Source organism: Triticum urartu, chromosome 4, assembly GCF_003073215.2.
Source record: "Triticum urartu cultivar G1812 chromosome 4, Tu2.1, whole genome shotgun sequence".
Lineage (NCBI taxonomy): Eukaryota > Viridiplantae > Streptophyta > Magnoliopsida > Poales > Poaceae > Triticum > Triticum urartu.
In genome coordinates, this window is record NC_053025.1 from 16,785,468 (window position 1) to 16,857,556 (window position 72,089).

At 46.3% G+C, this 72,089-nt stretch overlaps 1 protein-coding gene, 1 long non-coding RNA gene and 1 pseudogene across 2 annotated transcripts; all 3 read right to left on the reverse strand.

Moving 5' to 3' along the window:
- Nucleotides 1-8,118: 8,118 nt before the first annotated feature.
- On the reverse strand, nucleotides 8,119-12,935 carry LOC125554540. Its single transcript, XM_048718066.1, has 5 exons — nucleotides 12,736-12,935; nucleotides 11,946-12,578; nucleotides 11,702-11,868; nucleotides 8,347-8,424; nucleotides 8,119-8,268 (listed from the first exon to the last, which is right to left on the reverse strand). The coding sequence occupies exons 1-5, from the start codon at nucleotides 12,896-12,898 to the stop codon at nucleotides 8,119-8,121; spliced, it is 1,191 nt and encodes a 396-aa protein (XP_048574023.1). The 5' UTR covers nucleotides 12,899-12,935.
- Nucleotides 12,936-38,019: 25,084 nt separating this feature from the next.
- Nucleotides 38,020-48,164, reverse strand: LOC125554541 (annotated as a pseudogene).
- Nucleotides 48,165-53,306: 5,142 nt separating this feature from the next.
- On the reverse strand, nucleotides 53,307-55,165 carry LOC125553428. The gene is made up of 4 exons (XR_007304057.1): nucleotides 55,133-55,165; nucleotides 54,927-55,045; nucleotides 54,796-54,848; nucleotides 53,307-53,580 (listed from the first exon to the last, which is right to left on the reverse strand). It is a non-coding gene; the product is annotated as an uncharacterized LOC125553428 (long non-coding RNA).
- Nucleotides 55,166-72,089: the final 16,924 nt, after the last annotated feature.

Sequence of the window (72,089 nt, forward strand, 5' to 3'; positions counted from 1 at the left end):
TTCCTTTTGCGCTTTCCAAAAACCTTGTGGGCTTTCCCCTTTGGCCCAGATAAAGTGTTCTCGTGCCCAAACATTTCGGGAAACATCCGGAACACCTTCCGGTGAATTCCGGAACCCTTCCGGAGATCAAACACTACTATCCACATATCAATCTTTACTTCCGGACCATTCCGGAGTTCCTTGTCATATCTGTGATCTCATCCAAAACTCCGAACAACATTCGGTCACCAACATACATAACTCATAGTACTATATCGTCAACGAACGTTAAGCGTGCGGACCCTACGGGTTCGAGAACTATGTAGACATGACCGAGGCACCTCTCTTGTCAATAACCAATAGCGGGACCTGGATGCCCATATTGGCTCCTACATATTCTACGAAGATCTTTATCGGTCAGACCGCATAACAACATACGTTGTTCCCTTTGTCATCGGTATGTTACTTGCCCGAGATTCGATCGTCGGTATCTCAATACCTAGTTCAATCTCGTTACCGACAAGTCTCTTTTCTCGTTCCGTAATACATCATCCCGCAACTAACTCATTAGTTGCAATGCTTGCAAGGCTTAGGTGATGTGCATTACCGAGAGGGCCCAGAGATACCTCTCCGACAATCGGAGTGACAAATCGTAATCTCGAAATACGCCAACCCAACAAGTACCTTCGGAGACACCTGTAGAGCACCTTTATAATCACCCAGTTACATTGTGACGTTTGGTAGCACACAAAGTGTTCCTCCGGTAAACGGGAGTTGCATAATCTCATAGTCATAGGAACATGTATAAGTCATGAAAAAAGCAATAGCAACATACTAAACGATCGGGTGCTAAGCTAACGGAATGGGTCATGTCAATCACATCATTCTCCTAGTGATGTGATCCCATTAATCAAATGACAACTCATGTCTATGGCTAGGAAACTTAACCATCTTTGATCAATGAGCTAGTCAAGTAGAGGCATACTAGTGACACTATGTTTGTCTATGTATTCACACATGTATTATGTTTCCGGTTAATACAATTCTAGCATGAATAATAAACATTTATCATGATATAAGGAAATAAATAATAACTTTATTATTGCCTCTAGGGAATATTTCCTTCAGGAGGTACTCTGCGTCTTTGGCTTATAACGTGCACTACTTGACCATCACCCGTTCTGCCATGTACAAGGTTGTCTGGAGATTCTGCGCCCCCTCCCCCCTCCCCCCGCCCCCGAAAGTCAATTTGCTTGCATGGCTTGCCATCCAAGACAGGTTATGGACATCCGTTTGCTTGGCCAAGCGAGGGTGGCCAAACAGTGGTCCGTGCACCCTCTGTAGGCGTGAACAAGGACGGTCGAGCACATTTTCTTCCAATGTAGATACACTTTGAGAGTTTGGGAGATGGTTAGAGTTTGCCTTCAACTCATTGATTTGGATACTTCTGGTTGGGCGACTTACACGAGCATCCATGATTGATGGTGTGAATCGGCTTCCGCCCATAGTGCACACAAGAAAGTGATGCCTTCTATCTTTATGCTCGTTTCGAAAGCAATTTGGGATGAGAGGAACGCACGGGTTTTTAGAGGCCGCTCCGCTCCATCGTTTAGCACTCTCGAACCAATCAAGCACGAGGCGAAGCTATGGATCCTACCAGGGGCGAAACATTTGGGTCTTCTGATGCCGGGAGAGTAACGGCTTGTATTTTTGTTTTCGGCCTTTGGCCGATGCCCGGATACCTTGTTAAACCTCCTTCTTATTTAATGAATGGGGTGCATCTGGCAGTAATGACGACCATGCTTAGCTATTTGAATTTTTCTTGCAAACAACAATTTGCAGTTTGCTTAGGTCACGGACATCTCCTGGACCATCTCATATATTGTCTGTGTACGAAACCTGCTTCTCCTCTTTTTTTACTAAGAACGTTTCCCTTTTCTGATCAAGAAATTGTTTGGCTTTCAACTCCATGGTACTGTAATAAACTGATGCTGAGGATGCTTCATTTTACATGTAGACATATTTCAGCTGTATTGGGCTTGTATGCTTGCATGCACCAGTTTGATGCGCACTGCATGGATTTGAATAATCCCCATCGGGAAGGGATTAAGTGAATTAACCAAAATGATAGGAATTAGAAGGGATCACGATTGACTAGAGGATTGCCCGGTGGCATATGACTTGTATAAATTGGGCCGATGGCTTAGGCCAACTCCAACGCACGACCCCAAATGGCTCGTCCGTGTCCGTTTGGGGGTAAATGGACAAAGCAGGACCTCCAACACGCGACCGTAAACGGACCGTCGTTCGTTTTCTGTCCGCTTCCGACCCACTCCTGGCCCAAGATTGAGACGAGTTTGCGGCAGAACGGACAGCACGCGCATGGGCGTGACGCGTGCCCTTGTCCTCTTGGCCCGCTCGTCGGTGGCACAGGCAGCCACTTTCCCTCCCTTTCCTCCAAAACGCTCCGGGCCTCGCCCTCCACTCTCCCGCGTCCTCGGCCTTCCCCCTCCCTCCATCCACCATGGCCGATGAGGCGAATCCCGGCAACCCACCACCGGCCGCCCACCCCGTGGCGAAGAAAATGAAGCCTGTGAAGAAGCTTCGGTCAGAGCTCACGTCGGCGGAGGCCGCCAAGCTCGACGCCGAATCGGCCAAGAGGAGGAATCGGCGAACTGTCACGATGGAGAAGAAGGCCGTCGTCGAGTACGCCGCCAAGTGTTCCCTGCGGCGTGCGTTGCAGCACCAGGCCGACCTTGACGACAAGGAGTCCACCGTCTCCAAGGCGCACACCCTCCTCATGTTGGGCATTGTTGGGTGCTCATCAAAGATTTCCCCAAGTTCAAGGACCAATACAATGCTCTTAAGAAGAATATAGGAGAGAAGGCGGCCATGGCTGATGAGGGAGACGTGCTCAAGAGGCCGAGGGGCAAGACAAGCTCAAAGGCTGACGAGAAGCGTGATGTGTCTTCTATAGCCTTGCAAGGAAATTCGGAGAACATGATGAGCCAAAAGGAAGTGCGGGAGGAGAGCAGGTGCAAAGGGAAGGAGGAGCAAATGAAGATATACCTAGATCTTCAAACGAAGAATCTTGACATGGAGGAGGCCGTGAAGAAGAGGAAGCTTGACATAGAGGAGGCCGCTCAACTCAAGAAGCTAGAGATCGAGGCCACCAATGCCGGCACAAAAGCCAAGGAGATGGCACTAGTGTTGATGAGCGTCAACAAGAACAACATGTCACTAGAGAGGAAGGCTTGGTTCATGAACCGGCAGAAGGAGATGTTAGCCCGTGATGGCCTGAACTAGGTGAGACCTCGGCCACGCTGGCCGCGATGGCGGTCCTTTCTTAAGGCTGGCTGGTGTGTCGGCCGCTGGCTTTGTTGCCGGCGTGAAACATGTACTTTTTAAAGGCTGGCTGTGTTGCGGCATGAGACTATAGGCCGCTGGCTGTGTTGCCGGCCGACGTGAACTAGTGCGAACCGTGGCCACGACTTAAATCCTTGGTTTCTCATGTTTGCATGCACGGGGACAAGATGCGTCGAAGATGCGACCGCTCGTTGGGCGTCCTGCCAACGCAAACTCAAATCCGGGTGGATACGACCCAATTGTCGCCCTCAAACGGACGAAATCCAGACAAAACGGACGTCTGTTTGGGTCATGCGTTGGACTAGGCCTTAGTATGGAGCAGACCATGTGCCACAAGCTCCGGTCCAGAAAAAGTAGAAAGTAGCGTCGTTAGAACACCATTGTGGGCCACAACATTAATGGACAACCGGCAAGAAGCACTGGCGCATTGAATATTGATGCAATGAAAAAGAAATGCATCATGCAATACGCCTGTGTTCACTGATCCCTATGTGGACCAACGGCTCGGATAATGATACCATATGGTAATATGACCCATGTTGAATTTCCGCTATTCCTATGCATACAACAAGGAGCGATTGCTCTAACAAGATTCGAGACACGAACCAACCTGTAGTTGGATGGTTATGTGGACAGTGGTATCCCCAGCCCACCAGGGTTCAAGTCCTGGTGCTCGCACTTATCCTATGGTGACTTATTCATAAAATCTCAAGATGATATGCCGACTCGATCTCTCAGAGATGCTCATAGGGATAGGATGTATGTGTGTGTGTTATAATAGTATGAGCACTTGCGTCTGTACTGTGTTTAAAAAAAAGCAAGATTCGAGATGAGGAGGCGTTTCCGCTTTGGAGCTTTTTTAATTTTTTTGAGCCGGAATACTCTTTATTCCATTAACCAGAACGGCCAGTCAAATTGCTGGCAATTAACGCATGAACAAAGTCTGGAGCCCCATCCGGCCACAAGGCTGAGGATGCATGGCTCATACATGCACCGTGAGCAGCTAGGGCGTGTTTGGTAGCCTGCATGAGGCCCGGCCTGGCTCGCGCGGGACGAAAACGGGTCGATTGGTTGCCTACTTTCACTGTTCGGCCCGCATGACATGAACCTTAAAGCACTCCTGGGCCTGGCTCCCTGGGAACGCATGAATCGGCAGTTTCTCCAAGGCCATGCCCGAGCGGTGCACGTGGGCGGCGACGGCTGCACGTGCGCGGCCACGCTCGAGAAGCCACGTTGCTTCCCGAAGCGCCGGCAGTTATTATCCTCACCGCCCCTCACCGCTCCCTCTCCCCACTCTTCCCCACTCTCCCAACTCTCACCGGCGGCGGCGGATCGGAGCAGAGCAAGAAGACCACCGGACTCCATCACCGGCGAGCGGATCAGCAGTTGGCCCGCGGCAATGGCGGTAAGCACTTCTCTTTGTTTGACATGCAAAACTTTTACCCGTTCGATCCGGCGATAGATTTGATCCACGGCGGAGGGGAATGGGGAATAGAGGTAGATAAGCATAGGGGTAGTTCATACTAGTTCATACCAGTTCATACGAGTTCATATATGCAAGATCGGAATAGAGGTAGATGCGGATGCAGAAGGGGGATTGGGGGATAGGGGGTACACAACGGACACCGGCTCACCGCGGCGGCCGTCACCGGCGTGCGGAGTGGTGGGTCGAGCTGCTGGCCTTCATCTTCTTCTTCATCGCCGTGCGGGCCGGCGGGTCATCGTCGTCGTCCTCGGCGGAGTCGAGGTCGATCTGCCAGGTACGACGGCCTGGCTCCGGCGCCCTTGCTGGCATCTGCCACGCTTCTTCTTCCTCCTTAGGCTCCCCACCGATGACCGCCGGCGGCGCGATAGCCGTCTCCCAGTACACTGCGGCACGGCGGTCATTAGGAGCCCAGTAGTTCTTGTACTTGCACCACTTCTTCCTCTGTTTACCGTCGTCGGAGACGGCCTGATTCATGGCCCAGCGAATGATGTCAACTGCCATCGCGCCCTTCGCTGGGTCAGGAATCAACGTCTTCAGCTCTTCTGCAACGGCCTTCATGAACACTGCATTAGATTCCTTCTGCATGTCAGGCATGGAGCCGAAGTTCGAGCACACCTCCATGGTGTTCTCGAACTTGGTGCGGTCACCAGCCGACCACCCGAGGAAGAAGGCCCTCCAGCCAATACCCCAAGGGAAGGGGTTGGCTTTGGAGCTGGAGCTAGAGCTCATGGCGATGGGGAGGAGGAAGGTTGACAGTTAGAGAAGAGAGGGGGTGGGTAAGTAGTGGTGGGCAGGGTGAGTAAATATAGGGGCGATGGAGAGGAGGAGAAGAGTGACAGTCATGCCGTTTTAACTACATGCTCTTCAATAAGCCATGAAATCTGTGCTGTGCCTGACTCCATGAATTGTGTGCAGATCGAGGAGAGCGATGAGATGGGCACGGAGGTGCTCCCGACCGTTGACAACAAGGGCAAGCAACCCCTTCACCTAATGCCCGACGAGGTTGTGCTGCCGCCCACCGCCGAGGAAGACCCGAAGACGCCTGAGGGTGGCGACGATGAGGGCATGGAGGAGCCCCCCCAGCAACAAGCGCCGCAACTACGGCCACTACCATCAGGAGGATGGCCCAACTCACTTCTGCAAGGTCATCCTTGCACCGAAGCTTGAGTGCATCCCCATGCCCCTGGACTTCACCAAGCACTTCATCGCGGTGCCGACGGAGTTCAAGCTCAGGAACAACACCGGCTGCTCCTGGAAGGTGACGGTGAAGCTGATGAACGGCAGGGTGACCCTGGATCAGGGTTGGGCCACCTACGCAGCCATTCATCAAATCAAGATCGGCTACATGGTGAGGTTCAAGCTCCTCACTCCAAACACCCTCAAGGTCACCATCTTCGACGACGATTGCATTGAGGTCGTCAACAAGTGCGGGAAGCACGACGAAGCCTTCGCCGCCAAGGAGTAGGGTCGGGGCCTCCCTAAGTACTATCGAGTCTGCTTTGAACTGTTTATGTTTATGGTTTATGCATAGAACTGTTATGAAGTGTGGTACTGCTTATCAGAAATATGCTCTTAAGTAGTTGATCCTCTTTTTATACTCTGCTCTGTTTATGATGTGTGCTACATGGTTGTGCCGAAGTGTGCTGGTAACATCACCAACTAGCCAAAGAGGTTACCACACACCAAACGTTGCATACAACCAAACACCATGCCTTGGGTTTGTCCACTAATATGCAGGCAACCGAACACCAGCAGTGTGGTTCTGCCCATGCAGGCAACCAAACAACATGCAGATGACGCATTTGAGACTGCATTTATATAGCCAGACTGAGTTGAGAAGGCTATGCAATGCACCTACTATTGGCTACATCAACCAAACACGCTCCTAGAGAATCAGCTACAGTATTACAGCCCCTTGGGCAAAATACAATCTTAAAAAAGAAAAAGTTTAAACTAACAAAGATTTTAATCTCTCTAAGACAATACCGATGGAAGAGCGGTACTGGTCTGTCCCTTTGATTGCATGCATAAGGAAAAGCCAACGGCAGCCGACCCAATTTTCGGCCAGCCACCATGCAACCATTGGATAGGGCGTTCCCCCGTTGGCGTCTCTTTCCCGGCCACCATGTGTGCCCATTCGGCGAGGGACGACAAGCGTCCCGCCAGCAAGCTCTCCAGCATCGATCGGAGTAGCTGGAGAACTTGCAAGAAACCGGAAATGGTCAGTTGCCTGACAAAGTCCTCCCAGAATCTTCCCAACGGTAAACAAACCATGCAAGTAGACCTCACGTAAAAACATTTTTTTGTGTTCAGTTGTGCTCCTGCGCATGCAAGACCTAGCCGCAACTATGCATAATTGGCTACGGTGACACTTATCAGGATTATTAAAGACAAAGCCAAAATCTCGATCAGCATTCACCGAAACAAACAGTATTTTTTTTCTTTTTTTGAAGAGCTACGATACAGGCCAGAACAAACAAAGGTAACACAAACACAAACACTGGAAAATGAACAGGAATGACGTAGAAAGACATCTAACAAAAATAATAAACCAACCGGAAATATATGACAACTCACACAGCCAGAAAAAGAAGCAACACATGTATGACCTGAAGCTACTTTCAACGAGATTCCACATTTACCAACCAACCATTATGCACTCATTGGAGCAACAAAAAAACTCGCAGATGGGGAGGGACTGGATTGCGACATACCCACAGGCTAGGTTATTACATACTCCGTAGTTCTATAATAACAAAATGGCTCCCAAACTTCCACATTGCCCCTTCCCTCTCCTGACCTCCCAGACTTCCACATATGCCATTGCCTCAATCCTCTCGGTGTCCGCGTGGCCACCTCCCTGTGCCCCTGCCCCTGTTGTTCAAGTTCCTCGGCTGGTAGTACCCATCGTCGTTGTTGTAGTACCCGCCGCCACCACCACCACCCCGGCTATTCTGGTACCCGCCGCCACCACCACCACCCCGGCTATTCTGGCACCCGCCACCGCCACCACCACCCCGGCTGTTCTGGTACCCGCCACCACCACCCCGGCTGTTCTGATACCCGCTGCTGCCACCACCATCCCGGTCATTCTGGTATCCGCCACCACAACCCCGGTCATTCTGGTATCCACCACCACCTCCACACCCATTTTCGTATCCGCTGCCCATGCCACAGCCACCACCACCACCTCCACGCCCATTCTCGTATCTGCTGCCCATGCCACGGCCGCCTCCATGCCCGCTGCGGCCATTAGGGTAGGCCCCCCTCCAGCCACGATCACCACCTCACTGGTTCTGACAAGATTGCCGAGGGTGCTGAAACTGTCGCTTTTTTGGCTCGGCATACATCTGATCTTGTTCTTTCACATCAAATTTCTCCTGCTCTGCCTCAGCCACGCGATATTCCACACGAGGGTTCACCAGGGTTTTACCATCCTGAAGTTGGCATGTTAGTATCAGCCAGATATATATTATATACACAGAAAAACACTCCACAGGTCATCCAGTCATTACCACATTTTGCACATCGGCTGCATTAGACTGATGATCATTGTCGATTTCTGTGGCATGCGAGGAATCTTCCTCGTCCTCCTGTCAACAAGTAAACATACCAACAAGATCAATATAAGCTTTAATCATTTCTACTTTCAGAGGTCAACAAACAAAATACTTGACCCCTCAAAATGTCCCCAATTAAAACCATGTAAATTTTAAATATAAACACTCATCTAATAATTACAAAATGTGTACCATTTTTCAGTCTATCATAGCTCAGCTTCTGGGTGTTAGAACAAACACAAAATGAATAACCAAGCCAACACGACTAAGCAACAGTAGAGACACTTCACAGTAACCAAAATAATAAATCTAGCAAGATATCTTGTTTTAATCTCATCTGCAGAAAACACTTCGTACATGGTAGTGCTTTAGGTGAACATTCATAGTCATGACTGATCACATATGCTAGTATCAGAAAATTAGTAGTGCTTTTGCTTTCTGGATATAGTGGTTGATTATTTGCATCCAGCGCAATTAAAAAAGGCATCCCTGAAAAGAAAATACTATAGCTGGCAGCTTAGCCTCCTAGCAAAGTGCAACTGCTGTCCTGCTTGAGATATATTTACTTATTATACGACTGACCCTACAGAGGCAAGGAGTCCAGTCGTAAGTTAAGGATAGTTTGGAATCAGAGTACGGCTAACCAGGAGGAACCATATAGTCCTCTAGGAAATGTGACCCTCTCATCAAGAATAACAATTACATGTACCTACATTTTCTTCTCTATATCAATCTCCACCAACTACCAAGACACTAGCATGGGCATGGCTCACAGGGCAGCCACCAGCAAATAACGCCAAAAATCTTCAGTGAAGACCGAGGCAAAAGTTTCAGGAGTTCAGGTTATTCTAAAACTTGCATTAACACAATTCTCTCCGGGAAATCAAATCCTTTATGCATAAAAAACTGAAATGCCACCAGCGAAATATGTATGCACCATTACACACTAAGTGTCCAGACGACCGCTGTGAGTTGGATAAGGTCTCTCATCATATGGCACAAAATAAAAACAGTACTTGAATTCCCAGCAACCCAAAACAATAGGAAAACACCACAAAAGTTAAACGATAACCCAAGTTCATGATTGGTTGTTTGGAAAATGCAAGACAGCACAATTTATCCAGGAGAACTATTTAATTATTAATGCATCATTTCAAATGTGTACCCCACCTCAGTGATTTATCATAGGTATGTACTCCCTCCGTCCGAAATACTTGTCATCAAAATGGATAAAAAGGGATGTATCTAGAACTAAAATACATCTAGATACATCCCTTTTATTCATTTTGATGACAAGTATTTCAGGTGCATTTTAATAGTACTCTACACCAAAGAACTGTGATATTACCAAAGGTGTAGTAAGGTGATGACAGTGCTGTCTAGCTTTTGTTCCAATAATCATAATACTAAAAGGTGGAGATGGACATTGTACAGTTTCTAAATATAATGTCTGAGGCAACATGCAGTAGGTGATGCTTGGACGATTTACAGTGAATATACCATGATTTTTAGTTTTAAAAGCATAAAGAACTGTACACGTACACACACAGGTTTAAATCTAGGGAAATCAATGCAAAAGCGATGCCAGCATAAAATTGTTACTAAAAATATCACAATGTTGTTATAAAGAATGGAGAACTGTGAACGTGAACTCTTAGGTTAGAAATCCCATTTTGCAATTTAGGAAAATGACACTACCTTTAGTGTTAGTCCACACACAAAAGAGCAACACCATAACTTCTATACATATTTAAATTGCAAGTGATTTTATGATGAGCCCTAGAGGCTGGAGCTTTACCCATGTCATACTAATGCTGAGTAAATAATTACATACTATCTCAACAATCAAGCTTGCGCAACAAACTGCAAAACTGGCAAGAACAATAGGGCTATAGATTATGCAACTAGCAAGGTTGCAATGCGCCTAGGAGCTTGCTGCTAAAAATAATAAGAATTCCTCAAATGGCAGTCAAAGAAGATCCCTCGGGACTTAACAAAGATTACGAATGATCTATAGTTATGAAAGAGAATCTGCCACTCAGAAAAGTAATCTAGCAATAATATCAAAGTACACAGCTAGGATGCCAAAGAACATATATTACCAGACCCAAATAATATACAACTATTAAGTTGTGTTATCAAAGTAATGTTGGTCACAAGTCCTAGACTTGTAATCATAAAGTAGATAAGCAACAAGAAGAATGACAGATAGGAGTAAAATGGTACCCAGGTCCCAGGAGCATGTGCTCCTTCAGTGGACGGTAAATAAATAATTCTGAGTGTCTAAAATTCAGGTAGAATTACACATGCAAATGTTTGAACCATTCAGATTCCAATAGGTTTTCTTGGAAAAACAAACACTTTTTTGCGCCTGAGCAAAAGAAACAAATCTGGGCTCTAAAATGTAATCTTTAGAAGCACAAAACTTGTACAGAAAAAAGGAGACCCAGTGCTAGAAGCTCCTACGCCAGGTGGGGTCTGGGGAAGGATTATACGAGGCAAGCCTTACCCCTGCACACTGCAATGCAGAGAGGCCGCCTCAAAACTTGTTTTACACAATGGGTACAAATATTGTCAGAGCGCTAAACTTGGTTTCTACACTCATGCTGCAGAAATGCCAGCTTTTTCCATCAAATTTACAAACGTAATAAAATACAAGAGAATTTACATGTGTATCCTTTTCAGAATGTTTTGATATCAGGGATTGGGGTTGCTGTTCTTTTCAACCAGCATGTTAAGTAATGGCCAACAAAGTAAAAAAGGAACAAATGTACAATAAACAATCATGTTATTGCATGACTGCAATATGATGAATTCTAGCGCGTGATATTTATAATCTTTAATACAACAAAAACTCAATTACTATGTTTGCAAACTGCAAAGACCCATCAGAATAGAGACCATCCTGTACCTAGATAGTGGTAGCACTACACATAATATTATACAAAGATCATAGTTGTTTAAGTTATTATTTTCAGCATTTTTTCCAGAACACCAATGCACAGGCACTGTCTGTTATATCTAAGCAACGGCGCACAACATCCATATGAAACAGCATAATATACACCCCAAATGGATCGACCTTACAGTTTTCCAATTAAAGCTATAATCCACATTGATCATTACTACTGAATCAGCACAAAAAGCACCAGCAGCAGCAACAATGATGATAATAATAATACTAGGAGCACTGTGCACTACAGCAGATCAATCGTTGACAAAGATCAGAACAAAGTTTCAGGGCAATGATCACTTCACCATGCTAAGCATATACTATTAAATTACTAAGGAGTGCAATTTGCTATTTCACCTTGTGATTTTCAGCAGCTAGGGTCTCCTTGAGTGATGGTGCCTCTGGTGAGTCGGTCATGCTCATCTGTGCCTGCAGACCTTCAGCTCCATGGTTCCCAGCAACTGCAGGTGCTGTGTAGTAGTCTGATGCCATGATCCTGTCTAACTTGGACCTCACCGCAGCATCTACAGCAAAAGGCCACAAATTTCAATCAGCAATCACCTCAAATCAAACCAAATTACAAACCTATATCAACCCTCACATGTAACAGAGGAGCCAGGGTGGATCGGCGCATCAGCACGGGTTAGCCATAGGCGGGCATGATGGGCACAGGCCTGGAGTGCGTCATGGTGGGAGACACCATCTGCGGAAGAAGGGCGAGCCGCGGCAAGGGCCGCCACAGCAGACACTGCATCAAGGTCGTTCTCCACGAGCAGGTCCACGGTATCATCCCATACGTAGCCGTGGGTGATGCAGCTGCTCCGTTCGTTCTTGCGCGCAACCATGGTGGCGATGAACTCGTTCGGTGACTTGACATAAAAAAGGGAGCCGAAGTAGATGAGCGCGAGGAGGTCCTGGATGGACAAATCGGAGCCAAAGGATGAGGAACCGGCAGCAGGTGCAGGGACGGTGGAGAGCTCCTTGGTGAGAGCAGTGGAGAGTGGTACGCGGAGGCGCTCAAGCTTGTCAATGAGCGCGGCGATGACGGGCTTGGAGTGCATGAGCTCCTTCTGCTCCTGGTTAAGCATCTTGCCGGCAGCGACGGACTCCTCCATCTGCGCGATGCGATTCTGCTTCTTCCGCAGCACACAGAGACGCTTCGACACCACCGAGAGCACCGGCCCTTCCTTGATTTCAAATATTGTCCCTTTGGTTTCAAATTCTTTAACCAACTCTGCAAAAAAATGCAAAGCATAATGTAAGGCAACAGTAATGTTTTCATCAACAAAAAAGCAACTAATTACATGTGTTATTAGACTACCATATTAACTAGTGCTTTTCCGGTTATTACAATTTTTTGTTAACTCCGTAAATTTATTAGGGACGAGTACCTGAAGTCGTGCCAAAAGAGCTAAAAAGAACACACGGTTCATATGTTGGTTCGAACCACGCCGTCTTTTGAGGAGCACACTGCGCACCAGACTCGAGCTTCAAACTTTTGGTGTCCACAGTAAGTACATATGCTGTCGGATGGCACATGCTCTCATTCGCCATAATGTAAATAACATTGTCATCAAGCAAGCTTAATGTAGGACCAGCACTAGTCAATTTCTTCCAAGTCAAATTGTTTTCCTCATCAAACATCCCAGGCAACAAATTCGGCAAACTTGAGTCGGTGAAAGATATCTCAGATGTATCAATCGTCAAGCCATCACACCAAACATCTGAATAAATTGATCTGGTCCATGTTTTAGCCATCCAGCCATAATCCTTTGCTCGCTTCATGTTGAAGAAAGCATCTTGCACATGAAAATCTAACTCAACACACTTGATCAAATCATTGAATATCGTCACATGACGGTGTGGTCTTGGAGTGAGATTCTCAAACATCAAATGGAACTCAGACGTATCACACGGTTCCGGAACTGGCAACGGAACAAAACGGATGGTAGGCTTTTTATCCAAAACATTGCATAAGAGAATTCCCCACCAGAGATCAATCCAACCTATGATACCCTTTTCTGCATATGCCACGCTCATGGTATTATGAAGCAATAGCTTATCCCTGGCATTCCTTGTCTCATTATCCTCAGCGATACAAGCGACCTGAGAGTGCCAATCATTCGTGTCAGATCACTATATGTGGAGTGTGTAATGTTTGCGAGACTCAAGTCTGAAATATTCAACATGTGGGAAAATGACAGCAAAGTCTTCACTGTTATCACTAACAGGCAAGATGGCAGCCATGTTTGGCGAAAAAGAAGACGGGTATGGCCTTGCAAGAAGATGAAGAGAGGCGAAATCGGGCCCTGCTTTGTAAACAAAATAGTCGATGAACAAGTAACGGTTGACACTGTCCGAGAAGGTGATAGCCAGCAGTACAAAGCCTCCAGTTACACCAAGTATACGAGGCGGTGCTGTCAAGCGATCCCCGGTCTGATCAACGCAGCTGACCAGGCACAGTGAGATGGCTGGAGGGTCAACTGCTTCAAAAGAAACCTCCAAGTGAACCCCTTTGCTATTCTTGGATTTTGCGGTAGTGGAATTTTTCAACTCGCCCACTAAACATTTTTTATCCAAGAGGATTTGGGGGTGGTGGCCACACGGAGAAGGATGGTCTTGCATTGCCATGACGGAAGTGAAAGGGTGCCGATGAAGATATGGATCGTGGAAGGCGGCGAATGGCCTAGCCCTGGGAATTGACGGGAAAGAAGCTCGGGGGTCGATGTCAGGGAATCAGGGTAGATGAGCTCGGACTATGGCTGCCTGGGAGTCAGGGCAGACGGCCGGAGACGGAGCATCGTGGAAAAGGCCGAAGGTGGGAAGCGTCGGGATGGTGGTGGTGGCGGCGGCGGCAGGCGGTCGAGGTGCGCGGCGGCAGGCGGTCGCGGTGCGCCGCGACGGCAGGCGGTCGCGGTGCGCGGCGGCGACGGTGGAGCCGAACCCTAGCGAGGCGGCGGCACGAGGGAGACAGATTGAGCGAGGGGAAGAACCGAAGGAGCGAGACAGACCTTTTTGACAGATCGGTCGCAACAGATCCTCGAACGCTCGGGGCGGCCGGCCCATGTAGTGTAAGGCTCGGTAGCGAGTTGTTTCCAGTGAGTTTGTTTTTTCTTTTTTTGAGGTTTTTTTTCTGTTTTATTAGTTTTCAGTGGGTTTTTATTTTGGTTTTCCAGGAAAACACGAGATTTATTTGTTTATTAAAAATATATTTCTTAAAAAAATACATGGAATTTTTGAAAATTTGAGAATATTTTCTAATATGTTTGTGAGCATTTTATGAAAAAATATAAACACTTTTTTATATTTCTGAACATTTTTAAGAAATTTTTGTAAATGACGAACGTTACAGTTTTTAGTAATAGACTAGCACAAGTGTTTTCAAGGCTCTCTTGATAGGTTTTGGAATATTTGAGAATACATAGGCGGAAGAAATAGGTCGGCAGAGTCACGAGGGGCCCACAAGGGTGGGGGGCACGCCCTACCCCCTGGGCGCACCCTCCGTCCTTGTGGGTGCCTCGTGGCTTCCCTGACATGTACACCAAGTCTTCTGGATGTCTTTTGGTCCAAGAAAAATCATCGCGAAAGTTTCATTTCGTTTGGACTCCGTTTGATATTCCTTTTCTGCGAAACTCTAAAACAAGGGAAAAACAGGAGCTGACACTGGGCTCTAGGTTAATAGGTTAGTCTCAAAAATAATATAAAATAGCATAATAATGCATATAAAACATCAAAAACAAATATATAATAGCATGGAACAATCAAAATTTATAAATACGTTGAAGACGTATCAACGCCTTCGTCGCTGGTACCCACCCCTCTCAACCAAAGCTTTCACCTATAGCCCAGAGACCCTCCACCTTGATGAGCCTCTTAGGAGAAGGCTAAACCACCGATACGTGCCACATGCCAGTGGAAGACCACGTGAACCGAACAAGGAGCAAGCTGCTCGATGCCTCTCCATCGCACCACGTCAACAAAGTGCCTAGCTCGCCCAGAGGCCACCCGCACCTCCACAGCCCAAGCACGCCTGCGACGACACTGGCAAAGCAAGGCACACGCCACCACTGAAGCGTTTACCACTGAGCCCCACCTTCACGACCTCATAAGACTAACTCCGCCGCGCGACCCTATCCTGTCCGGCCCCGTCCGTTTGGGGTAAAAGGGACAAACCGGACGGCCCAGCGCGCGACGGCCTGGACCCATCTGGTCCGTTTTGTGTCCGGGCCGACTCATTTCGAGCGCAAACATGCGCCGGGTTTGGGTCGCGGCGGACAGCAAATGGACACGGCGCTCGTCCACGTCGGGGCCGCGTGGCAGGCGGTCACCTACCTCCCACCGCTTGACATTAATGCGCACACGCGGTTGGCCCCACCTGTCATCCGCCCAGGCGAACGGTCACCGTCCTTTTTAAATGAGGAAGCCGTGGACCGGTCGTCGCCCACACTCCCCATTCCAACCCGCTGCCTCCTCGAAACCCGACACCCCCAAACCCTAGCCTCTCCCTTTCCTCGAACTCGCCGGCCGGCTGCCTCGCCGCAATGGGGCTATGGAACCACGGCCGCAAGGGGAAGCACGACCACGAGGCTGGCTCCTCCTCGGGACGCTGCCGCAGCTCCGTGAAAGAGGAGGCCGCATCGCCACCGCGTCGGGCCCCCGCGCCTGCCCCATTCACCATCGGCCCTAGGGCCGCCGGCGAGCGCAACCGGCAGTACATCAACGTGGATGTATGCCGGCGCTATTGGGAGACGATGACGCCGATCCTGTGGAGCGACGTCCACCTCCCCAACAATTGGCACCTCTCCGCTGACCAGGTCCCGATCCCGCCGGTCCCGACGGGCGACCGTGCGCGCCACGACGAGATCGTGCGCCGCTGCCGCCTCCTCCCCGGTGACCTCTACTACGATGATAGGTACGCCCCTGACTCCGTGCTCTGGGACACGTGGCTAAGGGATGAGCACGACATGCGGCGTGCCTCTTACTTCGCCGGCACGTCGTCGGGGCCGCGGCGGCCGCGGCGGGAGGTGCGCGGGAGTACGCGGGTGCGCGGCCTCACACCCACGTCGTCGCCTTCCCCATCTCCATCGCCACCTCCACCTCCTCGCATGACAGTGGAGGAGGAGGCCCAGCTCATGCAACGTGTCATGGAGGACTCCATGAACACGCACGATGAGCGCCAATGGCGGGGCCTCGAGTAGACGGTGGCTCTCTTTTTGGCCGGCGACGTCGCCTTCCCCGAGCTGCAGATGGTAAGGGCGGAGGAGGTGATGGGGGAGGAGCTGGTGGCCGTGTTCCACCCGAGCCTGGTGGGCCAGCAGTGGAGCTGGTCGTGCACGGCTCCGGAGATGGCCGACGCCGTGGGTGGCGTGAACTGGTGCCCCACGCCGCCGCAGTCACCGGAGCAGGAGGCGTCGCCATGGGAGGAGGTGGTGTAGGCACCTCCCGCCTTCCGGCCCGCCACCGAGTACCACGAACCGCCGTCCCACCTCTGGACGCCGCCGGACTATGTCGACCTCGTCAGCGATGACGACGACACCGGCGGCCACCGAAGACGGCGACGGCCACGGCATCGACGGGCACGGCAGGAGCGCGCGGGCGGCGTTTTTATTTATTTTTAAGTTAATTATGCCAAACTGGACGTTTGCTTTATTTTAGTTTTTCAGTTTCTTTTAATCACATCCACTCCGGACATGATTTGGGGTGCGGCCGCGCGTTAGGCGCACCCAGGACCCAACTGAGGGGGACATGAGCGAACCCATTGCCGCTCCAAAGAGACAAAATCTAGCCAAACTGGACGTTCGTTTGGGGACGTGAGGTGAAGTTGGCCTAACTCACGTCATGCCCTCACCAGAGCTCGCCAAGAATGGATCTAGGCACCAAACTGTCTGTCCCGTGTGTGACGGCTTGGTCTCCTGTCTGGCGCTTCTTGTGGCGACCTAGGGTTCGCCTCCTCGTCCCCCAACCCGGCGGCGGCAGATCCATCTCGTCCCAGCCGCCTTCGGCAGCTTCGGAGGCCAGTGACCCAACCTCCCTCTCTCGTCCGCATAGATCCCAACCCATCTCCACCAGAGGCCTTCCGTGTGAGTCTGGGGCACGCGGTCGTACTTCCACCAAATCCCTAGTTTTTTTGTTTCTCCGGTGACGCACGGGCGTTTAGAGGCTGGGGGGTAGCATGGAGGGAGCCGAAGGAATGTTGAAGAAGATGAACCTGTCCGAGGCAGAGAGGAGGGGAGTCAAGGTGGGCTGGAAGAGGGTGACGGCGAGGGAGGGAAGTGTGCCAAAGGCGATGGGGAAGCTGATCTCGGACAGGCCGGGGTATGCAGAAGGAATGGCGATTGCGCTGGGGCGAGTGTGGTGCCCGATGAAGAGACTGGAGGTCAAGGATATGGGGGAGAACCGATTTCTATTTATGTTCCATCAGGAGGCAGGGAAACGAAAGGCGCTCGAGAACGGGCCATGGACCTTCGGCAAGGAGCTTCTGGTGATGGAGGATTTCGACCCTAGGAAGACACTAGATGAATATGTGTTTGAAACAGTTCCAATATGGGTCCGTATTTTTAATGTTCCTTTGGGAATGATGTGTAAGGAAATGGGGGAGGATCTAGCAGATGAGATAGGGGAATTGGTAGAAGTGGATTCGGGTGAGGATGGCTCGGCGTTGGGGTAGTGCCTGAGAGTGAAGGTGCGAATCAGAATTGCTGAGCCACTTATGCGAGGAATCTTTCTGGATATTGATCCAGTGGATGATGGGGCAATGGAGGAGGAGGGAGGGGAGGAGGAGGAAGAGAGGGAAAAGGAAGACGAAACGGGTGGGAGGAAGAAGAAGAGAAAGGAGGATGAAAGAATATGGTGCCGTTTTGAGTACGAGTTTTTGCCAGACTTCTGCTACACATGTGGTAGGCTGGGGCATTTAGATAAGGACTGTAAAACAAAACTCAAAAGGGGACAAGCTGCTGAATTCGGGAGATGGATGAAATATGCCCCAGAGAAGCCTCAATGGTCTGGGGTGGACCGAGGGAGACGAATGGAGGCAGCTCGGGAAGGAAGAAGGGTTGGTCGAATAGTGAGGGAAAGAGCAGGAGTGATGCACCATCGTGGAGGAAACCACCAACTTGCACAACCGATGGGGGTAAGAAGAAGAATGATGATGGGGAGGAGGTCACGAGTCCACTTAAGATTGGTCCAACTGCTAAGGGGGCTAATGACACTGCAGTGGGAGAGAAGAATAAAAAACAACTTGATTTTGGGAAGGGGGACGCCAACGATCCAAGCCTGGCTGGGATGGAAAACATTATAGAGACGGCAGTAAGGGGTGGTGGTGGTGTGATAGTGGGTGTTGGGAATGGGTCGAATGAAAACCACAGTGTGCCAGGGAACAAAGAGGAAGATGGGGTAGGAAATATTGTAAACAGCCCAAGGGCTGAACCAAGAGGGAGGAATGGGAAGTTCAAGAGAAAACCTAGGGAGAGTGTGGAAGGCAAAACATGTGGAGTAATAATAGAAAAAAAGAGGAGGGGGAGGAGATGGAAGTGGACAGCCAGGGGTCACCGAAGAAAATCAAAGGGAACGAAGCAAGTACCCAAGAAATGGAGGGAGTACACACCGTTTTGAATGCGGGACTGCCGAGTCAGTCCTGCGAGCAGAAATGAGAATCATCACATGGAATTGCCGGGGTTTGGGGAATGGCCCGGCAATTCGAGGACTCCTGGATATCCGGGAGAAGGAGGACCCCGACGTACTCATTTTGTCGGAGACGAAATTGATACGTAGTAGGCTGGAGTGGCTGCGGTGGAAGTTGGGCCTTACGAATATGATGGTTAAGGACTGTGAAGGTCAGAGTGGAGGTTTGGCTTTATTCTGGAAGAATGAGGTGAACTTGAGAGTGGTGGGCTTCATGTCTAGATATCACATCGATTCGGAGATCACGGAAGAGGACGGGTTTGTGTGGCGATTCACAGGGATGTATGGGGAGCCGAAACATGATGATAAGGATAAAACTTGGCGTCTTATGAGCAACCTGAAGGTACAAAACAACAAACCGTGGCTTTGCTCAGGAGACTTCAATGAGGTTTTACACCCATGGGAGAAGGAAGGGGGGGCACCTAGATCATAGAATTGCAGGGACAAGTTTAAAGCTACACTTGAGGCGTGTGAACTTGGAGACTTGGGCTTCATAGGAGATGCATTTACATGGCGGAATCACAGCCATACTGCAGTTAATTACATAAAGGAGCGGATTGACAGAGCAGTGGCTACACAATCATGGTGCAACCGGTTTTCTGCTTTTAAGGTCACTAACGGAGATCCTCGACACTCGGACCACAGACGAATCATCATTGACACACAAGGAGGAGCTAAGAGACAGCAAGGCACGACTCGGAGCTCTACGCCGGGGTTTGAGGCGAAGTGGCTGGAGGAAGAGGACTGTAGGGCAATGGTAGAAAATGCTTGGAAGAAGGGAGTGCAGTTGGAAGGAAAAGGGGTGGCAGCAGCTGTTAAAGGAGTCATGGTTGAATTAGTGGACTGGAGTAGAAATATTTTGGGGGACTTGGAGAAAAGAATTAGCAAACAAAGAAGGAGTTGGAGAAGTGTCGAAGGAGCAGCATTAGTGCAGAGCAGGTTCAGAGGGAGGAACTACTTAGATTTAAACTGGGGAGGCTCGAGGATCGGAGAGAGTTATATTGGAGACAGCGGGCACATGTCCATTGGATGAAGGGAGGCGACCGAAATACGAAGTTTTTCCATGCAGCAGCCTCGGATAGAAAGAAGAAAAACCACATTAAGAAATTGACGAGACAAGATGGTACTGTAGTGGAGGAGAAGGAGGCCATGAAGGAAGTCGGGACTAGCTATTTCCTTAATCTGTTTACGTCCCATACGACAACAAGAATGGAGGAGATGATGAGTCAGGTTGATGCACGTGTTACCCCGCAAATGAATGAGGTTTTGAATGATCCCTTCTCTGAGAAGGAAGTGTTTGAGGCTCTCCAAAGTATTGGTGACCTGAAGGCCCCTGGACCCGATGGTATGCCATCGGTGTTCTACAGAAAATACTGGGACATTGTAGAAGAAAAACTGGTCGCAGAAGTGCTTGAGGTGCTGAATGGGGGACCCATGCCCGAGGGGTGGAATGAGACTTGTGTTGTGCTGATTCCTAAGGTGCAAAATCCGGAATGCATGAAAGACTTGAGACCAATCAGCCCCTGCAATGTTTTTTATAAGTTGGTCTCTAAGGTACTTGCAAATCGGTTGAAACAAATCCTTCCAGACATTATCTCACCTAACCAAAGTGCCTTTGTTCCGGGCCGATTGATCACGGATAATATTTTGCTTGCTTATGAATGTACACACTATATGCAGAGAAAGAGAAGAGGAAAGGAAGGGTTCACTGCAGTGAAGTTGGACATGAGTAAAGCCTATGATACGGTGGAATGGGATTTTCTGGAAAAGATGATGTATAAACTTGGCTTCGAGGAGACATGGGTCAAACGGATCATGCTTTGTGTGTCCACGGTGTCATACAGATTCAAAGTGAATGGAGAGTGTACCTATGTGGTGCTGCCCCAATGCAGCCTCCGTCAAGGTGACCCCCTCTCACCGTACCTCTTTCTCATTTGCGCGGAGGGGTTCTCCTCCTTACTGAATAGGGTAGAAGTGAATGGAACTCTGACTGGTATACGTATTTGCAATGCAGCCCCAAGTTTCAACCACCTATTGTTTGCAGACGACTCGTTGGTACTGATTAAAGCTACAAGCGAAAGTGCCAGGCATCTGCAAAGTATACTACATCTGTATGAGGTGTGCTCGGGACAAATTGTTAATTACGATAAGTCATCGGTCATGTTCAGCAAAAACACAAGGAGGGAGAGGAAGCAAAGTGTCCTGGCTGAGGTACATATCAATACGGAGGCTAGATCCGAAAGGTATTTGGGGTTACCTATTTATGTGGGACAAGATAGAGCAAAAACCTTTCAGTATCTCAAGGAACGAATCTGGAAAAGAATCCAAGGTTGGATTGAGAGATTGTTGTCTAAGATGGGGAAGGACGTCCTAATTAAAGCTTGTGATCAAGCAATCCCTACTTTTGCCATGTCATGTTTTGACCTCACTAAATCCTTATGCGAGCAGATGGGGAGCATGATATGCAGATTTTGGTGGGCAAAGCAGGAGAAGCAAAACACTATGCATTGGTTGAGTTGGGAGACTCTGACAAAGCCGAAGAAGGATGGGGGCCTTGGATTCTAAGATCTATATGGGTTCAACATCGCTATGCTTGCAAGACAGGCGTGGCGGCTCCTCCAGAACCCAACCTCCCTTTATGCACAAGTTCTTAAAGCACGTTATTTTCCATCTACATCAATTCTTGAGGCTGCACCAGCACCTGGTATCTCATATACTTGGAGGAGTATCATGAAGGGTGTGCATCTATTAAAGGAGGGCCTAATATGCAGAATTGGTGATGGGACTGAGGTCAATATCTGGAAGGATCCGTGGCTGAATAGGGAGGGCCAGAGATTTCCCATCACGCCAAGAAGAAGGTGCCTTCTTACTCGGGTATGTGAACTCATTAATCCAGAAACCGCAAACTGGGATAGGGAGCTGGTCAGGAATATCTTTGCTGACGCAGATGCCAAGGTCATCCTTGCGACGCCAATCCGAGAAGAGTTTGAAGATTTCTATGCATGGTTCCCTGATAGTAAAGGCCAATTCTCAGTAAAATCTGCATACAAACTGTACGTCAAAGCAAGAGATGCTACCTCAGCCTCGTCGTCAATCTCAGGTCAACAACTCTGTTTCCCATGGAAGAAAATTTGGGACATCCCCTGCCAACCAAAGATCCAACAGTTCATGTGGAGATTAGCACACAACAGTCTACCTTTGAAGCTAGCTCTGAAAAGGAGAGGGTTGAATGTGAAACACTCTGTGTATGTTGTCGAAGGGTAGATGAAGATGGGGCTCACTTGTTCCTGAGATGCAAACAGGTTAAAAAGCTGTGGCGTTGTCTCGAGCTGGATGAGATTCGTGAAAAGTTGTGTGCTTGCACTGATGCAAAGGAAGTAATACAGGCAGTGCTGGATATACCTGAAGATCAACGGGTGCTTGTTACATGTATGTTGTGGAGGTGGTGGGACTCCCGCAATAAAATTAACGCTAGGGAGTCTTCAGACACAGTGGAGAGGACTGCAGTGTCCGGTAGGCTTTGGGCTGCTGAATCACTACAACTATGCAATAATCCCAAATCCCAGTCACAACCCAAGGAACACCGTTTCTGGCAGAAACCGCTCGGTGACTTGATGAAAATTAATGTGTACGGGGCGTTCAATGTCTCTACTGGGTGTGGCGGTTGGGGATTCGTGGCCAGGGACAACAGTGGCGACATAAGGGGATCAGGGGCTGGCAAGCTTCAGCATGTGGCCAGTGCTTTCCAGGCCGAGGCGACTGCTGCTTGGGAAGCAATTCACGCAGCATCCTCTTGGGGAATGACGGCTATCCAAGTGGAGTCTGATTGCCAATCTTTGGTGAAAGCTTTCCAGAGTACGGAGTACAACTTGGCTCCTGAAGGTGTTCTTTTAAAAGATATCCGGTCTTTTGCTCGGTTGAACTTTTTTTTTTGTGAAAAACTTCCAATATATTCATCTTCAATCATGACAGTACAACAAACACCAAAAATAATAAAAATTACATCTAGGTCCGTGGACCACCTAGCGACGACTACAAGCACTGAAGCGAGCCGAAGGCGCGCCGCTGTCATCGCCCCTCCCTCGCCGAAGTCGGGCACGACTTGTTGTAGTAGACAGTCGGGAAGTCGTCGTGCTAAGGCCCCATAGAACCAGCGCGCCAGAACAGCAACCGCCGCCGATGAAGGATAAGTAGATCGAAAGGATCCAATCCGAAGACACGCGAACATAAAAGAAAACAACCAGATCCGAGCAAATCCACTGAGGATAGATCCGCTAGAGACACACCTCCACACGCCCAACAACGATGCTAGACGCACCACTGGAACGGGGGCTAGGCGGGGAGACCTTTATTCCATCTTCAGGGAGCCGCCGCCGTCTCGTCTTCCTGAGCAGGACAGAAACCCTAACAAATATGAAAGGAATGACTAACAACGGAGCCCTCTTGCCGGCGCTTACGAGGATCCACCTCGCCTCCATGGCCCTAGGGCCACCGGAGATGAGGCAGACCTGCAGTGAGCCGGCAAGAGGCACAAACCCTAGATTTTTTGGTGGAGGAGGAGTACGTATTTGCTCGGTTGAACTTTAATTATGTTGAATTTATGTATGCTCCCAGGGGCTGTAATAAACTAGCACATGCACTAGCAGCCGTAGGCTCTAAGCGAACAGACGCTAGGCAGCTGTGGACCGATGGTGTCCCTGACGATGTATTGGTGTATCTGGCCAGCTCTCTTGCTGTGCCTGTGTGATTTATGGAATCGCTGTGTTCCATCTAAAAAAAAGAACGGATCTAGGCGGTCCTCCAAACCCACGGCGCAGATCTATCCTCCAGTTGCCATAGGGTGGCCACCACAGCGCCGAAGGGATGAAGGATGACGCCGCCACAGTCTTGGAAATCAACCCGAGGCGACCACCACGCGTGAAGCTCCCGCAGAACGCTAGACACCACCGCCGTGGCCTAGCCAGGCCCTGGACGGGCATATTTTCATCAACTTGATCATATGATTAGACACGTGGCATGCTGATTCGTGACAAGGGATGTTCACAAAACATTTTGCACAAGCAAAAAACGAAACTAAAATACCCTTGTATATAAGAGGTGTTTGTTAATGAATCACGATCAAATTAATAGGAAATTCAGTCCACAACATGTGCTAAGACCTTCACCTACCCAGTTGGTAGGCTATGTTTACCGCCACATGGGTAGAAGAATAAGATGAGCCACCCGAATAGTTTAGGAACCGATTTGGTCACTTTCATAGCTTAAGGACAAAAAAGAGTGGTTTGTAGTTGGAGGAGGGTATTGTGTATTAATTCTCATTAATACCGCATTTTCTATAGCACATGCAATTGTAGTTATAGTCTTGAATGGACATCTAGGTCTCTAAATGGATTCTTATAATTATCATCCAACAATTAATTCACTAATGTGTGTGTGCGCGGTAAGTGTATGAACATGTTTCAGTGCCAAATGTTCCAGGGCATTGACGCCCCCTCCTCCCTCGAAAAGTAAAAGGAATTTAGGCGGTGGCTTTCCAAAAAAATATTTTAACTTTCCTATGTTTTTGTGATGTTGTGTAATCACCTTGAGTCATGGGGTAGCCACACTAATTACAATGGATGCCGAAAGAAAAGGGAGGCGCTCATTGCTCAACTTTATCCTTTTGTCGCCACAAAAGTCAGACCAAAACGTACAACATAATCGGATTTATATTGGATGTGTGGAACTAGGAGTCTTCATATGTGCAGTAGGACTCCGTAGTGTCTGAGGGTTTCTCTGACCCTGTGTCCAGAGTCTCTCGGTGAGGGGCTCGGAGTATCCTGAATGAAACCCGGAGGCCGGACCAATGTTCGAGGTTAACCACGAACAAGCGCCTGAGATCGACCACACACCAGCTTCCCTGGTGTGTCTGCGATGATGTTGTTAGTGTGGGGGTGTTGAAGTTTCCAAACGTTGTATTTGTGCTCTTTTTTTCTCCTTTGATCGATTATTTGGACTTGGTTCCCGGAGTCTTCGGATGTATATTTTTTTCTGCAACGGTAGATTTTAAGGTAGACCTACTTGTACACCTCACCCCCGTGAGAGAGGGGCAATATCTGAATTCTTTTAGATGTGAGTGTTGAAAGGGAAACAAGAGAACAATCGAGAGAGCCTCGGCACAGATGTAAAAGTGAATGAGTGTCCTTTCATTAGATGATTGTAGGTATTTATACAGGCAGAAGCGATGCATCGAAGAGGCATCCGTTCGGGAGAGATGTCAGGAACCGACGCGACAGTTGCCAACGCAAACTGGCTGCGGTTGGTACAAGGGGAGATTCCCCCATAATTAACACAAGTTAATTGAGCTTTAACACTCCCCCTAATCTACACTTGTCCATGTAATATCATCATCTTGAAAAAGTCTCCTCCAAAAACCCTGTGGGAAAAATGTGAGGAGTATACTGTTTGATATGTTGCTAAACTCCTTCAAACCCAGTGGGAAAAATAAGGAGAAAATGATGCAACATATAATGGTTATTGTCTCTTTTAACTCAATACGAGAAAACTCATAGAGTTTAGAGAACAATAAATATGTCGTATATACTTTCCCAAAAAACCCGGTGGGGAAAACAGAAAGTATGACATATGATCTCATGTTGATATTACCTCATTAAAAACCTTTATGAGAACCTGTATAGTAAACTCATGAAGGGAAAAAGAGTATAATATGATGCATTGAACAGGAACAATTCAGGAAGATACTCCCCCTGATTCTTGCAAATTCCAAAGCCGTCAGATACCAATTCCATGAACATGTTTCTGGAATGTAAAAGTTGGTAGAGACTTGGTGAACAAATCAGTTGCATGATTCGACTTGCAAGATATGCAATATAAAGATATTGCTTATTAGTAACCTGTTTGCATCCGGACAACACAAGAAACATTATCTTGAGATAATGGTTGATGGATGTAGCCATGAGGTCTGTTTCAAAGACTCTCCATGAGATGGCTACCACACCTAATAGGAACACTAAGCTTGTCTACGATCCGACATAGTGGGATCTGATCGATGTATCCAATGATATCGGAGTTCACATTCCTGTGAAACTGAAAACCAGGACAAGATGTTTGATGCCTTGGAGATATTGAAAGATATTCTTGAGTACCAACCAATTGTGTTTGGTGGATCCAATGGCATTATGGAACATTGAGTCCCAATATCTCATTTCCATCATCTCTTGGTCTAAATAGATCTTTCTCTACATCTAGAGAATGAATTACCATGAGAGTTATGGATGGATAAGATTTGTCCATAATGAGTTTCTCCAATATGTTTTGGATATAGACAACATGGTGTACCATAATGTATGAATGAAGGTGCTCAAGTTGTAGTAACGAGCAGTGTTTTGGTTTACCCAGATCCTTCATTTTAAACTCCGTCATTTAGATGATTACATGTGTCGTCATTGCAGACACACAAACATGGATAATCATCATCGTAGGAGTAATCCTTGTGGAAAGGAACTCACTAAGTCGGTTATACCAAATGTATCGACAACGATAAGTCGTATGGTGACTTACTGATTTTACACAATGTATGTTGCATTTTGTATTTCGATTCAGAATTGAGATTCCATCGGGAATCAATCATATATGTCTGAATCTAGTGATGCACATGGATATGTAATCACTACATCTATCAACTGCAGAGATAGATGATTTTGTACTGCCAATGATATAAGTTATCGGAAAGAGATTCCACCTGTGGAGAATAGTTGGGTATCTGCGTGAACCCTTATGCTACAATACTTGCTCTATGTTTCACCACCTCATTGTTCTCAATTCCGTTTCCAGAAGAAAACTGGTGTAGGTATTGCTTATGAATACCTTCCCATTATTGAGCAAGATCATTTCTACCTAGATTATACCCTTTGCTTGAGTTCAGTCCGAGTGTTGTTCACACTTTGCCATGGCCATGGTCTTTGGATCTGAATCATTTGAAAGGTTTTTGCAATCTAGTTGAGAAATATATGTCGACAATTGTAGACTTCCGGTTATATGATTCTCCAGAATCTATATATCAATATAGACTTGATGGAAATATCGTTACCCATGGTGACTGCTCGCGATTTCCCAATGCGATCGAGTCGGGTATTCCGATGTCCTGGTCATTGTGTGCACTATGACCTGGGTTGGTGGAGGTTTCCCGTCCATTGGGTGTATACTACCCATTAGGTGTCTCTCAACGTGAAGTTGACTTGCATTTACTGATTCACAGGCCTTGATATCCTTGCTTGCGGGAAGCTGAATCCTGATGTACTTCTGCCATACATCTCCCTTTGTTGCTATGAACAGGAAGTGGAGTGAATTTTGTTGGTACCATCACTCTTTCAGGCATATTTTTGCAGGATTATAGGATTGTGTGACACCTTTATAGTCAGTAAATGAATCTGGCAGGTTATTTGCAATGTGATGCAAATCTTCTGAACGCATGGTTCAGATCTTTGAGTATGTGGATTTGAGGCAGAAAATGTGTTGAACATTCCACTAATTTCCTGGCATTCTTTACTCCCCCTAATGCCTGGAAATGTTCCTCATTGAATCAACATACTGGCCTTGAATAACTCCCCATGTGAGGGGCTTGAGGTATTGACGGAAATACAGTTATTCCTCACATAGATCCCAACTATATGTTGAGGGGCCAATGATGTATGCCGGGTGGTAATATCGGTATGCAACCGAATTACCGCAGATAGGAAATACTTGGTAGATATCCACATATCAAAGATAGTGGGGAATAATATTATGCAGTTCTGTCATGAGCGTGTAAAACTGCATGACTCCAACGTAAAGTTGGTAAGTTGCAATTCCAAAGTAAAGATAATGCAATGAGCTTAACTCTTTGGATAGGATTCTACCAAACCATTTTGAGTCTAGACATTAGGACAAATTGCTAAATTTCAATCCAAAAGCCATAGAGATGGCCCTCAAGGAGAATTCTGCAATGTTATCCATTCAATTTGCTTGAAATCGATGTCAGGATAATGGCCAATGGTTTCGTGTGAATAAAGCACACACTTAAGACCATCATGTAGATATGTCTTTTAGAACCATGGATACCTGAATAGTCTACTCAATGGCTGGGAAGAGCCACTTACCTCGACTTGATGCATTCAAGGAGTCTGAGTGGTTCAGCGTAGACTTTAAGGTGTGCGAGCCTTAAAATTAGCTTCCCTGTGTCACTTGTAGTGCACATAAAATCCAAATGTTATTAGAATTTAGCATCATAACAATCATAAACCAGTGGAATTGTTGATAGTTTCGGTTTCAACCCAATGTCAATGATGACCAAAGCAGGAATGCCAAGTTTGTCATGCAAAAGACACTCTGGAAAACTATCTCGTACGCAACATGTGCTACGGGTTTTGTAGTATGTGTAGTGCAATGCCGATGATACATAGAGAATGTGCTTGCCATATCCGTTGCATATGGTAAAGAGAAGATATTTCTCTTTGTTGTCATCATAAGTTTCGCTATGGAAACTATTTTGACGGATACCTCTATAGTTTAGTAGGGTACGAGTTAAACTTGGGAAGCAATAAAGCATCCCGATGTTACTCGGGTACCCACAGGGATAGTAAATATGACTCGAGTTGAGCCAACAAATACCTCATCGCGTCTAGCGATTTTAAAATACATTAGACTTCCCTGAGTATAGAGTTTGTGGTGCATATGTCCACAAGGCACATATCATTTTTCATCGGATTGACTCCCGTAGAAATCTATATATAGACATGAAGATTCTCAATATGAAAATCACTGTCAGATATATAGAATACATACAAATATATTTGTAACAAAGTGCTGATACAATATATTGTGATATACAATATATGATGACAACAATACTTATGTTCTTATTAGAACATCATAAATGGACATAAATTATGTTGACCACTCAGGAGATTGAGAGACTAGACGAAGTCTTCAAACATGTTAGTTGAGTCATATTCAACCATCATATTCTCCGTGCCCATAGGGTCCCGTCACTGCTGGTGATGTCGGGTTGAAGGTTGAAGTGAGCTCCAAACCTTTGCCCTTGAGGTCTGTTGTGTCCTAGGAATTGCTGATACAGAATAACCAGATGCAGAGATCTGAATCGATATAATGCCTTATGATGTATAAGACAATATTTTTCTGTTAGCGGTGTGATTCCGACCAGAGGTTAATCATGTGGTCTTGGATTGCACACACTATTCCACAAGACACAAGAGTGATCATGATGTCCATGCCCAGGTAGGGTAGTGGTGGCGATTGAGGGCGAATGCCTCAAATTCTCTAGCCATCGGTTACCAGAGATAGTTAATTTACAATTAGTAAATTGAAGACCATCATGGTAATATTGTAAAATTAATGGATATTTCAAGAAGTTATCTTGAAACCATTAATGTGAATCTCAAATTGCTAAGCATGACACCTTGAAGATAATCTCCAAAATGAAGTAGATCTCGCAGCACTAGGGAGTATAATCTGATGAAATCAGTAGATACTCACTCCTAATGCCTTATGTCATGACTTAGTAAAATGCATGGGAGTGCACAATGTTGTGCAATCATAATGTCAAATTTGACAAAATGTGGGCTTAAACAGTAGTGGTGATAATCTGCAAAGCAGTAGATCTACAAACTACCTCGGGATCCCAATACATCAATTTGAAGAAATCACTAAGAATTTTGCATATGTATTTGCAAGAAATTGAAAATCTCAATTACAAATAGACGTATTAATCTCGACATGTAGCGAACATGGAGATACATACATTCCGGAATACATCGTACTCAACAGAAATACACCACTATTATAAATGAATAGTAATTATGTTGCAAACTTGATGTTCAAGTGAAAAAACTTGAATTATATACACCTCAAATTTAATGAGATGTTCTTGTATCAAGTTGCAAGATAATTCAGCAGGGTGAATTAACATTTTGCGAGAGAAAATTAATCTCATTCGCAATGAGATTGTTTTGCGAGAAAAAATATATTTCTCAATCGCAAATCAATATTGTTGTGTGAGAAAACTTAATCTCGATCGCAAAACAATGTCGTTATAGTAATAAGACATGTTATAGAGATTGCTAAAGGCAAACATATTGAACATGCCACATAATAACCGATAAATCGCGTGTGCACATGCGGCCACGCGAGGTCGTTATCCGCACCGGTAGTCCCCACGCGATTCGTGCTAACTCCAATACAACGTTCGTGTATAAAGGCCACTGGGCAGCGTATCCCATCTCGTATAGCTCTCGTATTAATCTCTGCGCATCAGTGAAGGCCCACATGGCATCTGGTAGTGACAACAACTAGCTGAAACAGAAGGCAGCGACCGCATTTACTACCCGGCAGTGACAACGGCTACCCGCATCAGGCCTGTGAGGGAGATCGCGTTGGTCACCGTTTAGTCGCAACGGCTAGCTGGGCGACGCTCCTCGCTGGCTATTTAAACGCCATCCTTCCTTGCTTTGGATGGCCATTCCAAGCTTCTCCCATTCTCCATTATTCTCAGATTATCTCGGCTTGCAAAGCATGTGTTCGTCCATGTCCCGTAGCAGTGCGACACCACCGCCATCTCATCACACGAGCAACCAGATGCCGCCACTCCCGCTCATCCGTTGCCCCGAATGCAACGCCGGCTACGTCCTGTGGTTTGTCTCCGGGACAGAAGTAAACCCAGGGAGGCACTTCTACAAGTGCGAACGGCATGGGGTAAGTTTTTTCATATCCTTGCAGCTCATGTTCTCCGGGGCATGCTGATTCTTGTTCATTCTGCAGCATGGAGGGTGCAAGTTTTGGAAGTGGGAGAACAAGTACATACAGTACTTAAGCCAGCGGTGGGGACATCTGATTTCGCACGCGTCGGTTCATCGCCACGTCGCGCTGCTCGAGCAGAACCATGCATTCCTGAAGAACATATTGATGTTGTTCCTCGCGAATTTGGTGGTCATGGTCACTATCTTCCTCCTCAAGTTCTGAAGCACCACCCCGTCCTGCGTACGTAGTGTCATACTCATACATGCCTTCGTCTTGCTGCCGCTCAGTGGAGTTTGATGTACCCACCGCATTGCCATGGCCATGAACATGGCAATGTCGTAGTCACACATGGGCTGTATCCTCTCTGCGTAGGGAATGCCGTTTCCTTTTCGTATATTACAGTATCTCTAGCGATCTGCATGTATCAGTTAGTACGTCCAGCTTGCCCATGCAAGGGCGGGAGCTGCTAAGTGCAATTAATTATGTACCCCCCGCCATCGTAATTAGACTGTCTCTAATCAAGAAACAGATGCAAACACGTATTTTTTGTAAGAGAGAGTGGAGTCATGAGTCATCGCCCAGTCGTCGTCCGCCATGCACTTGAATGCACCAATAAGAGAAGGCGATGCGCCCCATCAATGCCACACCCATGATTAATTGATTTCTCCAATTATGACGGCCTGCAACGGAGCAGAAGACGCCAGGGCACGCGTGCTCTATAAATTGAGCTCCCGCGGCCCGAGCCTCGACCCACACACCACACGGTTCCTTCGTCTGGTAGCACACAGCCACAAACACGTGATTCACCGTCTCTGTAAACACCACCGCCGTCGCCGTGTTGTGGCCATCGCCGGACACCGGTAACGGTAAGGTAAGCTCGTTGCTCCTTTCTTCTTCTTCTCGTTGCTCCTTTCTTTCATTCTGTACTCGTGAAGGTGTAATCAATCCCCCTTGTCTGCGCGTGTGTGCGTGTGTATGCAGATGGATGAACCCATGCACCCCCAGGGCACGAACGACACGAGCAACCCCTCCCCAACGTCACGCTGCTCTCCAACAAAAGTACGTGCCATGCTTGATTCCTTTGATGACTTCAAACAATCTCTTGTCGAGGAGATGGGTTTTGAAGGCATACTGGAGGTGCCACATTTGCCAAGGATTAGCCTGAGATTAAGTATATGGATCATGGCTAGAGTTGATGAGCTGTCTAGAACTATTTACATCCGTCCTGGCAGACAAATGTCCTTCAGGGCAGCGGACGTGTTCAAAGTTTTTGGAGTACCGTCTGGCCGCGTACATATACAGAAAGCGTCGATCGCCGAGACAAACCACGTGCGCGATGTGCTAAGTATAAACTCGAGCGGTAAAAACCTATTATCTGCTGTCGAGAAAATACTAGTTAGACCAATAGACGAGTCAAGTTCTAAACTCGAGATAGACAGTTTCAAAATGGCATTTGTCATTTTCGTAATGGGGCATCTGCTTGCCCCATCGACGACCCACGATCACACAAACACGCATTACTGGGGGGCACTCGTCCAGATAGACCACGTTAGCGAGTTTGATTGGTGCAAGTACGTGATAGAAGAGTTGATGGTTGCATGTTCAAGAGTAAAAGCAGATCTCAAGGCAGGACGGCCTGTCACGTATCTCCATGCCTGCCATTTATTCTTGCAGGTTAGTTTCAGGATTTCTACCGCTAGAATCAATTGTGCCCATACGCACGTTTAACATTTTATTTTATGTAAATAGGTCTTTTACCTAGACAACCTTGATCTCGGGATTTTCAACCTACCGCACACTACATTCCCTCGAATAGCTGTGTTCGACGACATGCAGTTCAGGCGTATGCTTTTACAGTGCAGCGTTGGGGGGAAAGGCAGTACAGACTTCTCCGGCGCAATGGTCCCGTTCTTGAATTTCCGATTTTTATTATTCACCTCTAAAAACCACGTTTTGATTTTACGAACCCACGTGCTGATCCTTCAACCGCAATTATATCAACTGTACAGATCCGCGAGGCTGATCAGGTGTGCTATACCAGGAGTGCGTGGGACACCCCACCAGATCCAGTTGTCCGCGCGGCTCCCATGCTGCCCAGCCTACCATGCAACAGAGTACGGGCGCCAGCTAGGCCACACGGGACCCACACCATCGCTAATCCGCAGCCGATCTCGTTCAGGCTGCCCCAAGTGCCGCATGGAGCGTCACCCACTCCAATCACACCAGCTCCTCTTTTCCCACGCATGCCGACCGGAGGCGACTTCTCTACGTATCTAAAGAATAATTACCCAAAACTGGTATGCCAATCATTTTGTAATCAACGATCATTTTTTTGCTGCATGCGCGCATCTATTTCATCGGGCACGCCACATTATCCGACTTCGATAAATAAGGCTTGACTGGTCTGCCCCAGGCAAGTTCGAGTGTCGGGATGCTGATGAAGCGGCACAATGCCACCACTTTTAGGATTGCAAACACCCTCAAGACCGACTTAATACAGGAGAACACTCAGTTTCTCAACTCGCTAGTTAGTGAGCTCGGCGAGGGGTGCATATGCTGCAGCCTCCGATCGGTACCATGCATCATCACCACACCTGCCCCCTCGGGTTCTCCACAGTGCACGAACATCTACCGTCGCAAGCTAGAAATGACTGAATCCGATGGTACGTCCATTACTTGCACTTGTGCCTAATTATTCCCCCACCGGCTAGACGAATAAACCCTTTTGTTTCATTTTTTTCATAGGGGAAAGCTCTTCTGGTCAGAAGTTCACGTCATCGGCCTCGTCCGGGCCTAAGAAGAGGAAAGGGCCACTTGTCCCAGGTGTGTTTTTTTACCGATTGATTTCACGATTTCGTGTTCTTTTCTTAGTGCTAAGCGGGACAAGCCTTTTTACTGATTAGACATATCTTTCCCGGCAGACCAGGAGACCACCAGCGCAGCGGGTTTTGTCACGCCGACACAAGCCAAAACCTTGTTCACAAGTCAATCACCAGCAGCCGAGCAGAAGGGGTGGTGGGACGGGCTCGCGGGTTTGATTATGTTGATGGACGGAGATGCAGCGCACCCGGCCGACGCGGTCCTGTTCGGCCGGGCTTCATCTGAATTGCCACCAAAGCAAGAGCGGGCGCACGTGGGGTTCGCCGTGTCGCACTGGATTGATGGCAAATGCCATCCAAGTTTTCAAGTCCCTGTATGGAAAGCCATCGACGGATTCCTGAAGAGCATCTCAATTGAAGAAATCGAAAGGTACATGCAACCCACTTCGTCAATCCTCGTACCAAAACCAGTAATGTTCTTCACGCACGAACTAACACTTTTTATCCGTAGGCCTTTTGTAACTCATGCCACGCCAAGGTACATCTCCATCACCCCAAGCCCACTATTGACCCAGATTTTAGGAAAGGACCCATTAGACCACGAAGTATGTTCTCTTATATTCCGACGTCAAGATCAGATCGATGGCGAGTCACTTTACGTGAACAACCAACCTCGTTTTCGTTTATTCCTAGAGCCAGATATATCAGTCAGTATCTAAATTATGAATAACACCTTATCACCAACATCACTCTCATTTTTCTGCTTAGAATTTGACAACCTTCTATCTTAGACTGCCGCTTTGGCTGGAGAAGAAATCTGGACACTTGTTCCTGCAACGGCACAGTTCATTGGGCCGCATTTGACACACAACATCGCGGAGTGCAGAATGGTATGCGTCAATAACCCACCCCGTTTAACGATATGCGAAAAATACAGACCATGCTGCTTACCACTCCATTTTCTTTGACATTTGCAGTTTTTCCTGCCAACCATTTTCGACTTTGGATGGTGCCTGTACAACTGGGATATGCAGCGCAAGAATATTAATATTTTTGATCCGTCATACGGGAGCTGCACCACACAGCGTCGCACGGACCTCCTGGAAGCCGTCGCCGACAAGCTCCACGTGGCGCTATTCACCACGATTTACAAGCTGTTCAACAACTGGCACGTGGATTGCATTAGATGGGAGAAAATCTTCCACGTCACTTCGCCTACCACAGTCAAGCAGTAAGTTATCTTTCTCGCTTAACGGTTTTACGCACAATCCATTGTTAAATTACTAATCCGATTGCAGGAAGGACACCGGGATTTGGATTGTCCGCGTGGCAAAACACTTCGATGGCAACCAGGTTCTTGCGGATATGTCACAGGTGCGTTTTTCGATTTGCGTGCGATTTGGATTTGCGACCGGTGGACTGGCTAGTTGACAATCTAACGATGCATTTCGTAACCACGCAGGGATCAATCGTAGGAGAGCGGCAGGAGATTCTGACCGAGCTCGTTGAAATGAAGGGCAACATGGCCCCCCTGCCGGATAGCATCACCAACCTAATCACCTCATGGCCCGCCCAAGAGCTCTAAGTTTCGCGTGCTGGCTGCCCTTCCATATAAAATAAACACAGGGCTTGCACCCTAGTACGTGTAATGTGTCTAGTGGCCAACCAAGCCCGTTTCGGGGGCTGTAAACAAATATCTACGTACTGTAATGCGTGTAGTGGGCAACCAGGACCGATTATTGTAATATATAATAATCACTCGCCCTCTAATGCGTGTAATGAGTCGGTGAGTGTAATATATAATCAAAGACTGTGGGCTTCGATCGGTCAAAGTATAAACGCCATGGGTTTCGAAGACGCGCGCTAGCTACCTGCAACGCTACAAGCTACCCCAGACGTATAGCACAGTCGCCTCCCGTCGCGCCAGTACTGTTGCACTGCTGAGCAATAAAACTAGGTTCGCGTGCGCCTCAGAATATCTCTGCCGCACGGAAACGGTGGCGTCGACATGCAGTTAGCTGGCTGACTTTTCCGACGCACGCACGACGAGGAGGAGGCAGCACCATTGTTTCCGGTCCACATCATGGTCGACAGCTCTCTTGCCCGAGACCAGGAAACAATCTTCGCTGGTTCAACGAAAAAGGTGACGACGTTTTCTGTGACGGCAAAACCCAAACCAAAATTACGATGTTGTTTATACATGTCTCCATACACAAATCACATACTAAGCATTCTCTTAGGAATGCAAACATGGGACGTGCCCGGTAATGTCTTCAAGACCCCAAGCAAGAGAAGCTTTTTTGAAGATTTCCAAACCCCAATGAGGGGCATTTGGAAAAATTGCCTGCTTCGTGGTGTCACATTCTAAGTTTTAGGAATGCAAGAAACGAAACACTTTTTCTCTTGCGACGCTTCCAACAGCATGATAGCTTTCAAGAGAGAAAGAAAACATACATGGTTAACCAGTTTTCTAACTATTCGCATGGTCGCATCGTAGTTTACAAATGAGCGGCACTTGTCTTACATCATAAAATTAATTATACAGATAAATTTTTGTGTTCAGTTCTACAAGTTGAAGAAACAGAACTCCTGCTCGATAGGTGCATTCCACCACGAAGATGAGTGCACTGATGACTTAACCCCTTGGCGCGATCACACCTTTATCTAAAACATAAGCAAAGAGAAAACCAAACATTTTTTCTTCGCGACCCTCCGACACCATGATAGCGGTGAAGAGAGAAAGAAAACATACATCGAATTCATCGGTTTTCTAACTAATCGTGTGGTTTTCTACATAAACCGTTTCCGTTTATATCAAGATGAGCTTCACTCCCGTCGATGATTCAATTTGGCCGTACACGAATTGAACCAAAGAGGCTTATTTAACTTTTCAAACAACAAATGAGCCCCATAACATTTTCCAACGTAATATAAATTGGTGTTTCGGTGGGTTTGGGTGTTGGCCGTACACAAATTGAACCAAAGAGGCTTCTTCAAAGTTTTCAAACAACAAATGAGGGGAACTTGTCATACACCATAGCTTTTTCCACCGCAATTTTTATTGGTGTTCGAGTGGATTTTCTTACAAGGAGAATAGCTTCCAAGCTAAACCACCCAATCCCCCAAGATTGGGTGTTGGCCGTACTCGAACTGAAACAATGAGGATTTTCTCATTTTCCAAAAAAACAAAACGAGGGCCACTTGTCATACACCATACATTTTTTTCCCGCAACATTATTTGGTATTTGAATGGATGTTCTTCCATAGAGAATAGCTTCTTGGAATCCAAGAACTCAAACAACAGATGATTTTTTTTTAAATCTCCAAATTCAAAAGAGGGGCATTTTGCGTACAACATAGCTCTAGTCTATAGGTACACACAAAAATGGTGGGACATGCCTCGTGCTGTTTACAAGAAAACAATCCAAAGAGGATTTCTAAAAGTTTTAAAAAACCAAACATGGGGCATTCGTCATACACCGTAGTTTTACAAATGACCGGCACTTGTCTTACACCATAAAATTAATTATACAAGTTGAAGAAACAGAACTCCCGCCCGATAGGTGCATTCCACCATGAAGATGAGTGCACTGACGACTTAACCCCTTGGTGCGGTCACACGTTTCACGCCTTTATCTAAAACATAAGCAAAGAGAAAACCAAACATTTTTTCTTCGCAACACCTCCGACACCATGATAGCGGTGAAGAGAGAAAGAAAACATACATCGAATTCATCGGGTTTCTAACTAATCGCGTGGTTTTCTACGTAAACCGTTTCCGTTTATATCAAGATGAGCTTCACTCCCGTCGATGAACCGGATGAGCGGTTTCTACGTAAACCGGTTTGGCCGTACATGAATTGAACCAAAGAGGATTTTTTAACTTCTCAAACAACAAATGAGCCCCAAAACATACACCGAATTATCCGGTTTTCTAACTAATTGCATGGTCTCTTGCATAAACCGTTCCTGTTTCTATTAAAATGAGTGCCACTCCCGTTGATGATTGGTGTTTGAGTGGATGTTCTTCCAAGGAAAAAAGCTTTGAAGCTAAACCGCCCAATAACCCAAAAGAAGACGCGATCGCACGGCTTTGTCTAAAACATATTCAAAGAAACAAACCAAACACACGCTTTCGTCCCGATGCTTCCGACAACATGACATAAAATTAATTATACATATAATATTCGGTGTTCAGGTCTACAAGTTGAAGATACGAAACTTTGCGCCCGATAGGCGCCTTCCACAACGAAGATGAGTGCACTGACGACTAAAGCCCTTGGCATGGGTAGTTCTAATTATACAAATAATATTTGGATTCAAATTACAAAGTAGATCCAGCAGTCATTTTTGGAGTCCGAACAATTGACAACCTTAGAGGCTTCAGGCAGGTGGGTTTAACACGATGGCTGGAGGCAGGGCGTTGTTTCTTGGCATAGTAAGCACCAACATCATGAGCTTCTGCTTGAACCGCAACATCTTGTCCTGACAACACAAACCAAACAAATATTCAGAAAGAGTTCATCACTCCGAGAATAAATAGTTGCTAGGACAATGCACGCACCGCCCACATCCCTTCTGTCATGAACTCCCCATCAAAGCACATAGTGTAGTGTAGAGTGTAGAACGGAGTGTCATCGCTGCATCCGAGCACAAGTTATACGTAAATTTGATATTCTAAGCTGCAGATCAAACATCAAAGCGGATGGACGGGGGGCGCATACCTGTTCGATGGCTCATGCATCAGACGGTGAGCCGCCCTTTTGAATTCATCTTCTCGGACATGCCACCCTTTGAAAAACTTGTCAATGCACTTGCACAGCCCATAGAGCATCCTGTCGAGGACCCGTGCGTGTTGCCTCTCCAGCTCTAGAAGGTTCCACTGGGTACGTCTCGGATCCATCACGTGAGCAATTTTCTTCAGCATGTCGAAAACATAGAGCACATAGAAACCTCCCTCGTCCTTGAACGGCACGGTTATTTGAAAAAAGCACATTCATGCAGCTGTCACGTAACATGCTAAAACATGGTTATGAACTAACGATCTAGGGATCAGCTGGGGATTACCAGGCGGCATGTCTCCACATCGTATCCCAGGTGCTCGCCAACAAACAAGTTTTTTATGTAAGGATCGCTCAAGAAACCGTTGCCCACCTCCATGATCCGGGACTGCACGAAACAAGGAACAAGACGCTCAGGCCACGATAATCATGTATGGATCATTGAACTAAACATCGCCGATTCGAATTACGTACCGCAAAGTAAGGCGGCATTGGGTGACGGAAACACGCCCTGTCTGAAGGATCGTACCACCTTGCATCTTGTTCCCTCATCATCATGTTTGCGACTTCGAAACCCTTGTCATCCAGTGTCTGACAAAAGTTTTCATAAATTTCATAGCCAGTCATTTTCACATGAGGCGGACCCTGTTGATCGACCCAGACACTGCAAAAAGGCGGGGATGCGATCAGTTAGATATAACGCTAGCTACTGAACAAACAACATGCGATAAATTCAGTGTTTTCTCAAAACGCACTGGGACCAACAGTACCTGTTCAATACATCTGGGGCTAACTGTTGTATTTGTACCCAAGCGGCGTGGGCGACTAGAGGCGACACGAATTCGTAATTGAACTCCGGGATGCGGAATGGTGAGACACCATTCTCCGTGGAGATAACGATCTTCCTCCCATCTCCCTCCTCACCAAACCTTGCCAGCAAGTTTAACTCACGAACAGCTGCACCTGCATTGACAAGTGTCGTTCAGCTGCGACTACAAATTCAGTATCCTGACATAAGTAAATTCCATTCACAGGAACCACTTACGTCTACCCTGGTAAACAATGATCTCGTTGCTGTCCTCCACCTCCCTTTCTTTCCTCTTCCCCAGTTGCACGAAGCCCATATTTTCACCAATCGGCCGCCCAGCCCCTGCATCATGCTGGCCACACCGGATAGGCTGCACCACATTCTCTAATCCACCATCTAGATACAACTGGCCAAAAGACCCCATGGACATGAATATTGGCACACCCGGCAGAACGGAACCGGGGTGGTGGGTGTCGCGTGGCTGCCCAGGCAGCAAAAGGAACGGACCTGGAGGGGAAGCAACCAGTTTCTCATTTAATTCACTGAAGTAAGCATCGGTGCTGTTGGTATATGCATAAATGCTGGGTCTCACCTGTCTCGCTGTGCTCAATGTGGCCATGGGCAGAGCTCGCGGGAGCAACTGGCACTGGACAGACGGCAACTGCATCGCGTACTCCTTGTTCAGCAGGCATCAATAAATTGGTAACATCTACCGCATCTATCACATTGCAAGAGGAAAACTTACCAGGACGAAGGACGCCTGCCGTGGGGATCATTTCGTTAGGCTCTCCTGCTTGTGCTCCACTGCATCCTTCCCCGGAAGCACACCCCTGGTACGCACCTGCGCATTAAAACCAACAATCATTTGTTTTTTTGCCAAAAATGAACAGACACTGAATTAATGCAACGGTAGATACAGAGTACGTGCGTTGTCCTGGTTACCTGATTGCGCAGCGACTACAATCACTTGGTTTTTAAGCTCGTTTACTGAATCACCCAGGCCCAACCCATCCACGTACTTGAGCAAAGCTTGCATGTCCCGCATTTTCATCACCCTCTCGTTAGCAAGGTGCCTTTCAATCTCTCTGTGCATGTTCTCGTTCATGCAGGTGATTGTCCTGTCGTTAAGTGCAGTTAAGTTGCGAAAGAACAAAGTATTGCACTCAGCACTAGCCAGCGCATGCTCTTTCAGTGAGCGATCTATGAAAGATTTTGCCTGAAGCCAAACACAATGGTTAGTGCGCACCACTTCTGCAGGTGGCTAAAAAGAATGGGTTTAATGAAATCACCTCCTGGATTTGTCTCCTGACATTTTATCTGTTCCATGGCAAGCTTTGATCCGTCATACGCCTGGCCTGTTGCATGCATGCATGGGTCAGAACAAGGGTGGTGTGCACAAAAAAAGAAACATGGGATGAAGGCCAATGATCACCTTCATCACACCGTATCTCTTCGGAATGCTGCCTATGGCTGTATCTTTGAGTATCAGTTTTGACAAGTTGGAGGCAGTGTAGAACTTTATTCTTGGGCGCACAAGCGGGTCAGGCTGGACAGATGCAGAAGTGTCGACCGAGTCGAAATACAATGCCTGCCACAGAAGCAAACCGACTCAATTTAGTTCAAGCCCTGAACAAACATAATATTAATTCAAATTCCTACGCACGATGGAAACAGGCACCTCACCTGCAACACTAGCGGGCACCCGTACAGCTGCGGCCTCTTCCCTTCACTGTGTATTGCATGGGCCGCCTGGGCTGCGCCGATGAGCTCAGAATGAACGTATCTTCCCCAGTTCACCCTGTGCAGGTTAGCCGGCTCCATGCAAATAGCATACGACTCCGTTGGGGACAGTGTGCCTCCTCTCCCTAGGAATAAAACAAGTTGCCATGCAAAGCATGGCAAAACCGACCTGGATCCTGATCTTGTCCTCTTTAGACAGGGTGGTCTGGCATGGTTTCTTCAACGCCCATCTAATGTCACCGACAGTTATGTAAAAGCTCGACGGGTGCAACCCTAGGTACTCTCTGATCTGCGCTAGCTGTGCCGTTGAAGGCACAACATCTCTCTTTTCTATTTCTATATCTCCGCCTAGTGCAATTCCTAAGATGTTGTGGATGTCAACCTCGTTGAATGTGACGTAAATGCCATCATCTATCTTGAGTGCACCACGCTCAAGGTCTACATCTAGGAATAAACTCCAGCAGTTCTCCCGATCCACATGGGTTATGTTGCCTATAGCTAGCATCCCCCCGAGACCAATCTCCCTTACTGTTCATCAGTAAAAAGAACAGCCGCTTCATACACATCTTTGGGAGCGAAACTACTGTCTACTGTGCATTTTGGTTCCGCGGCTTTCTTCCTAGACTCATAAACCTTGCTACAACGTGGACGGCTAGACCCGGACATCTAAACGAAACAAAGGATAGGAGAGCAAAAGAGAACAGGGAACAAGAAACAAGAGTGCCCCATCAGTATACATCCAAGCAAATGCAAGAAAGTATTACATCTAGCAAAGGGATTTTTTCTCACCTCGCAGTTGGCCGCCGCTCCAGCGACGCGCTCGCTCCAGAAGCAGAGCTCTCGCAGTGGTAGAGTGCTCTGGTTCTTGGATAGATGAATGGCTTCCCTCAGACGACTCCCCCTCGGGCAAGCTCTTTCTTATGCACGCGGAGGGGAGGGGGTAGAGAGTACAGAAGAGTAATGCCTGACTAAACAGCTCTGTCTACTCGCGTCAAATCGGACTGCCAGGGCGGCAAAGCGCGATGATGGCCTGTGCTCGCTGGCTGAGCATGGCTTCAAGGCGCGGTACATCCTCTATCCGGCCGAGATCTCCTAGCATACCATGTCTATGTATTAAACTAAACTACATGCTCGGTACGAAGAACCTTTTGCAAGCACGTAGCCGGCTGTCCAGGGCCACTACACACGCGGCCACACGTGATCTGGTCACACATGCACGCATTGAGCACCGCTGCGGCGAGTTTGAAAATTGTTCACACCAATCCATATGAAAAAAAAGAATTATGGAGTAAATCGCCCTAATCAATTCTCACAACACTATACAGGTCAACGCCTCTTTATGTATGCAAACCACCCATCGCGCGATCAAGCGCAAGATGACAACCAGGGACTAAATTGCTAGGCAGCCCAAGACACAGCAAACCGGAGGAAGCATGGCCACCCATCAAAACCCGTACCCCCGCTCATTTTTGTAAAACCAGAGCCACTGTTGTGATGACGGATGCAGGTCACGCAATCCTAGCGCAAGATCACCCACCCACCCACCCCCCCATAGCACAACACTCTTCACATTTTGACTAACCTTTCCTTCGGGGAGGCACAATTTTTTTATTTATATTGGACAGTCTGGGTCCATGTCATTGGTAATCTTCAGTTGGTTTCCGACCTGTGAAGATGTATGAGAGAGTAGAAAGTTGGGTTTATTCATTTTATAGCACCAACATTTAGTTTCCTCTTTCTTCATCTCTTCCGGAGTGGAACCGGTGACGCCCGGGGGGGGGCGGGGGGTGGTGGTGTACGTGCCCCGGTCGTATCATCGATTTCTCGTCCCGCTGAGATTCGTGTCTGATGATCGGCCATCGACACTCTCGCGGGTGGCGGTTGTGTCAACTGCCGTATCAAATAAAATGCCCAACGCTAGCATTCATAAAACATGCGGGCAGTTTAGATTCAAACCTATTGTCCGAAAAAAAGGACAAGCCCTCTCGTAAACATTCTGGTAGGCTCGAGCTTTCTTTTTATACACCGAGAACTGAAAATGTCGCCTTCGAGCCTCCGAGAATTGCATGTGGTTAGAATACACCCACTCCTACGCGGCTGTTTTGTGCCCAATAGAACTTATTGTGGATTCGCTGAAGAGCGACAAATGAACTATTCGACTTTAGGTTTTTCACGAGTGCAAGTCATGTGTGGGAACACACATTTGTTCGTGTTTCTGAAAATCTCACCAGCGCATTTTTTCTGCTTCACGTGGGTGACCATGGATCGGCTTTTTCCCAGAAGGAATGGACCGTTCAAATTATGTTCTCCTTTTCTATCTTGACGTGCACCCACTCCTACGCGGAATTTTCTTGTCGATTCGTTGAAGAGCGACATCTGGATTATTCGATTTAGGTTCTCCCCTTCCTTTTCGAAACCAATGCAAAAGGTGGGTGTAGTCATTTCTTCTTTGCGGAAAACTCGCCCTGGCTAATTTACGCCTAACGTGCGTCACCAGGGTTTGTCTTTCCCCCAGAATTAATAGATCTTTCAAATTAGGTTTTATTTTATGTTGAAAGCTACAAACATAACGGCGCTATTCATTCCGACTTTTTTTAAAACAAACCGACGCCATTCATTACAACTTTTATTTAACGAACGACGCCATTTCATTTCCAACTTTTTGTGTGTTGTCTATAATGCAGTTTTTATTTTTTTGCCTTTTGCAATATCACATCGTCTTTTACACACACCCAATGGATATACAGACAGCCTGTTTACATTTTTTTTCAAACCCTAAATCCTAGGATCAGACGGTAGGCCTGTACGATGCATTCGCTGTGTTCATAAAACCATAGGCAAGAAAAGAATTTTTGCGCCGTCAGACATTTTTTATTCATGAGTCGTACAAGCGTCATACACCTGGGCGCACGCGAACCGGTTACCACAGCTGGCCCATTGGGCATCAATACAGTTTGGGCCTTTTACATGCAACGCTGTCGACCTCGTCGTCGTCTTCCCATGAAGCCCACGCCCACCTGTATACTACAACGTGAAATAGTCGATCCCCAGCAGGTTCAGGTTTTATCTCTTACACCAGCTCTGCAGACTCATGAGGGTCATTCTCACCCGACCCTTCTGTTAAATCATAAACTTCTGCATCCAGGGATGCATTGGCTGCCACGCATTCTTCATTCTTACCTCCGATATCTGCCGCACGCACGCTACCCTGAAATCATAGAGTTTGTGCATCCCAACTGTAAGACTCCATGAAAGCCAGCATCGTGTTCATTGAGAATGCAACCATCGGAAAAAGCTTACATCGTTCTGAGGTTGAGCAACACCTTGTCTCCCCAACTGCCCTTCTGTACTAACTGCACGCACCTCGCGCTGTATACATAAAAAACGTAATGCATGAGGAGGGGGAACAAAACGTGCGCGCTGAAAGAAACAAAGAAGAGGCGAACGAGCACCTGAATTGTTTCTGTGCTGCCTCCTGAGTATGAGCCAGCTGAAGACGAGCTCGACATGATGCTTGTTGTGCCCATCTAGCACATGCACGAGGTGTTTATATAGCCCCCGCTCTAGGCGCGGGCGGATATGTTTGAATTTTGAAATCTGCAGACCCCACATAGCTGTAAGCTTGAATGCTTCATTTACCTCCGCGACCTGACGTGGGCTTAAACGCCATTTTCAAATTTACCCATGGCGCACCAGGTTACAGACGTGCTCTAGCCAGACACGCATGGACACAGCCAATCTTGTGGCAAAACAATGTGCTCCAGTTGGATGATGGGTGACTGTACAGAAAAACATGGCACCTACCGAGATGCATTTTGAAGTCAACAATGTTCGAGAACTTTTATTAATACAACGGCCAAATACAGGGGACGAGAAGTTCAGACAAACATTTTGGAAAAACTAATGAGATGGAGGAACACCGGCCATCGAGGACAAGAGCGGCTTGCTGCATGTTGTTTTCCTATGCCCAGGCACTCCACACTTGCTGCATGTGCCCACTTTCCTTTCTTTTCTAGGGGCGTTACCATGGTCGGGGCAGGTGCTTGACTTGTGGCCTTTGCCCCTACAGATCGAACAAAACCTTGATCTTTTGTTGCTTCCCTTCTCATATGGAGCCTTGTCCCTGCTTGTTGTTGGCCGGCCATGTTTCTTTTTCCTTTCTGGTGCAAGCAGACTCTCATCCAGATTGACAGTAAACCTGGATGCAGCCTCAGAAAAGTCTGAATTGTAGCTATCTGCATTTGGACAGGATCCTTCTGATGCCATGTCTTTGGACGTCGGTGCCCCCTCGCCTTGGTTTGCTGGTGGATGAACTGACACCGATGTTTCTCCTATGGCTGTTATGTGATTCCCTTCAACACTTCTTACAGAGCACGCCGCCTTACAAGTCTTGGTTTTCTTGTTGCAACCACCCGCAACTCCATTGTTCGAGACCTGCTGCTCAACGATGCCTAGGCCATCATTTGGTGCGCTAATCTCAGCTCCTCTCTCCCTAAGATCCACCAATCCATCCAACATGAATTTGTATGCTTCTAGGTTTCTGTCGCCCATTTTAACCACCTCCAGGGCAGTGATGTACAAAGTAGAATGTCTATAAGTGGGTGCGTCCGACGGGCCCATGTCCTGTTGGTAATGTTTGAGATGATCCGGCAATTTATCTCTGCCATGTATGCTCCACCTCTTCAAGATGTGCCTGTGGGGAATCTCCCTAAGCCGGAGCACATTCATGACCTGTGAAGAACATATAATATCAGAAGGTGCATCGCCCAAGCAGCAGGGGAGCTACATATGCATGATAAAAAACCTAGGTAGTCAGTTTCCCGCTTATTCAGATATTGGAGGTGAGATGAAATCCCTAGGTGTAGAATTGCCACCTTGCTAACCTGCAGCGAGTGACAGCAGACCATACCCATGTGCTCGAACAGGCCGCATGTGCACGAAAATACCCCAGATTATCAAACACATTGACCTCATATCGGCATTTGAACCATTTCTCTCGCTTTTCAGCCTTGACGTGGGTCACCATGTATTTCTGCTTTGGTATGATCTCTTCTACACCATAGCTTCCGGATTCATACAATATTCCTCCAAAAATCTCAAACATCTTCCTGGTGTAAATCTTGCTAGCGTGCACTTCTAGTGGGGTGTTGACCTTCAAGACAGCTCCACTCTGCAGTAAAACAACAAGAGAGAAAATATATGTCGTTAAATGCCCCACGAGTTTTTGGTTGTCGGGCGGACATTATATGGAATTTGTCATACCAGCCTGGTTCGTTTCTCCTGGAACCCTTCTTCTTGTTCACGGTCAAACTGCAGCTTGTTATATTGCTTGACAAAAAGATTCATTGAGCAAGAAGGTGGAACATATTGTTTCAACATGTGATTTGCGCTCTCACTCCTTCCAGTACTGGTTTGCCTGGCACAGAATTTTCCTGCAAAGTATGGTTTGGCCCATTTCTGCCTTGTTTCGTAAATTTGCGTCAGGTACGTGTTCTTAGTCAGTGAGTACTTCTCAAGCAACGCTGCCCACCCGTCCTCGAGCTCCTCGATGGTGAGCATCTCGTGGACCAACTTGTGGAATTCTGCCCTGAAATCAGACTTCTTTGTGTAATTAGACCCCAGGCTCTCTTTGGCCTTCTTCAGGATGTGCCACTTGCACCATCTGTGTGTTGCATCTGGATATATTTCCTCAATAGCGACTTCCATCGCCCTGGCTTGGTCTACACAACACGACATACAAGTCAATCATAGATCTTCACGCAACTAAAAGGGAATAACACAGATGCATTTCATTTTACCTGTCAAAATTGTAATTGGTCTTTTCCCTCCCATCATCTTCACAAACTCATCAAAAATCCATTTGAAAGTGTCGACCGTCTCATCTCGCATGAGCACACCAGCATACAACACACTCTGGAAGTGGTTGTTCACGCCAACAAAAATTCCGAATGGCATATCGTATAGATTGGTCTTGTATGTTGTGTCGAATGTGACCACATCGCCAAAGTGATGGTATTGTTTTTTGCTATGCCCATTTGTCCACATGAGAGTGCGTATCCTACTTTCATCGTCTACCTGCACATTGTAAGTAAACTCGCCGTCTTGGACTTTCAATTCTGAAAAGATGGCCATTGTCTTCTGTACATCATCGTCCGCCTGCTCCCTACTCAGCTTCCCACACAGTGTCCTCAAGCATCTTTTGGTGAACGGAACGTTTTCTACCCTTCCAAAAAAAGTTGCAAGAATGTTGTAAACTTTGCTTAGGTTCACATTATTCTCTCTAAGCTGAGATACTAGCTCTCTCGTATATTTGTCAATATGCCTATGTGAAGGGAAGTGGAGTTTCTCAGCACATGTGTTCAACATCGAGTGATTGTGGCTGGACCTGAATTCGTTGATGTACCAGCCATCGTCATCTGTACGCAAGAGTCTTATCATGGCTTGGCATTGACACCGTGATGATGTTGAGTTCGCCTCTTTTGGCTTGCCCTGATTTTATCAAAAAAACAAAAGCTGGTAAGTGACCTGTTCGACCTTTCTGAACATGAAGCAAGAATCAGCATGATATTGTGGTTACTCACCGAGCAGCAGCACACAAACTCCTGCATGCATCTCGTTCCTTTGACATTGGTTCTGCTCTTTGCATATCTGATGCCAAACCCTGTCTCCCAGGAATAAAGATTGTAAAAATCGTAGGCCTTGATTATAGAGTCAAAAGTCAGCCCAACCGATGGTGTCACCACCGTGTCTGTTTTTCTTTCGGCAAATCCTGTGAGTGCTGTTTCCAGGGCTGTCACCCTTTCATCACTTGTTGCTCTCTCGTCTGGCATTGCCACCTTCCTGTTCCTGAACACGGCAAGGAAAGTGAGCCCATGTATGATTTATCTAAAGAGGCGTGAAGAAAAATGATAACTTGTGGCAGGAACTAGTTACCTTGTAACCCATCCAACTTTGTCATCAAGAGCCGTATATCTATTCTCCATCCTCGAAGCCCTATTGTCATCTAGATCCACATTGCCTGTTTCTGACCTAACGTCAACAGAATCCATCAAATCCGCAAATCTGCCATTGGGGTCGTCCTCGGTAACCTCTCGCAGCATGCTCAGCCTCTCCGAATCGACGCCAAAAACAGCAGAATCGGGGTAACTAGCACTCGCCCACGATAATCGCGAGCACACAGATCCGTTGCTTTCCCCCATAATCGGCGGCATGCTATGGAAGACAGGGGGGTCGATTATAGTTCGTCTAGTACTATGATGCTGAGAAAACAAGGGTATTCATACGGATCTTGCCAGGGATTACCTGGATTTCTCTGTTTTTGCTGAAGCCATGCCGTCTCCCCCCCTTTGTGCCTCCTCTAGTGCGCAGCTTCAAGAAGATGTACAGTGCTACTGGTCGGAGACGGCTCGCCCGCTTGCTAAATGATGGTGGACCCGACGTCAGGGCGTTTATGACCACACCACCGAACGGGTGTCCCAGCATGTCGACTAGCTAACGGACAACGCTGTATTTGTACAAAAGTAAATGCATACTGGCCCATAAATGAGAGCGTATAGTGGGCGTATCCCGGCTAAGAACAAATAAAACACTGTGCCGTATTTGCTAGTGGGGAGGAGTTGCTATATTAGCTGCCGATCACGACGCGCTGCCGACGCACGAGATAACGACCTCGCGTGGCCGCATGTCCTCAAAATTCGCATCGCATTTTCTTCTTCTTTTGAGATTGTCAGTGGATCTAGAGTGGGTGAACGCAGAGGTGGAAATGCATAGGGGGAATCTTGATGGCCTCCAAATTCCAAACTAGTGATGTTACCTTCTTGGAGATCAATCCAATGGCACATCGGATAGCATAGAAGAATCAGAAGATACAACATTTAACTAGGAAGGCAGCCAGATTAGCTAGAAGAACATGATGATGACCGGTCAAACAGATAGAATCTCTCCTGCGGGCAGAGGAGAGGCGTCGACCTCGGCTGGCCGCGCGGATTTCGCCTCGGCTCTGTATTGGGTGAGGTTTCCAGGAGTAAAATGCACGTGCTTCGGTCTTTTGTTAATGAACTACTAGAAGTGTTTCTGTCTTTTGCTTATGATCACCTACAGAGCTTGTAATGGCTGTGTTCTGCTTATGATCAGGCTGTTGGATCTCTCTTTTATTTCCTAAATTATGGCTTATGTACTATCCAGGACCTACATGTGTGGTGCGGCTCAGGCAAATTCAGTTAAACAATGTTCTGTTCAATGCGGATTCAGTCATATATATGAACTTCTATTATCTTCAGTTCAGATGTGTTGTGGTTCATGCAGATTTGGTCAAATTCAGATCATTTGAGCACAAGTACTGTTGCGCTGATATTACAAATGCACAAGTTCAGTTCAGTCTCAATTGCAATATTCTTGCACATGTATTGATATCTTTTCATGCACAAGAACTCTCAGCTCAGCCATGTCATAAACTGTGCATAAGTATGTGCAAAAGTAGTCTCAAACTGTTTATTTTCATTCAGCAAAAATGCACAGTCATACTCAAATAAATATGTGCAATGGAGAGAGCCATACACAAGACAAGTACTCTCAGTTCATGATTCAGCAAAAGGACACGGTTATACTACACAGCACAAGCACTCTCACAGCAAAAGCGGTCTCAGAACTCCACCAATTACTTGCAGTACACAAAGAAATTTCGTTTCATAACAAATCCATATAATAACCCTGCATAGCAATGGTCGACAGACACAACCCTTCAAATTTAGAATAGCATTGCAACCTTAAACACCCGACGGCAGGAAGCTGCACTTTACCTCCATGGCGGTCAGTAGAGCAGCGGGCGTCATAGCGTCGCTACAGTCTCTGACAGCCGTCGCCAGGAGGATGTGCCCGCACGACCATCTGCTCATCCATGGAAGCGGAACGCACGTGGCCTGCCTCTGGGAGCCGTCAGGGCTCTCCCCGCAGTCACACCTCATGCGGAAAGCTTGCCCCAACAAGCCGCGGCGCGAGCCACCGCCGGCAATGGAAGGGGGAGGCGCGGTTAGGATGCCAACGGCGATGGGAGGTTCGCCGGAGATCGAACTGTCTGCAATGTTGACGCCGTGATGATTGGGGATAGCGACTGCGATTTGACCAGGGGATGAGCAAGTTGTCTTTTTTTTCATGGTAATACATGTCTCATTTATATATAGAATAAAGATCAAGTTGCATGGCATGTAAACACCAACAATGACTAAAAAGATAGGAAAATCATATGCAAAGTACAAGCGTTTGTCCCTCTCCTTCGACACCGCCGAAGCGACCACCAAAGGGTAAAAGACAGATCACCTCTTCACCCAAGCTCAACGTGACTCCTTCGTTGATCAACAGCTTTGCAGACCTCCAACGTAGTTTGCCAGAAGCAAAATCATAGCCGTTGAAAGAACTAGACGGGGCAACATGTCCCCGGACACGTTATCGTACTTCAGAACTGACACCCCCGCATGACGACGACGTCGGAGGAGGAAAACAGAACTGTCAACCTTCAACCACAGACCGAGCACAAGATACTCCATCTTCCAGCTGTCACTTGCGTAGACAACCGCCTGCGCGTACTCCTGAATGACAAAACCTCTCTGCTCCACCATGACGTCGGAGACAACGCCACAGCAACGAGGACAGAGAAAAAGGAGAGACACACCTGATGGAGTCGCCGCCGCCTCACCAACACCATCCATGAACCCAGATGCTGACGATATGAGGGATCGGCAGAGACACGATGCCATCAACTCCGAGACACTGTCATAAAAGGCATCACTGGTGTGGGAGTGGAGTTGAAGCAGATTTATTCGTCCGAGCGCTGGCCCCACCACCCCAACAACACACCACGACCTACAAATCCAAAACCTAATGCGGCTGTCTCTAATGCATAACCTCCAAACGATAGTGGTAAATCGGTAAGAGACATCATAGATCGCATCATATCTGATAAAGTGCGGTTACGACGTTAGGACACACCATTATGTTGTGGTGTTCCAGGTGGCGTGAGTTGTGAAACAATTTCAAATTATTTTAAATGAAGGCCAAACTCGTAACTCAAATATTCGCCTCTGTGATCAGATCGTAGAAACTTTATTTTCTTTCTATGATGATTCTCCACTTCACTCTGAAATTCTTTAAACTTTTCAAATGTTTCAGACTTGTATTTCATTAAGTAGATATACCCATAGCTACTCAAATCATCTGTGAAGATCAGAAAATAATGATACCCGCCACGTGCTTCAACACTCATCGGACCGCATACATCGGTATGTATTATTTCCAATAAGTTATTAACTCGCTCCATTGTTCCGAAGAACAAAGTCGAGAGCGACCATTACCTCGATAGCTTTCAGCAAACTCACCAACAGCGGTTGGTTCCTAGACATTGTCCCATTCGACCACCGTGCAGGGGTCACCCCGGCCGACCGGTTCTAGTCCGTGGCACGACTAGAGGGTTCGTTCATCTATAATCACTGCTTGGAAACTGAGGCCTCCTGCGACGGCCTCCTCCTCTTCTACCACCCCCGCTCCGAGACGTTCAACCGCTGCATCTGCAACCCGGCAGTACGCTCCTCTCCACCAGCTCAAGGGGGGATTCGTTCCTCTCGGGATGTACCCTCACCCCCTACCGGAGTACCGCCTGTTGATGTTCCGACGATGGCCTGAAGATTGCGCCTACAAGATGTAGCAAATTTGCACCTGCTTGAGAAAGTAATACCAACTGGGTCTATTTTCCTGCATTTAGTTTTTTTGGAGATACTAGATCAGCTCACAAGAAGACACCTTGTTCGGTCCTGCTCGAAGACTAATTATATTTCATATCAACGCCCTCCCCCTCCTCGATAGCTTCAGCAAGCTCGCCAACGGCGGCTGGTTCCGAGCTAAAGGCAGAACAAAGAAAAAGCGGTGCAGTGAGAAGTGTCGACATAGCATGTTTTATTTTTTTAATATATTTAAAGCCACACCGAGGCGGAGGAAGGAGTAAACGAGCCAAGGCACGAGGTCAAAACCTTCAGAACAGAGTCTTTCGCCAATGGTTAGGTCACTTCAAGCAGACTATCATAATTTTGAGGAGATTGAGGCTTCTTTAGATGAGCGGTTACTCTCGGGTTTTCCGCTTTTGAGAATTCCATCACGGTATTAGGATTGAACGACCTGCTCGGCCCATAATCATTCTGGAACTCCATCACTCAGTAATGAACGATCCACTTGGCTGATCAACATATTATGTCGAAAGAAGTCTTGTGACTGCCATCTTTCACTGAAATTACTGATCAGTTGACCTGGTACTCATAGGTTTCACTATCGGGTCCCAAACGATGAGCGTCATTGGTGGATAGGCCATTTCGCCAAGGAGAACATGGCCATGACGGCAGTTTCATAGATAAAGGACCTGTGTTGTTTGCTTAGGCCCTGGGCTGGGCAATCGAGTGCACAGACAAATCAGCTGATTTTACTGAAATAATAGATGATGAACATGGTCTCATAAAATTCCAGGCCAAAGTGCCCGAGCACCTCACAGAAAAAGTGGTGCAGTGAGAAGTCTGGACATAGCATACTTTATTTTTTAAATATATTTAAAAAGCGGAGGAACGGGTCCCCCTCCCGCCGGAGCAGCGGTCAAAGGGAGAGGGGACCAGCGCCCCGGCCGGTGGAGATAGGAGGAAAGAGATCGCCTCCCTAGTCGCTTGGCTGGTGGCGGCAGCTAGGGTAGGAAACAACTTCGTTATCTCACCCTCTTCCAGTGATGACCAAGTCGTCTGACTACGGGCCCTTGGCCGACGTGGCATACGTGATATGTATACCATACCTGCATTTTACTCGGTTACCAGGCTCTACCACAAAGCACATTCGATCATCTGAATTAAACCCCTACCAAAACCAAATCACCTTTCCAAGCCCAAATACAAACATCCAAACGCAGCATAATGATCTTAAACGAATGCAGCAACCAAACTCAGTCTAAACTGCTGTTTTGCAATTGAAATCCTTATTACTCCCTTCGTCAGAAAAAACTTGTCCCTCAAATTGATGTATCTAGCACCAAGTTAGTTCTAGATACATCCATTTGAGAAACAAGCTTGGGACAAGCTTTTTCAGACAGAGGGAGTAGGAGCTATCAGTTTCCTACTTGAAGAAAACACTACCATTCCAAAACTCAAACATAATACTCCCTCCATCCGAAAATACTTGTCCGGGAAATGAATAAAAATGGATGTATCTAGAACTGAAATACCTATAGATACATCCATTTATCCGACAAATATTTCCAAAAGGAGGCAGTACAAAACAGTACACGCCAATTGATAAAAAAGATCCGGTAATATGCTATAGTATGTTAATTTTTTACAAGGAAGTCATGAGCAACATGAATCAATAAGATTCACTGATTCAGTAAGTAGACCTAAGCAACAGAAAATTACAAAAAGATTCACTCAGCAATGCATTGGCTCATCAATGCAACTTTTGGAGAATTTGATCAAACTGGAACGCATTGCGAATCAGCCCACAAGCTCGTAGCCGCAGCCTTCAACTTAAATCTTGCCAGCATTGGAACATCGAAACTCCTCTCAGCTGTGCCTCGGCAATGGGAGAAAACAGCATGACCTGTAGAGCAGATGGGTTATAAACGACAAGCCAAACTATTTCTTCTAAATAAATTGCACAGTATACACCCCAGCAGAATGCAACATCCTCCTGGGGGGATCATTATCCAAAGAGAAATGTGAACCAACAGCAGAAACCATTATCCAAAGAGAAATTGTTCATCATAGACAAGTTGAATTGTTCTTCTCATTACAGATATTATAAAGATTCAAATAAGTGGTGCATAAAGGATAGTCAGTTATCCATTTATCCTCCCAAAACATTGAATCACCCTTTCCAAGGTCCCATCTATACCCAAACTGCTTGGGCAGCCCAGGTTGCATATTCCCAAAAAGGAGAACACCCTAAAACAGAGCCTAAAAGGCAAATGTTAAGATCAAACTTTCTTAACAAAGGATTAGCGTGATGGAAGGAAATAAAGCATGTTCTAGCGGGGCCGTAACTTGGATCCCTACATGTATCATGTGAAATGTGTCCCCATCCCCAAAGTACAAAGCATTACCAAACTACTCCCTCTGTAAACTAATATAAGTGTGTTTAGATCACTAAAGTAGTAATCTAAATGCTCTTATATTAGTTTAAGGAGGGAGTACTTGTTTAAGTACAAAAATTACAGAGCTACGAAATTAAGAGCCAATTCCACATAGTTGCAGATTTAAGACTTTCGGGGTATGCTACGCATGCCTGGATTCAATAAAGAAGTGCAACATAAAACTGCACTTTTTAAAAACAAATAGAATCTAGACATGTAGATCTACGAAACATGTCTTTACACGTGGAATTTCAGCAACACAAATTCTCCCTAAATAGTAGCTCGTAGTGGTAAGTGAGGTATAGTATGTACATTGAGTCTGTAACTCAAGTAATTTACTCAAAATATATGTGCCGTACAAAGTTCCATCAGAATGGAAAGCTTTAGCTAACAAAAAAACTAACACTGAGAGAAGCATAGACCTGACAATACACTTTAAACTCTAGTAATTGTGTGCTAGTCAACTTCATGTTCCCTATTCAAACTCACATAAAATAGGACATTATCTCAGGCCTATTTCGCAACTAAAAATTGGCTCTAGCAGATTGAATGACAAGAATATAAATCCATGATGTAAAATACATATGTGATTTATGTTCACATGTACAAGTGTAAAAAATGGCATCAGACCATAACATCAAGCTTCACTGGTCGGAAAATACAAGTGTGTACAAGGTACTTACTCTGCAGTTAACTATCCATTGCCTCTTCGTATCTCTGATGAGGCTGATCAATACTGTATTCAGAAGAAATTTTGATTATTTTCTATGCACTTTCTTTGCCAAATTTGAACAAATATGAAGAAAAAACTTACTACTCTGGAGTTCCACACTGTAAGAATAGGAGGACAAAGGCCGTGGCATGAGCAAAGAACATCCCAAACTCCTTCCCTACCATATGGCCCACATTCTCTGGATTATCCATTTTCTGGTCCTGTGTAGTTTGCATGTAAAGACACTGTTTAATGTATATGCCTCAAATTTTATGTATCCGTGAAACCAAGGGATCTCATCACACTACCTGGGCAGATAATGGTAGTAGAGGCAGCACTGGTGCATCATTTGGCCACTTGGTCATTCGCCACTGGGTATCACCTGGAACCGTCGGCCAGAACCACTGCCCTTGAGCAGGCTGCCACACCCAGCCCCATTCCCCCTCAGGAGTAATGATCATCCATCGCCAACGCCCTGCACCATGGGGTGGCACTTGCTGAATCTCCCCTAGCAGAGCTCCCCTTGGCCCCTGAAATGACAGAAGAGGTAAAATTTACAACGTTGCTTTGTCTCCAGCCCAAATGTGACATTTTTTTACAACAAACATAGTAATATGTATACCTTTGTTTTTTCAGGTGCATGAACTCTGTTGTTTCTTCCAAAATTGTATAATGACTCAGGTGTACCTGTATATCCTCTCCTTGGAGGTACCCCTGCCTGCCTGCTCTGCCACCACATAATTTCATAAAAGATCGGATTTTGTTCGGCTTGATCAGGCCAATTTTGACCAACTACTGCAATCTGGTCCATCAGTAAATCATTCCAAGCTTGTCGAAGGAGAATATTAAATGCGCGTACGTCATCCTGCCCAAGATGATTTTTTGCTGTTGCAAGTGCTGAAAACAGCGAATACGTATGATCCGGCAATGAGAACGAGAAGTGATGGTATATCAGACGAATGAACCTAGATTGGAACACAATTGATGGTCCAATTCCTAATGGGACATTAGTGGTAATATAATGAAGATGGTCTGTGAATAGTGCAGGCACGTTTCCAGGTTGGTTTCCTTCACAGTAGTATGGCAGCAAAGCATTGCTCAAGGCTCTAAGATCAATAAGGAGGTCATGAAAACCAAGAGTCTTGTGGAGTGCAGGTATGCCCATCATAAATAATTCACCAGCGACCAGGAAATTGCGTACAGAAAATGATCCATGCCAGCAATACCCTCGATTGAATGTATCAATGACAAACCGGTAGGCACTCTTCAGATAGTTGCGACCAATGTTGCTGCATATGACAGCAGCATCTCCAAAGTAAAGATCAAAAAATTCAGTCAATTGGGTCCGGTGGGCGCCGATTTGGGTCCGGTGGGCGCCGGTTTGGGTCCGATGGGCGCCGATCCATTGCAAGAAGAACAAGGCTTGGGCTTGATCCATTCCTTAAAAGCAGAAAACGGAATGTTATTCTTATATTATCAGACATAAGCAAAAAAACAAATAACCCGAATGTAGGCAGACAACACTTATTTTAAATAAAACAATCAGCACACATTGACAGTCAGCACATATTTGAAATCAAACAATCAACACAAATTTTCCAATCAGTATCAAAATATACTCAAAAGCCAGAATTAGAACAAAATAAAAAAGCTGTAAACTACAGCTAAAGTATACCACATATTAAAGCAGCAATTCAAGATTTGATAGTCCATGGGGAAAAACACAGCTTAACAGCAATTACCAGGATAGGGTTGTTGATAATGCCGTGGTATAACACCTACATCTAGTACTATTTGTGGACAAGAATAAAATGAACTAGGACAATACTGTTACTAAGTATATGAAATTAACCAAGTTATTTTCATCATGTCAACATGTACAGAAACTTGCGTAATCATAGAAAAAAACAACTTAAGCACATAGGCACATACAAGTGCTCACCCAACAGATAACGTTTTCTGAGCGAAAGGACTACCAAATGCACACCTGATTTTTTCATAAATACTCCCTCCGTCCGGAAATACTTGTCCTAGGAATGGATGTATCTAGATGTATTTTAGTTCTGGATACACCCATTTGCATCCATTTCTATGACAAGTATTTCCGGACGGAGGGAGTACCATTTACTTTCGATTAACTTACTTTAATTTGTGAAGCCATAGCTCTGGAACTATGCATAGAATGGCCTCATAACAGATTACTTAATCATATCATAGTTTGCACTTAACAGAAGTAAAGCACACATACAATCATCCATTCTGTCAGCAACTCAACATACAAATACATAGAGAGGCTCATATAACAAATTAGAAGGACTAAAAGATACTAAATCAATCTAAGGAATTGCTTGTAGGCATTTGCCCATCACGTTACAAATTATACATCAGAGGACAGCGATTGATATAATGAGGAATGAGGATAAAATAGCATACCCCGACGCCGTGGACTGAGTCGGATGAGATGAAATGCTGGAGAGCCAAGGAGGGTGGTTCAGGTCGGATATGTGGGAACGGCTGAGAGCTCCGCCGCCGCCCCCCTTGCACTCGCTTCGCTGCCACCGTCTGTTCGCGCCGCCGTGGACGCGAGGTGTCGAGAGGTATGAGATCGACCAGATGCGCGGCAAGATGGGAGATCCGAGCGTCGCCCGATGGGCGCCCTTGCATTCGCTTAGCTGCCGCCGCCTTGTTCGCGCCGCCGTGGACGCGAGGTGCCGAGAGGTGGGAGGTCGACCGGATGCGCGGCGAGCCGGGAGATCCGACCGTCGCTCGATGGGCGCCCTTGCCTTCGCTTCGCTGCTGACGCCTTGTTCGCGCCGCCGTGGACGCACGCGAGGTGTAGAGAGGTGGGAGATCGACCGGATGCGCGGCAAGCTGGGAGATTCGACCGTCGCCCGCCGCAGCTGGGTTAGGGTTTGGGGCTTTGGGCGACGGGGCTGGATTAGGGTTTGCCGCGTGTAGAGGAGAGGGTGAGGGGCTGGATAGTGCGTGCGCGCCCGCGCGGCGGCTACGGGGTGCGGGACTGGAGTGACTGGGGGCCGGCTGGGGGGGTTATATACGGGATAATAGGGTTTGCTGGGCTAGTGGGCTCTAAGTTTCTATACCGCTCGGAATAAATTTCGATCCCCTGGGCTAAATTTGAGACCAGAGGCCCGCAGTAGGCTGTGAATGAAGAATTAAGCCTTTCAAAAGAACCTTAAAAACGAAAGAAATGCACTTTGTTCCTTTTGTAGACCTGATTAAATTTCAAAAATGCTTAAAAATTAATACATATATTTAAAACATAATTTAATTATGATTTTAAAACCCATAATTTTGAAATATGTTAATGAAATGTACAAAAATTGTTACTCTAGTACACTCCCTCCATCCTGTAATTCTTGTCGCGAGGGCAATTTTGCAAAAAACACATCTGGTTTCTCCCGACCAAACCCGCGCTCCTCGTCGTCCTCCTCTGATAGAAGCAGCAGCTGCCCTTCTCCCCGCCGCCGCAGCTCCCCTGCTCCCCCGCTCTCCTGCCGCGGTTGCCTCCTGCTCCGCCGCTGCAGCTACCGCTCGCCTGCCTGCCCAATCACCCTCCTTCCTCAAAAGAATCTTGGATTTCCCCAGCTACCGCCGCGCTCTACTCCGGCTGCGTCGGAACCGCCGTCGGAGATCCCGGAGGCGCTGGATCCGGACCACCAACAACAACATAGAGGCCGACGAGCCCAACGACGACAGGAGATGCAGCAAGCTAAATGCTGACGAGCCCGACGACAACGGCAAGCTAAAGGTCGTGGATTTGCGAGTGTGGAAGACGGCGACGACAACTCCACGAGGAATACGATGGCGGCTGGGTCTTCTTCGTTGTTTCTCTGGTGGAAGACCCGCGCCTGCAACACCACGACTGGGCTGTCCAGGGGGTTGCGCCTGCTCACTTGGCAGCAGCAGCGGCGGCTACAAGTTTTCTGCACTGCTGCAGATCAACCCCAAGTCCTACAGCCTGGGTCAACCTCCCTTCTCTACTCCATATTTACTAAATTTACTGAATATTTGCACTAGTTCTGCTAGTTTAGATTTTGGAGTATTTTGCACAATTAACTAAACAATTTTGCACAGTTAACTGAACAATTTTGCAAGCATTCGATCTCTGAACAATTTGTTTTTAGTAAGATTTTTACTGTCTCTAAATTCAGTCATGAACTATGAACTCTGAAATTAGTACTGTCTCAACAGCATTTTAAATATACACTAATTCTAAAATGCTAAAATGCCACTAATTCTAAAATGCTAGATTTAGTAACTAATCTTTGTGTCAGAACAGAACATTGTATTACGCGTGGAGTAATTATGTGATGTGTACTAGTGCATCCTTAATGTTTTGAGGATTTTGTTCAGTCCATAAGCAAGTCCACCTGTTTATTCTGATAGGCACGGTTCAGAGCTCACCAAGAAAGAAACAAGTACAAGAAGTTACTTCAAAGTGTTGGCATCCTTGAGAATATTATGCTGAGGTGGTCCCGAAAAGGCGTTGGTCTGCGAGGAATCAATGGCAGGACGATGCCAATCGACCAAGACGAGGAAGAAGACATCGTCAAGGTTTTCCGCAAGGAAAGAGTGGAAATAGCTGTCAGTGAGGCTGTTTTGAGGGTATCGGCTATCATTGGTTGCCCCTGTCGCAAGGCTGGACTGCCGCAGGATGCTCGAAATGCACCAACAAGCAAAGGTGAGGCCATGATTTGTGGTGTCTACTTGTGATAGCCTGGCTTATTAGGGATGATAGACTACTCATATCAATAAGGAATTCCTTCTTTTCCGGGAGCCCATTCGGACATAACTCCAAAGTTAAGCGTGCTCAGCTTGGAGTAGTTTCAGGATGGGTGACTGACCGGGAAGTTGCTCCCGAGTGCGCACGAATGAGGAAAGAAGTCTGTAGAAAAGACTAGTATTAATCTATGGGGCCAGTCTAAATCCCGCCAGGAGTAAGGACACCGGCGGGTGTGTCCGGGGCGTTACAAGTTGGTATCAGAGCCGACCCTCGCGGTTACACGGATGTTTGCGGACAGGTGCGCGGTCATGTTGTTCATGACGTTTTTGACCCGTCGTGGCACACGGCATGGTACATGTACCGGACTGGATGCACAGACGTATGTGCCAAGAGGGAACGTTCCTGTGGCTCGACGAGGACGTTGGTTCCTCTGAGTGGGGGTGTATGTGATAGCCTGGCTTATTAGGGATGATAGACTACTCATATCAATAAGGAATTCCTCCTTTTTTTGGGAGCCCATTCGGACAGAACTCCAAAGTTAAGCGTGCTCAGCTTGGAGTAGTTTCAGGATGGGTGACCGACCGGGAAGTTGCTCCCGGGTGCGCACGAGTGAGGACAAAGTGCGTAGAAAAGACTAGTATTGATCTGTGGGGCCAGTCTAAATCCCGCCAGGAGTAACGACCACCGACGGGTGTGTCCGGGGCGTTACACTACTGAAGGTGTTTCAGTCAAAAACTTGCTTAAGCAAGAGCAGATTTACGAGCAAAAAACTCACTCCATATGTCTACTGTCTAGCACTTTGTGCATGAAATCTGTAACTTATTTATTCTCTTGAACTTACTAAAATGGTTTTCCCATCACGGATTGCCATGGAAAGTAGATGATCTGGCACCAGCTGTGTTGATGATAAAGCACTGGGCAACCACTATCCTGTGTCCTCCTCCCCTGTTAAATGATGATCTGGAAAGCAGCTGGCTTCCTGAAGGGCAGTAAAAGCCTTGGTGAGTAGTGAATCCTGCAAAATCAGAAGGATTTACCAACAAATTTCAGTACCATCACCAATCCATGACAAAATTGAAGTTTCACTTCACTATACATAACCTTCATGCATTTTAGAAATACTCCATGGCAAAGATTAGTAACACCGTTAGTTACTCAATCTATATCTATAGTACTCCATGGCAAAGATTAGTGCATTTCTAAAATGGGAAAGATTATGGCACAAAGATTAGTTACATCACGTCAAGCATGCCATGCCATCTTTGATTCTGTTTTTGATGGAGTACTAGGTAACCTTGTGAAGTGAATAATCAGCATGGGCAATAAATATCCACTACTACTCCCACATTATGTCTTTGATTCTGTTTTTGATGGAATACATTTGCATGGCGCTGAATCATGAAAATACTAGTAGGAGTAATACTGCCAACCACTTGGCCCCAAGGAGATATCATCATTAGTAGGAGTAATTAGGATCTTAGCTGAGAAGATCTGCTCTAGCACTAAGCAGAAGTTATTTTGGGGTACTATGGCTTTTTGACAGTCAGTAAAACAGGGCACTTGCTTCGCAAGAGAAATGGCTTAATTAAAGTTAATCTCTCCCAAGAGAGACAAGAGAGTATGTTCTTTTCTGATGTCCTGATGCAAGCAAGCACCCTACACATGTCCATATTAAACAAAAAGTGCAGTCACCCTCTGCACAACAGGTGACTGGTAGGACTAATACTAGTACGGGTAGACGAGCAACAAATAAATTCAAATAAGTTGAAATAATTCAAATAAATCCAGATAATTGAAATAAATTCAAATAAATCCAATAGATTCAAATAATTACAATAATCCAATACACATGACATTCACAAGACATACACTTCACTTCCCTTCTCTTCATGTTTCTTTCTTTTCCCTTCTATTGCTACTTCTTCCATTCCCTTTACTTTTCCTTCTTTTCCCTTCTACAACTACTTCTTTACTTCCCTTTTCTTTTCCTATTGCAATTTCAATTTCTTCTATAATGGCCCTGGTATCAACAACTACCTGACTGTCGCAATATACACTGATTATTTCCCTGCCAGCATTCTGAATACGATCCTTGTGCAAGTGTGGTAACTTATATTGATTTCTGTGGGGACCCCGACTCATAAGTCGTGATCACCGAATGCATGTGTACAGTGATCCCAGAGATCAATGCTCACTGAACACACAGAAGCTGAATAACAAGAGTCTTACATCCATACATACCGTATTACACAAGTAGGACCATTATGGTCAAGTCTTGAGTATAGCATCGCAGCGGAAATCTTCGTTGACAACTTGGACCCATGCCATCTGCCTTAACCCTACAGGCATTCTAATTGGGAAGCGTCCTAGCTCGCATGTTCGTCACCGAAGTGGTTCGCCGGAGCCGGGTGGAGGCCGACGGCGACCATGGCAGCCATGGAGGGGGCAGGAGGGCGCGAGGGGTAGAGGTGTCTTGTCTGGGAGATTGCTGGGGAAGAGGGAGAGCGGGAAGAAGCCGTAGGAGAGCTCGGGAGGGCCTCTAAATAGAGGGGCCGTGGTGCACCGTGGACGCGGCCTACGGCGCACTCGGGCGAGCTCCATGGAGGAGAGAGGGGAGAGGTTTAGGAGGGGGCTGGCAGCTTGCCATGTCCCAGACGCCGAGGCGGCCTCGTGAGACACGCTGGGGAGGCCTGAGGTGGCCGGAGGCGGTTGGCAGGGGGCGGCTACAGTGCGGGAGCGCACTGTAGCGCGCTCCAGAGCGTGCAAATGGCCGGCATGCCATTTTTTTGGCAAAGTGGGCACGACAGAGTGTGTCTGGTAGCTCTAGGGAGGAGTAAAGAATGTGGGGAAAGCCTTGGATGCCTTGGGTGGCCACTGGAGTGAGGAGGGAGGTGAGGAAGAGGGGTGCAAGGGCTGTTCAGAGAGGTAAAAGAGGTGGTTTCACCCCTCAATTATTGACCTGAGCTGCAGCCATTGCTACTGGAGGTAGAAGAGGTCTAGGAGGAGCTGTGGTAAAAAGTGGAGCTCAAGGAGAATAGTTTTAGTGGTCAAAATGGTGATTTTTGATAAGTGGCAGAAGGTGTTTGATAAAGGTTTTGGCAAGCAAATGATTTCCAATTGCCATGAGACTCCACAGGGTGAAATGACACATAAAATTAGGGCCGTCCACCAATTTGGAGCTTATTTGGGCAAAGTTGCCAATGCAACTTTTGTAAACCCTAGGAATGAGCAAAAATAGACTTGTTGTAGATCTAGTTGAGCATAACACTTCTCCTTGATGCACTACTTGGTGTAGTGGCCTCATTTGGGCATATGAACATGCTCACAAAAGTTGAGGTCAAGGAGAGAAAGTTGGTAGTACAAACTTGTTCAAACTTGATTCTGGTCAGAGAGGGTTTTGGGGCATTTTGGTGAACCAAAATGACCTTGATTGACATGAGGCTTTGCAGGGTGATCACAATATGCATTTTTGACTTGCTGGATTTTTCTTGGATTTTTATGAAAATATTTCCTGTAGAAATATTTCAAATCCTTGAAATGGGCAGAAATGGTTTTGAGGGGATTCCATGGGGTTATACTATTCTCCATGACATGAGGCTTGGCAAGCTCATCAAACATGTCATATGAGACATGATAGAATTTTCTTGGAATTTTTGGGGAATATTTCCTTTGTAAATATTTCAAAAGCTTGAAATATCCAGAAAGGGTTTTTGAGGGATTTTACCAATATTTTGAACATGACCATGTGTTGAAACTCTTATATATGGGAAATATATGCCCCCTGAGTTTCCCTGATTTTGTCAAATATTTTTGAAACAATAAAATAATTTTTCCCTATTAAAGACCATTTATGGCCTTAAGAAAAAGCTTTTAAATAAAATAGGAAAATAACTTTTAAAATTATATTTTTGTGGTTTCTGGGAATCCTATATCTAATAGGTTTCAAATATAACTTTTGAAATATTTTTCACACCTCAAATCAAGTACTTGCAGTGCAAATCTCAATTCAAGGGTTTTTGGAAAACTAATTTTAGAAAATACTTTTTGGCCAAATTATTTTTGTAAGAAATTATTTTTATGTCCTATACACATGGCATGATCATTGTTTCAAGAGTTTGGAGAAAGGAGATGAAGTATAGGAGTTGGAGGATTTATTTGATTTTTAGAGCACTTGCAAACAACATACAAAATCCAATCAAGGTAAGGTCCAAAACACTCAAAAGTTTTTGTCAAACCACATTTTATCATGATTTATTAGCTTAAGTGTTGTGGCATGAAAATCAGGGTGTGACAATTTCCTCCTTTGTCTTTCATAACTTCAAACATAACTGCTTCTAATGTGATAAAGCTTCTGTACAACTTGTGTGTATCATAGTTCTCGAATTCCTCTTCCACACACTGTACCAGTTCCTGGATGTTTGTAGGTGACTTGCAGTCGGTTAGATACTGGAGGGAGTTATGAAAGCAGAGGTCCAAACAATTAAACTCAGGGCTATTTGGAGGTTGTTGTAGCAATCGAATGTCTAGATTAGTTTGTTGCACGACTTCCTAAAAATCTGTAAGTGCATCAAGTGCAACCCCTAGTTGGTTTTGGAGTATTGACAACAAACTTGGTTGAGGGACTAATGTGTTTGTGAGAACTGCAGGATAACACAGGTAGTAGTCCCTTATTGATTCGGTTTACCTACCAAAGATGACCCCTAAAAATGTATGAAGACATTGAAGACAATGGTGGTTTGTGAAGATATTCACAGTGAAGATTATGACATGAGATGACATTCACGTGAAGACTATGGAATGCGACGACATAGTTGTTCCGTAGTTTCCTTTTCTTCTTTGTTGAGTCACAGGAACCACCGTACTGCTAAGTGGGTTCCAAGTGAACAAAGTCAGAGTGACTGATGTGATGCTCAACCAAATCCTATGTCTTTGAGCGAAGACAATGAGAGCAAATCTTATCCAGAGCTGGATGAGTCAGCTTTACTTGTAGCCGAAGTCAAGCTGCCGCGTGTGTTTGAAATCCGACCGTTGGACACGTGTCGGTTCCTTAGCGACCCAGGGTCAGTTCGGACAAATCAGGTCGGGTTGCCTCTTGGCTATAAATAACCCACCCCCTACTGTTGGGGAACGTAGTAATTTCAAAAAAAATTCCTACGCACACGCAAGATCATGGTGATGCATAGCAACGAGAGGGGAGAGTGTTGTCCACGTACCCTCGTAGATCGAAAGTGGAAGCGTTAGCACAACGCGGTTGATGTAGTCGTACGTCTTCACGATCCGACCGATCAAGTACCGAACGCACGGCACCTCCGAGTTCAGCACACGTTCAGCCCGATGACGTCCCTCGAACTCCGATCCAGCCGAGTGTTGAGGAAGAGTTTCGTCAGCACGACGACATGGTGATGATGATGTTCTGCCGACGCAGGGCTTCGCCTAAGCACCGCTACAGTATTATCGAGGTGACTATGGTGGAGGGGGGCACCGCACACGGCTAAAAGATCAAACGATCAATTATTGTGTCTAGGGTGCCCCCTGCCCCCTTATATAAAGGAGCAAGGGGGAGGTGCGGCCGGCCAAGGGGGGTGCGCCGGGAGTAGGATTCCCCCATTTCCTAGTTGGATTAGGACTTGGGGGGGAGAGGTGGAGGAGAAGAAGGAAGGGGGGCGCCGCCCCCCTCTCCTTGTCCTATTCAGACAAGGGGGGAGGGGCGCGTGGCCCTTGCCCTGGCCGCCTCTCCTCTTCTCCACTAAGGCCCACTATGGCCCATTAACCCCCCGGGGGGTTCTGGTAACCTCCCGGTACTCCGGTAAATCCCGATTTCACCCGGAACACTTCCGATATCCAAACATAGGCTTCCAATATATCAATCTTCATGTCTTGACCATTTTGAGACTCCTCGTCATGTCTGTGATCACATCCGGGACTCCGAACAACCTTCGGTAAATCAAAACATATAAACTCATAATATAACTATCATCGAAACGTTAAGCGTGCGGACCCTACGGGTTCGAGAACTATGTAGACATGACCGAGACACGTCTCCAGTGAATAACCAATAGCGGAACCTGGATACTCATATTGGCTCCCACATATTCTATGAAGATCTTTATCGGTCAGACCGCATAACAACATACGTTGTTCCCTTTGTCATTGGTATGTTACTTGCTCGAGATTCGATCGTCGGTATCTCAATACCTAGTTCAATCTCATTACTGGCAAGTCTCTTTACTCGTTCCGTAATACATCATCCCGCAACTAACTCATTAGTTGCAATGCTTGCAAGGCTTAAGTGATGTGTATTACCGAGTGGGCCCAGAGATACCTCTCCGACAATCAGAGTGACAAATCCTAATCTCGAAATACGCCAACCCAACAAGTACCTTCGGAGACACCTGTAGAGCACCTTTATAATCACCCAGTTATGTTGTGACGTTTGGTAGCACACAAAGTGTTCCTCCGGTAAACGGGAGTTGCATAATCTCATAGTCATAGGAACATGTATAAGTCATGAAGAAAGCAATAGCAACATACTAAACGATCGGGTGCTAAGCTAACGGAATGGGTCATGTCAATCACATCATTCTCCTAATGATGTGATCCCGTTAACCAAATGACAACTCATGTCTATGGCTAGAAAACATAACCATCTTTAATCAACGAGCTAGTCAAGTAGAGGCATACTAGTGACACTCTGTTTGTCTATGTATTCACACATGTATTATGTTTCCGGTTAATACAATTCTAGCATGAATAATAAACATTTATCATGATACAAGGAAATAAATAATAACTTTATTATTGCCTCTAGGGCATATTTCCTTCAGTCTCCCACTTGCACTAGAGTCAATAATCTAGATTACATAGTAATGATCCTAACACCCATGGAGTCTTGGTGCTGATCATGTTTTGCTTGTGGAAGAGGCTTAGTCAATGGGTCTGCAACATTCAGATCCGTATGTATCTTACAAATTTCTATGTCTCCCACCTGGACTAGATCCCGGATGGAATTGAAGCGTCTCTTGATGTGCTTGGCTCTCTTGTGAAATCTGGATTCCTTCGCCAAGGCAATTGCACCAGTATTGTCACAAAAGATTTTCATTGGACTCGATGCACTAGGTATGACACCTAGATCGGATATGAACTCCTTCATCCAGACTCCTTCATTTGCTGCTTCCGAAGCAGCTATGTACTCCGCTTCACACATAGATCCCGCCACGATGCTTTGTTTAGAACTGCACCAACTGACAGCTCCACCGTTCAATGTAAACACGTATCCGGTTTGTGATTTAGAATCGTCCGGATCAGTGTCAAAGTTTGCATCAATGTAACCATTTACGATGAGCTCTTTGTCACCTCCATAAACGAGAAACATATCCTTAGTCCTTTTCAGGTATTTCAGGATGTTCTTGACCGCTGTCCAGTGATCCACTCCTGGATTACTTTGGTACCTCCCTGCTAGACATATAGCAAGGCACACATCAGGTCTGGTACACAGCATTGCATACATGATAGAGCCTATGGCTGAAGCATAGGGAACATCTTTCATTTTCTCTCTATCTTCTGCAGTGGTCGGGCATTGAGTCTTACTCAACTTCACACCTTGTAACATAGGCAAGAACCCTTTCTTTGCTTGATCCATTTTGAACTTATTCAAAACTTTGTCAAGGTATGTGCTTTGTGAAAGTCCAATTAAGCGTCTTGATCTATCTCTATAGATCTTAATGCCCAATATATAAGCAGCTTCACCGAGGTCTTTCATTGAAAAACTCTTATTCAAGTATCCCTTTATGCTATCCATAAATTCTATATCATTTCCAATCAGCAATATGTCAACCACATATAATATCAGAAATGCTACAGAGCTCCCACTCACTTTCTTGTAAATATAGGCTTCTCCAAAAGACTGTACAAAACCAAATGCTTTGATCACACTATCAAAGCGTTTATTCCAACTCCGAGAGGCTTGCACCAGTCCATAAATGGATTGCTGGAGCTTGCACACTTTGTTAGCCTCCTTTGGATCGACAAAACCTTCTGGTTGCATCATATACAACTCTTCTTCCAGAAATCCATTCAGGAATGCAGTTTTGACATCCATCTGCCAAATTTCATAATCATAAAATGCGGCAATTGCTAACATGATTCGGACAGACTTAAGCATCGCTACGGGTGAGAAGGTCTCATCGTAGTCAATCCCTTGAACTTGTCGAAAACCTTTCGCAACAAGTCGAGCTTTGTAGACAGTAACATTACCGTCAGCGTCAGTCTTCTTCTTGAAGATCCATTTATTCTCAATTGCTTGCCGATCATCGGGCAAGTCAACCAAAGTCCACACTTTGTTCTCATACATGGATCCCATCTCAGATTTCATGGCCTCAAGCCATTTTGCGGAATCTGGGCTCACCATCGCTTCTTCATAGTTCGTAGGTTCATCATGGTCGAGTAACATGACTTCTAGAACAGGATTACCGTACTACTCTGGTGCGGATCTTACTCTGGTTGATCTATGAGGTTCAGTAACAACTTGATCTGAAGTTCCATGATCATCATCATTAACTTCCCAACTAATTGGTGTAGGCGTCACATGAATAGATTTCTGTGATGAGCTACTTTCCAATAAGGGAGCAGGTACAGTTACCTCATCAAGTTCTACTTTCCTCCCACTCACTTCTTTCGAGAGAAACTCCTTCTCTAGAAAGGATCCATTCTTAACAACGAATGTCTTGCCTTCGGATCTGTGATAGAAGGTGTACCCAACAGTCTCCTTTGGGTATCCTATGAAGACACATTTTTCTGATTTGGGTTCGAGCTTATCAGGTTGAAGCTTTTTCACATAAGCATCGCAGCCCCAAACTTTAAGAAACGACAACTTTGGTTTCTTGCCAAACCACAGTTCATAAGGCGTCGTCTCAACGGATTTTGATGGTGCCCTATTTAACATGAATGCAGCCGTCTCTAAAGCATAACCCCAAAACGATAGCAGTAAATCAGTAAGAGACATCATAGATCGCACCATATCTAGTAAAGTACGACTACGACGTTCGGACACACCATTACGCTGTGGTGTTCCGGGTGGCGTGAGTTGCGAAACTATTCCGCATTGTTTCAAATGTAGACCAAACTCGTAACTCAAATATTCTCCTCCACGATCAGATCGTAGAAACTTTATTTTCTTGTTACAATGATTTTCAACTTCACTCTGAAATTCTTTGAACTTTTCAAACGTTTCAGACTTATGTTTCATTAAGTAGATATACCCATATCTGCTTAAATCATCTGTGAAGGTGAGAAAATAACGATACCCGCCACGAGCCTCAACATTCATCGGACCACATACATCTGTATGTATGATTTCCAACAAATCTGTTGCTCTCTCCATAGTACCGGAGAACGGCGTTTTAGTCATCTTGCCCATAAGGCACGGTTCGCAAGTACCAAGTGATTCATAATCAAGTGGTTCCAAAAGTCCATCGGTATGGGGTTTCTTCATGCGCTTTACACCGATATGACCTAAACGGCAGTGCCACAAATAAGTTGCACTATCATTATCAACTCTGCATCTTTTGGTTTCAACATTACGAATATGTGTATCACTACTATCGAGATTCATCAAAAATAGACCACTCTTCAAGGGTGCATGACTATAAAAGATATTACTCATATAAATAGAACAACCATTGTTCTCTGATTTAAATGAATAACCGTCTCGCATCAAACAAGATCCAGATATAATGTTCATGCTCAATGCTGGCACCAAATAACAATTATTTAGGTCTAAAACTAATCCCAAAGGTAGATGTAGAGGTAGCGTGCCGACCGCGATCACATCGACTTTGGAACCATTTCCCACGCGCATCGTCACCTCGTCCTTGGCCAGTGTTTGCTTAATCCGTAGTCCCTGTTTCGAGTTGCAAATATTAGCAACAGAACCAGTATCAAATACCCAGGTGCTACTGCGAGCTCTAGTAAGGTACACATCAATAACATGTATATCACATATACCTTTGTTCACCTTGCCATCCTTCTTATCCGCCAAATACTTGGGGCAGTTCCGCTTCCAGTGACCAGTCTGCTTGCAGTAGAAGCACTCAGTTTCAGGCTTAGGTCCAGACTTGGGTTTCTTCTCCCGAGAAGCAACTTGCTTGATGTTCTTCTTGAAGTTCCCCTTCTTCTTCCCTTTGCCCTTTTTCTTGAAACTAGTGGTCTTATTGACCATCAACACTTGATGCTTCTTTTTGATTTCTACCTCCGCAGCCTTTAGCATTGCGAAGAGCTCGGGAATCGTATTATCCATCCCTTGCATGTTATAGTTCATCACGAAGCTCTTGTAGCTTGGTGGAAGTGACTGGAGAATTCTGTCAATGACGCTATCATTCGGAAGATTAACTCCCAGTTGAATCATGTGATTATTATACCCAGACATCTTGAGTATATGCTCACTGACAGAACTATTCTCCTCCATCTTGCAGCTGTAGAACTTATTGGAGACTTCATATCTCTCAATCCGGGCATTCTTTTGACATATTAACTTCAACTCTTGAAACATCTCATATGCTCCATGACGTTCAAAACGTCATTGAAGTCCCGGTTCTAAGCCGTAAAGCATGGCACACTGAACTATCGAGTAGTCATCAACACGTGACTGCCAGGCGTTCACAATGTCTGCAGTTGCCGGCGCAGGTGGTACACCTAGCGGTGCTTCCAGGACGTAATTCTTCTGTGCAGCAATGAGGATAATCCTCAAGTTACGGACCCAGTCCGTGTAATTGCTACCATCATCTTTCAACTTTGCTTTCTCAAGGAACGCATTAAAATTCAACAGAACAACAACACGGGCCATCTATCTACAATCAACATAGACAAGCAAGATACTATCAGGTACTAAGTTCATGATAAATTTAAGTTCAATTAATCATATTACTTAAGAACTCCCACTTAGATAGACATCCCTCTAATCTTCTAAGTGATCACGTGATCCAAATCAACTAAACCATAACCGATCATCACGTGAAATGGAGTAGTTTTCAATGGTGAACATCACTATGTTAATCATATCTACTATATGATTCACGCTCGACCTTTCGGTCTCAGTGTTCCGAGGCGATATCTGCATATGCTAGGCTCGTCAAGTTTAACCCAAGTATTATGCGTGTGCAAAACTGGCTTGCACCCATTGTAGATGGACGTAGAGCTTATCACACCTGATCATCACGTGGTGTCTGGGCACGACGAACTTTGGCAATGGTGCATACTCAGGGAGAACACTTTTATCTTGAAATTTAGTGAGAGATCATCTTATAATGCTACCGTTAATCAAAGCAAGATAAGATGCATAAAAGATAAACATCACATGCAATCAATATAAGTGATATGATATGGCCATCATCATATTGTGCTTGTGATCTCCATCTCCGAAGCACCTCCATGATCACCATCGTCACCGGCGCGACACCTTGATCTCCATCGTAGCATCGTTGTCTTCTCGCCAATCTTATGCTTCTACGACTATCGCTACCGCTTAGTGATAAAGTAAAGCATTACAGGGTGATTGCATTGCATACAATAAAGCGACAACCATATGGCTCCTGCCAGTTGCCGATAACTCGGTTACAAAACATGATTATCTCATACAATAAAATTTAGCATCATGTCTTGACCATATCACATCACAACATGCCCCGCAAAAACAAGTTAGACGTCCTCTACTTTGTTGTTGCAAGTTTTACGTGGCTGCTACGGGCTTAGCAAGAACCGTTCTTACCTACGCATCAAAACCACAACGATAGTTTGTCAAGTTGGTGATGTTTTAACCTTCACAGGGACCGGGCGTAGCCACACTCGGTTCAACTAAAGTTGGATAAACTGACACCCACCAGCCACCTATGTGCAAAGCACGTTGGTAGAACCAGTCTTGCGTAAGCGTACGCGTAATGTCGGTCCGGGCCGCTTCATCCAAAAATACCGCCGAACCAAAGTATGACATGCTGGTAAGCAGTATGACTTATATCGCCCACAACTCACTTGTGTTCTACTCATGCATATGACATCTACGCATAAAACCTGGCTCGAATGCCACTGTTGGGGAACGTAGTAATTTCAAAAAAAATCCTACGCACACGCAAGATCATGGTGATGCATAGCAACAAGAGGGGAGAGCGTTGTCCACGTACCCTCGTAGACCGAAAGCGGAAGCGTTAGCACAACGCGGTTGATGTAGTCGTACGTCTTCACGATCTGACCAATCAAGTACCGAACGCACGGCACCTTCGAGTTCAGCACACGTTCAGCCCGATAACGTCCCTCGAACTCCGATCCAGCCGAGTGTTGAGGGAGAGTTTCGTTAGCACGACGGTGTGGTGACGATGATGACGTTCTACCGACGCAGGGCTTCGCCTAAGCACCGCTACAGTTTTATCGAGGTGGACTATGGTGGAGGGGGGGCACCGCACATGGCTAAAATATCAAACGATCAATTGTTGTGTCTAGGGTGCCCCCTGCCCCCGTATATAAAGGAACAAGGG

What these genes read in the sequence shown, in the direction of transcription:
- LOC125554540 (XM_048718066.1), bottom strand. Translation starts at nt 12,898, where the DNA reads ATGGCGAATGAGAGCATGTGCCATCCGACAGCATATGTACTTACTGTG. An exon ending in CCCTGGCTCCTCTGTTACAT is followed by an intron (nt 11,869 to 11,945) that starts GTGAGGGTTGAT and finishes CTTTTGCTGTAG; the next exon opens with ATGCTGCGGTGAGGTCCAAG. An exon ending in CAGCCGATGTGCAAAATGTG is followed by an intron (nt 8,269 to 8,346) that starts GTAATGACTGGA and finishes TGCCAACTTCAG; the next exon opens with GATGGTAAAACCCTGGTGAA.